General features: G+C 47.1%; 32 non-coding genes across 32 annotated transcripts; all 32 read right to left on the bottom strand.

The window, feature by feature from the left end:
• Positions 1-12,205: 12,205 nt before the first annotated feature.
• On the bottom strand, positions 12,206-12,295 carry Trnay-gua. Its single transcript is given in 2 exon segments — positions 12,206-12,241; positions 12,259-12,295. It is a non-coding gene; the product is annotated as a tRNA-Tyr (tRNA).
• Positions 12,296-35,787: 23,492 nt separating this feature from the next.
• On the bottom strand, positions 35,788-35,878 carry Trnay-gua. The gene is given in 2 exon segments: positions 35,788-35,823; positions 35,842-35,878. It is a non-coding gene; the product is annotated as a tRNA-Tyr (tRNA).
• A 110-nt stretch (positions 35,879-35,988) lies between these two features.
• Positions 35,989-36,079, bottom strand: Trnay-gua. Its single transcript is given in 2 exon segments — positions 35,989-36,024; positions 36,043-36,079. It is a non-coding gene; the product is annotated as a tRNA-Tyr (tRNA).
• Positions 36,080-36,189: 110 nt separating this feature from the next.
• Positions 36,190-36,280, bottom strand: Trnay-gua. Its single transcript is given in 2 exon segments — positions 36,190-36,225; positions 36,244-36,280. It is a non-coding gene; the product is annotated as a tRNA-Tyr (tRNA).
• A 110-nt stretch (positions 36,281-36,390) lies between these two features.
• On the bottom strand, positions 36,391-36,481 carry Trnay-gua. Its single transcript is given in 2 exon segments — positions 36,391-36,426; positions 36,445-36,481. It is a non-coding gene; the product is annotated as a tRNA-Tyr (tRNA).
• A 110-nt stretch (positions 36,482-36,591) lies between these two features.
• Trnay-gua lies at positions 36,592-36,682 on the bottom strand. The gene is given in 2 exon segments: positions 36,592-36,627; positions 36,646-36,682. It is a non-coding gene; the product is annotated as a tRNA-Tyr (tRNA).
• A 110-nt stretch (positions 36,683-36,792) lies between these two features.
• Positions 36,793-36,883, bottom strand: Trnay-gua. The gene is given in 2 exon segments: positions 36,793-36,828; positions 36,847-36,883. It is a non-coding gene; the product is annotated as a tRNA-Tyr (tRNA).
• Positions 36,884-36,993: 110 nt separating this feature from the next.
• On the bottom strand, positions 36,994-37,084 carry Trnay-gua. The gene is given in 2 exon segments: positions 36,994-37,029; positions 37,048-37,084. It is a non-coding gene; the product is annotated as a tRNA-Tyr (tRNA).
• Positions 37,085-37,194: 110 nt separating this feature from the next.
• Positions 37,195-37,285, bottom strand: Trnay-gua. Its single transcript is given in 2 exon segments — positions 37,195-37,230; positions 37,249-37,285. It is a non-coding gene; the product is annotated as a tRNA-Tyr (tRNA).
• A 110-nt stretch (positions 37,286-37,395) lies between these two features.
• On the bottom strand, positions 37,396-37,486 carry Trnay-gua. The gene is given in 2 exon segments: positions 37,396-37,431; positions 37,450-37,486. It is a non-coding gene; the product is annotated as a tRNA-Tyr (tRNA).
• A 110-nt stretch (positions 37,487-37,596) lies between these two features.
• Trnay-gua lies at positions 37,597-37,687 on the bottom strand. The gene is given in 2 exon segments: positions 37,597-37,632; positions 37,651-37,687. It is a non-coding gene; the product is annotated as a tRNA-Tyr (tRNA).
• A 110-nt stretch (positions 37,688-37,797) lies between these two features.
• Positions 37,798-37,888, bottom strand: Trnay-gua. Its single transcript is given in 2 exon segments — positions 37,798-37,833; positions 37,852-37,888. It is a non-coding gene; the product is annotated as a tRNA-Tyr (tRNA).
• Positions 37,889-37,998: 110 nt separating this feature from the next.
• On the bottom strand, positions 37,999-38,089 carry Trnay-gua. Its single transcript is given in 2 exon segments — positions 37,999-38,034; positions 38,053-38,089. It is a non-coding gene; the product is annotated as a tRNA-Tyr (tRNA).
• Positions 38,090-38,199: 110 nt separating this feature from the next.
• Trnay-gua lies at positions 38,200-38,290 on the bottom strand. Its single transcript is given in 2 exon segments — positions 38,200-38,235; positions 38,254-38,290. It is a non-coding gene; the product is annotated as a tRNA-Tyr (tRNA).
• A 110-nt stretch (positions 38,291-38,400) lies between these two features.
• Trnay-gua lies at positions 38,401-38,491 on the bottom strand. Its single transcript is given in 2 exon segments — positions 38,401-38,436; positions 38,455-38,491. It is a non-coding gene; the product is annotated as a tRNA-Tyr (tRNA).
• A 110-nt stretch (positions 38,492-38,601) lies between these two features.
• On the bottom strand, positions 38,602-38,692 carry Trnay-gua. Its single transcript is given in 2 exon segments — positions 38,602-38,637; positions 38,656-38,692. It is a non-coding gene; the product is annotated as a tRNA-Tyr (tRNA).
• Positions 38,693-38,802: 110 nt separating this feature from the next.
• On the bottom strand, positions 38,803-38,893 carry Trnay-gua. Its single transcript is given in 2 exon segments — positions 38,803-38,838; positions 38,857-38,893. It is a non-coding gene; the product is annotated as a tRNA-Tyr (tRNA).
• A 110-nt stretch (positions 38,894-39,003) lies between these two features.
• Trnay-gua lies at positions 39,004-39,094 on the bottom strand. Its single transcript is given in 2 exon segments — positions 39,004-39,039; positions 39,058-39,094. It is a non-coding gene; the product is annotated as a tRNA-Tyr (tRNA).
• A 110-nt stretch (positions 39,095-39,204) lies between these two features.
• On the bottom strand, positions 39,205-39,295 carry Trnay-gua. The gene is given in 2 exon segments: positions 39,205-39,240; positions 39,259-39,295. It is a non-coding gene; the product is annotated as a tRNA-Tyr (tRNA).
• A 110-nt stretch (positions 39,296-39,405) lies between these two features.
• Trnay-gua lies at positions 39,406-39,496 on the bottom strand. The gene is given in 2 exon segments: positions 39,406-39,441; positions 39,460-39,496. It is a non-coding gene; the product is annotated as a tRNA-Tyr (tRNA).
• A 110-nt stretch (positions 39,497-39,606) lies between these two features.
• Trnay-gua lies at positions 39,607-39,697 on the bottom strand. The gene is given in 2 exon segments: positions 39,607-39,642; positions 39,661-39,697. It is a non-coding gene; the product is annotated as a tRNA-Tyr (tRNA).
• Positions 39,698-39,807: 110 nt separating this feature from the next.
• Positions 39,808-39,898, bottom strand: Trnay-gua. The gene is given in 2 exon segments: positions 39,808-39,843; positions 39,862-39,898. It is a non-coding gene; the product is annotated as a tRNA-Tyr (tRNA).
• Positions 39,899-40,008: 110 nt separating this feature from the next.
• Positions 40,009-40,099, bottom strand: Trnay-gua. Its single transcript is given in 2 exon segments — positions 40,009-40,044; positions 40,063-40,099. It is a non-coding gene; the product is annotated as a tRNA-Tyr (tRNA).
• A 110-nt stretch (positions 40,100-40,209) lies between these two features.
• On the bottom strand, positions 40,210-40,300 carry Trnay-gua. The gene is given in 2 exon segments: positions 40,210-40,245; positions 40,264-40,300. It is a non-coding gene; the product is annotated as a tRNA-Tyr (tRNA).
• Positions 40,301-40,410: 110 nt separating this feature from the next.
• Positions 40,411-40,501, bottom strand: Trnay-gua. Its single transcript is given in 2 exon segments — positions 40,411-40,446; positions 40,465-40,501. It is a non-coding gene; the product is annotated as a tRNA-Tyr (tRNA).
• Positions 40,502-40,612: 111 nt separating this feature from the next.
• Positions 40,613-40,703, bottom strand: Trnay-gua. The gene is given in 2 exon segments: positions 40,613-40,648; positions 40,667-40,703. It is a non-coding gene; the product is annotated as a tRNA-Tyr (tRNA).
• A 110-nt stretch (positions 40,704-40,813) lies between these two features.
• On the bottom strand, positions 40,814-40,904 carry Trnay-gua. The gene is given in 2 exon segments: positions 40,814-40,849; positions 40,868-40,904. It is a non-coding gene; the product is annotated as a tRNA-Tyr (tRNA).
• Positions 40,905-41,015: 111 nt separating this feature from the next.
• On the bottom strand, positions 41,016-41,106 carry Trnay-gua. The gene is given in 2 exon segments: positions 41,016-41,051; positions 41,070-41,106. It is a non-coding gene; the product is annotated as a tRNA-Tyr (tRNA).
• Positions 41,107-41,216: 110 nt separating this feature from the next.
• Trnay-gua lies at positions 41,217-41,307 on the bottom strand. Its single transcript is given in 2 exon segments — positions 41,217-41,252; positions 41,271-41,307. It is a non-coding gene; the product is annotated as a tRNA-Tyr (tRNA).
• A 1,379-nt stretch (positions 41,308-42,686) lies between these two features.
• Positions 42,687-42,777, bottom strand: Trnay-gua. The gene is given in 2 exon segments: positions 42,687-42,722; positions 42,741-42,777. It is a non-coding gene; the product is annotated as a tRNA-Tyr (tRNA).
• A 110-nt stretch (positions 42,778-42,887) lies between these two features.
• On the bottom strand, positions 42,888-42,978 carry Trnay-gua. The gene is given in 2 exon segments: positions 42,888-42,923; positions 42,942-42,978. It is a non-coding gene; the product is annotated as a tRNA-Tyr (tRNA).
• Positions 42,979-43,088: 110 nt separating this feature from the next.
• Trnay-gua lies at positions 43,089-43,179 on the bottom strand. Its single transcript is given in 2 exon segments — positions 43,089-43,124; positions 43,143-43,179. It is a non-coding gene; the product is annotated as a tRNA-Tyr (tRNA).
• Between the last annotated feature and the right edge of the window lie 25,364 nt (positions 43,180-68,543).

The raw sequence follows: 68,543 nt of genomic DNA, 5'->3' as shown, positions 1-68,543 counted from the left end.
GTCCGTCGGCGCCCAGAATCTCTACTGTTTTCGTGTGTGCGAATGTGAGGATCAATGCTTTATATATGTTGTGTGTCGCAATGTCGGAAAAGTTATGCCGGACTCTTCGAAGGTTCACAAATTCTCCTTCTCAACCGACGAGCAACTGCGTATTCAATGGATTGAGGCGATACCGGAGAAAGTAGTTCAAGTTACGAGATCTTCGAAGGTATGTATGTTTGGCAGATTTTTGTTTTATTCTCGCACTCTTGTACTTCCGAATTGTCAGTGTACCCAGAAGGACGATAGTATAGTAAACAACTCCGCTATATTTTTTGTATTCTCAAGAAGGCATGATAGTAATTTTTATAACGAGTTACCACTTCCAAAAAGTTCTGAAATATTTTGTTTGTTTTAGCTTCCGAGTCACCTGCGCAGAATATTTTGCTTTGTGCTCTAGTTGTTACATTTTACATCACCGACTATGATTTAGCGACGCTGTCCTCGAAGACAGCTATCCTAGCCTACGTATGCTTCGCCTCTGTGACTGAAAAAGAAACAAAAAAACATTCAAGTGCGAATACTGCAGGGAAAATTTGGGTAGCACGTCGCTCAGTTCTTGCGCTTACGTGATGAACGAAAAGTTGTCAGTGACCTGCCATTACCTATGCTGCCGTCAAAGAGTTCGGCACTTGTGCAAGCGAGTCGACAAACATCCTTCCCAACAATGCCTGCAAATAGAAATAACGATGTCTTAGGCAGGGTGCAAGGTTTGCTCCAGTTCAACAGCAACTGTCTGTTCTCCCTAAAAGATATCGCTGTTTTAAAAAAAAAAAAAAGTAAAGTGTGAGGGAACCTCTGTAGACGGACATACTAAAACACGAAACGGAGGCAAAAAGGAAGTTGTCTCATAAGGCGAACTATACATTTTGTCACGTGTATTTCGTACACGATAATCTTGTGGCACGTAGTCAGTCAGTCACATTTTGTGTAGCATTTTCTCGTTTCACTTTGTTAAAACTACCTTTTCTTTAATAATACGATTCACTCCTTAATAAGCTAGCCGCCACGTATTTTCGTACATTCTAAATACAAGAGTGGCCGTCCAACCTGTGGTGGGAGATCGAAAGCCTGCTGTTACTTTTATTTTATCTTTCAGGAAACTACATGGAAGGCGCTATACGTAAAATACTATTTCACCCATTGCCTTATTGTGTGGTAAGCATGGGCGTCAAAATGTGTTTCAAATTAAAATGTTTGTAATTGCAAAGCAGCGCTTTGGTTGTACAAAAGAGATTAAGTTAAATAATTTTTGAAATGGTATAGCCACCAGTCTTTATCATGAGTGTTTTCAGTCATTGTAAATTAATAGACGAACTGTATGCAAGTTAGAGTTGATATATGATCCTCTAATTTTAAAACACTCTAATTCGAGTAATTATGTTGTCGCCGAGCACGGGTAAGTGGCATTCGTACAATATTTCCAACCAATGCTAATGGCGGGCCAGTCAGCGTGTCGGCACAGTGAAGCCCAGCGCCCAGCCGAAGTGTCACTTTCCCACTCGCTGGCGTACTTACAGGGACGTCACGGAGCGGGCGCATAGGTTCTAGTTTCTAGAAGGTGTTGGCCTCTTCCGTAAACTTCGGAAGCGATGAGCGGCCCGATAGGAAATAATAAAAAAAAAAAAATAGCGTCAGACGTCAAGACGTGAAGGGAGCTCTCGCGGGAGCGTGACATAATGGCGGCGTTTCAACGCAGAAACAATAGCAATGTCTAGACAGGTTTTGAGGAAACTGTCAGACGAGTCAAATTGCAGCTTTGGTTTCTTCCTTCGAGATGGGACAGACACGTATTTATGAAACTTGGCGGATACGCCGCTTTATGTGGAGCTATTTTCAGGCGCTCGTGACTAAATAGAGGGAAGGGCTTTTATTTTTTTTATTCGAGGAAACTTTATAGAGTGAAAATATTGTAAGCATTGAGTATATTTATGTGTGCTTCTAGATAATGCGAGAGAGTCTTCCCTCCGCTGACACTTTCTACAAATTGAGCAAACCTTAATGTGTACTGAGTGGCAGGGAGCGCCGCATCTTTGTTCGGACATTTTTGGTCAGTTATCACGGCTTAATAAATTGTGGTGAACTTTATATGAAAATTGGTTGTATGGGTATATGTGCTTTCGTAGTGACACTTGCGTTCTCAATATATGTTCTGTTTTCTGAAATGAATAAACGATAAATTTAAGAAAGTAAAGCGGTTGCCTTTGCATTTCTGTTAGTCTGTCCGCCATTCTAATCTCCGGTTCAGGGTATGATAAAACTTGCTTTCACCCCCCAAATAGCGTTCACATTAATCACAATCAGACAAAGGATGTATAATTGTGACATCCGGTGCTGAAAGGAACCGACAAGTTAGTAGTCGATACCTCGAGAAGTCATGCTTGAACGTTGAGGATGACGACAATGATTATGCAAAGATATTTAAACATTTGTATTCAAAATAATTATTGTAACGCGCACAACGCAGCATTAGATGACGGGATCTGCACCCGCTAAATCTTTTCAATACTTGCAACTATGAGAAAAGAATAGGAACAATAGCTTGAAAGCGAAATTTCATCGATTACTGATATCGAAGTGGCTGCAACGGCGCGAAAATAGAGAGGTTTAGTGAATTCAATACATAAAAAAAACTAGTTTTCTTTTTTTCCGTCGATGTTTTTGTACAAATATTTCCTAGATGTTTTTATATTAGATAAGATAGCTCGCGCAAATCATTACTAGTCGTTTCGCAAAGTAGAAATGTCCTAAAATAGGTTTTCGAGAGTCATTTAGACTGAAGGTGGGGAGGTGGGGAAACAGCTTGAACACTAAACGATTACACAGAGGCAGAACAAAACACACACATAAATGTGACTACAAACTGTACCTTAGTATTTAATTTTTGTTATCCCTCGGTCTAGTCTTCTTCTTTATATACTCGACCACTAAATGTTTTAAGATTAGATAAATTGGATATATTTTACAGACACGCTAATTACAACAAAAAATGCATCGCAAAAAAAAAAAGCAAGACGTAAAAAATAATAGATAAAATAAAAATGCGACCCAAGAACACAGCACATCACCATTCTATCTCACTACAAGGTACTGGGCCTCAGCCAGCACATCACCATTCACTTCCTCTACGAGTCATTGGTCCTCCGAACATTTTAACTATTTTTATGTGTGTGTGTGTGAAACGTGTTTAGAGGATTGTCGCTTTCAGTCACTGGGTCGCAGCACACCTTAGACATTGTATTTCTATGTGGTGAAGCATGATCGAAGGACTGCAGACACAGTCGTCTGCATTGTCTTCTACTGCTAGTGCCTCAAGCATCTCGCGTGCGTACGAATTTTTTTATTTTTATTTTTGCGAGACTGCTGATGCTGTTAAAGGTTAAATAAACTACACTGACATGTCTTGCAGTGGGCTGACAGGCGTCCTGCTGATGTGCTATTCACCACCGCTGCATGTTCTATAGTTCTATCACTCATACATCGGCCCGTTTGGCCGATGTAACATTTGCCGCTCGATAGAGGAAGGTGGTGAACGCATACCCCGGTTTCGCACGGGGCATATATTGCCCTGTGAACAATGTAGCACGCCTTCTTTTGGTTGGTTGTCTCACTTACTCGGTGGCACAGGGAGTAGGCCAGGCCTTCCTTGGGCAGAGCACACCACCTCCACGTTCTGTCGTCAAGTTATCTTTTTTTAATCTAGGATTGATTCCATGAATGTAATGCATACGGTTATTTTCCTTCGAGTCCTTTTCACATCTGTTTCTTTGCTACTTGCGGGGGTGCGTTTGAATTTCTTGCAAATGTTTTCGCACACGGCTACTAGGAGATTGTTCGGATACCTCGATTATCTTAGTCGATACGTTCGCCTCGCAACACTTGGCTCACTTTGATGCTTACAAGATTTTTTTACAGGACAATTTTTCGCGACACTTTGTTTAATAATCTTCGAGTGCACCGAGTCATATAACAAAAACCGTGTGCTTGAGCGGGGCTCACGCCTCCGGCATACGTGATCTCGTTTGAATTCCAGGGCAAAGTAGAGGGATTTGATGGGAAGTTTACCTCTGGTAGCTCACGTCTAAAAACCAGTTCCTACAAAGCTCGTGAAATCCTTTCATTAGTTTAATTATATCTTTATTCCTGTTGTCTTCAGCCTTCTTGGGAAATATTTCTATTAAATTATCAAAACACCTGAAAACCTCCTTAATATTCATGTTTTTCGGGTTCTCTTCTATGATTCTGCCGAATTCTTCAAAGTATACATCCCAGAGTTGCAGAGCCCCTCTAGGGCCAAAACACACACCACTCTTTTGTACATATTGTCGGCCATCATTGTCTACCACTGTCAACTTTATATACACACTTAGTAGATCTAACAAGGTGTCCGCACTTATCCCTGCTCGGGTACGAAATGTTGTTTAACCTTGTTTTTATGCTCGTTCGCAAAATTGTCATGATGGTGTTGTGCGGAACAGAATAGTACGTATTGTTTGTCTGCGGACAAGCCAGAAGTGTCGCCATCTCTCTTTTAAGTCGTGGATCCTATATGGACCTCTAAATTGTACCTGGGACAATACTTTCGCCAAGGAGGTCGACAGATGGACTTGTCATGCGTCTCAGATACAATGACCCGAAATGGTACATCTTTGAGTTTTTTCTTTTGTTTTTGTTTTGCTGAAAGAACCCCTACATCAGTCATTCCTTCTTTTTTTATATTTTTGCGTAGGCTGTTTAAGTTGTTTTGCTCGAGGAGCCTCATTGCATCCTGTTTCGTGTCTCGGCTTCGTTTTGCTCCTATGCTTGAATAAAGTTTTTGCCATGGCAGCAGAAGCTTTTTTCCCCGTAGTGCCCTGATTCGAAGACAGCAAAGCCACCCTCTTTACCAAAAATCCACAGCTTCAAATCGTTGGTCCGTAGTTCATTTATAGTGGAACTGAACTCATCCTTGGAGATATTTTTCGCGATCGGTTTGAACTTGGGTTGAATCAGTGAGAACACGAGTTCCAGCGAGTTCCAGCGAACACTGACGCAGCACTCGTGTCCTGTCAGTGGTGGCCTCCAGTACGTGACGTCAATAATCAAGCCCCTGAGCCTTCTTGTCTATGAGGTGTTTGGAATCGAACTTAGGAAAGAAGATGAAGAGGGAAGTGAAAGGAAATAGAAGGTGACGGAAACGGGTGAAAAGGACGCAGAGAGGCAAAGTGAAGCAATTGATCCGCGATAAATATGACCTAATGTTCGGTTGCGTGAAAGGAGCAATCGGGCTTTCCGCGTTGCACTCATATTTAGAAACGCCGGGAGGCTCGGTCAGCGTAATAACGTCCGAAAATTGCGTCCGGACAACGTTTCCGTACTCGGTCATGCCCGAAATCCCAAGCAGCTTCCGCGTCTTGCTTCGTAGCCTTTGGACGGACATCGCTGTTACGTCGCTGTTACATCAACAGCACGGGAGGCCGCGATGAGACGAGTCTATCCACAACCAGGAGAGCGGTCGGTCCTTGATGCACTTCAGATAACAAATCTGCTGTAAAGTTTATTAACAAAAATTGAACTTGTTCAAAAAAAAAAAAGGCAGAAAAAAAAAACAGGAAGGGTGTAATGGAGCTTGTTTATAAATTGATCATAATTACGAAGAACCCCGGGGTTCGTGTGGATATACTTTACTACTGTGTCAAGCCCTGCATGAGAACGTGATGGCGTTGCCTTTCATCTCGAGGGTTGGCGGGATTTCAAATCACTAAGATGTTTTCATGTCCTTGTTCGTCCCTTATATTGTTTCGGCAATGATGAAGCGCGATTACTCGGTTCTTCTTAGTATACAGGCGCGTAAAGCTATATGCTGCCTACGGGAAACATGTGGTCAAAGCAGACGACAGGGGCCAAGCGACTTTCTCTCGGATCCCGGCGTTGCCGCTTCCCGGCATAGATTTCAGACATTTTGGAGAAAAACTCACCGGAAATGAGATCACCAAAGCAAAACTAACCCTTTTCCTTTTTTTTTTTTTTTTTGCGGGTCGAGAAGCATTTTATTCATTTTTTAACACGTGGACGAAAGCTCGGCTTGAATTAAGTTTTTTTTTTAAGTGGTCGTTATCAATATAATGTTTCTTTGAAAAAAGTGAACAATTTGTCCCCATTCGTCGGGAGTGAATTCAACATTTTAGAGCCGTAGACCAACGCGGGCGGTACACATTTTAAAACAGGGTGCTGCGCTGCTGTGATCGTTCCGCTTTCAAGTCAACCACTCTAACGCGACTGCTTTTATATTTAATTCTGACGTAGCCTGATGGAAAGAAGTACAAGGAGCGTACCACATTGTTTTACATTTTGTTTCGCTCCAGATACGGGTTTCTTTTTAGGTATGTAGGTATGTCCAGCTTCTGGAGACTGTGTCGAAATGCCCTCGCACCGCCCGTGTGGCAGCCCCTCCATGGGACGCTAGAGCCAGCTTTTGGGAATGGCTCGCTCTCACGCCTGGACAGCTGATCAGTGACCGGGAAATGGCATCCTCGCACGGGTTTTTTCGAGCCACCCAAGATGTAAACATCACCGAGTGCTTGGCAAGGCCACACCTACGCGCGACCAAACACTTGACTGGTCGTACAACGCGTCAGAGACAGCCGAACCCGATCAGGCGCCGGCAAGAAACAGTGTTATTCACGTGAGGCCGGGGTTTGCCGGCGTCTGATCGGTTTCGGCCAGGTTTTCGCACGTCGTGTAACCAATCGGACGTTTTGTTGCGCATGGGTAGGGCCCAGTGGTTGTTGCACCGTTTTCTTTCTTTTTTTTTTTTTTCCTTTTTTTTTTTCTCATTGCACCTCCTGGGTGCAAAGGGAAAACTTTTGCGAGGACGCTATTTCGTAAGCATTAAATGGGCACTCAAGTCGATTCTGAGATCGTCCCTTTGTGGTGACAACTCAGTCTAGACGCTCTAAGCATCCCGACAAACCCGAAATTACAATCGTGCGCGTAGCTTATTTCCTCGTTAAAAGTGTGTTTAAAGATCGCGACACGCCCCTTTTGAGAAGAATTTCCTTCCGAGTGAAGTGGTCGACGAAGGGCGCTTGTCGGCGAGTTGCAAGCGATGGCTTCGCGCGCGGAGTAAGAGAAGAGTCTTATCCGAGTGTCTATGAAACGAGTTATAATAAGATCATTCGGAATCTGCGCGTAGTCTGGGGCTTTCATAGGTCCACACAGTGTAGTCCGCGAGAGAAAAAGAGTCCGCATGTTTTTATATTGCCCCGAAATGAATAGGCGGTTTTGTCATCTAGGACCTGGTATATGTGGGAACTAACACATTTTAAACGATATAAGATCGAAAACGACCTTTTTTAAAAAATGTCTTCAGCGGCCCCTTTTCGAGGGATACTTGAACGAAATCTGAAGTACAGCCTTCATGTTCAGAAATAGGCTGATAATGATCCACAATATCCGTAAATGACAATCGCACGTTTGCATTTTGAGCCTGATGGCTGTATTTTTTGTTATAAACGGCCCACTCCGGGATTGCTCGGAGAGCAGCTAGCGGAGAGCACGTGGCATCTGGCACAGTCGTGACGTAGATTGTCTCGGGACGAGCAAAGCTGCGCCGAGGCTGACATCGACAGGACGTTCTAGCCGTTCCATCCACCGAAACGGCCGAAGCATGCCAGCGATCGGACCACCGCAACTAACCCCAAAGCTGCTGTCGTACGAATTTCGAGTGCGATCTCCTGAAATCTTGTAGATGGGCAACGGCGACGTCTGGGACAGAAAAGAGAGTCCCGGTGAGAGGGGAGTTCCTCCTTTCCGTCTTCTCTCGTGGTGGCCGGAGAGCTGGCGGGATGACGTCACGTCATTTATGTAGAAAAATAAGATACTCGTAGGCGTATTTTAGTTGAGATATATGTTATCTAATGAAGACGTGCACGTTTCAATCGCCAAAGACATCGGTTCTTCCTCCGTAACCAAATATTGTAAGCACACTCCGCGCGGCGTATGAACAATGCGCAAATATTGCCTTTTTTTTTTTCTTGAGGTGAAAACGACTTTATGGTTCCGTGTTTTCGCTAAACGCCAATAAACCCTTAAATTGAACTGCCAAGTCGGTTTCGTTAAAATCGGGAAAAAAACCGAAGCACCGAATAACCCCGAATCCGGAGTGAGCTTGAATAAGAAAGAACCAAGCTTCACGAGAGAACGATCTTTATCTACAGCTTTATTTCGCTTTGATCCAGAATACAGCCTGCAATTACTTCTGTCTGAAACGTTGCTCCTTTCTTCAGAACCACATACCTCGTTTCCATGTGGTATCGGTACAGGGACTTTTTCCAAGCGCTAGCGTCACGGATCTGTTCCCTAGAGGTTTAGGAATGTGCCCTTCCCGCGTCCTATTTTCTTCTATTTGAGCCCCGATAAACCATCCTATCTTCTCGTTTGTTCGTTCAGCACCAAAAAATGATATAGAAAAACGCCGAATCTACAAAAAAAAAACAACGACGAATTTTCGGAAAAATAGACGCCGACAACCCGGATCTCAATTTAAAAGGGAAACTCCTCTTCCCCGACGTTTGCTCGTCCGTGCATCCGCGGACACGCCGTGGCAGGCGACACGTGACACCGCGATATCACGCGACGCCGTAGCTTAGCCCGACGGTTAATCTGTTTTCGAGAAATTGAAGCGTTTAGATGCCGTATTCCAGACATTACGGGACTCGAGAGAAAAAAGTTGCCGCCAATTTGTCTTCGGCGGCGTAAGCTGAAAAACGGCGAAGGATGTATGACCCCGGTGAGTCAATGTACGTACGGAGAGCGAATGAGAGAGGGGGCGAGAGAGCGCGCCGACGTCCAAGCGCCCAGCTCTGGTTGGGTTGATCAAAGACGCTTATCTTGATCTCTCTACTCACGGTTCGAAAGCCTCGGAAGGACGAACAGGGGCATCCGGCGTTCGAACGTGCCTTGTTCACTCCCAAACGGACACGAAGGATGGGGACACCCGCAAGGGCTACGGGATCTCGATCGCTTCGGGACGGCCCAGCGCTTCGAGTCAAGATTCGCGGAAACAGGTATGCTGCAAATTAAACTGCCCAGATTACTAAGAAGATGGCATACCTAGAATAATGAACTGCAAGAAATGACGTTCAAGCTCAAACTAAAACTCGAAGTCTTTACTTTTCTCCAGTTTGAAGAGGGAAGGCAGAAAAAGAAAAGAAAACTAAGCTTAGGTGTTGCTTGACAGTGTTCCGCATCCCAGCAAAGCAGCAGCAGCAAAAAAAAAAAAAAAAAAATGCAACATTTTGCAGCTGAATTAGGATATCAGGATATAAAAATTGTACAATCAATTTAAAACTTAAGTATATAAAAGATCAATAAAAAGATCGCGAACAAAACCGAACGCACATTTTTCGCTCTCACGTACCATTTTTATATTTAGTTCGCTACAATAATTTAAAAGACTGGGAAAGGGTATATTTGATCGATTTATTAGCGTACATGTTCTGGACTGCCGCACTAACCAAGTAAGCATACAGCGAGTGTTCCGAATCATTTCTCTAAACAAAAGGTTGGGAATCGATAGGAGCAGGTTATCATTGTAATTGAGATACTTTTTGTATGTTAGAGCTAACTTACAACTATATTAATTAGGAATTTGTACGATATTAAGTTTGTTAAAGAGTATAGTCTAGTGTGACTATCATAGGCAGGACGATATATATTACGAATGACCCATTTTTCGGCGATATGAATCGGTTGGATATTTGTTGAGGTTGTATTGCCCCACCGCTAAAAAGCAATAATTAAATTGCGCGTAAAAAAGAGAGCTTCAACTGAATTAAAGGACCGAACTGGGTATCTATATATTTGTACATGACAGCGACTGCCCTCGAAAGTTTCTTACACGTATGTTGAACCATTTCCTCCCAAGCCATATGCTGGTTAAATATTACTCCTAGAACATTTACGTTATCGACTCGATTAATATCACACGTATGTACCAAAGCATATTCGTTTAAAACAAGAATGTTTTTTTACTGAGTTTAAAATAAGAAGGCCTTAATTTAACCCACATTTATTCGCAATGAATTTGAAAGTGCCCTTGCATCGAGCGTAGTCAGAAAACTATTCGCGTCGCTCATATTTTTCATTCGTTTCAGCTCCCGAAAAAATAACATACACTTCCATTATCTGCATAAATACGCACTAAGGAGCTATTCAAATATTAAAAAATAATGATTGTTGTATAAAAAAAAAAAAAACAGAGATAGCGCAAGATGGGGGGGGGGGGGGGGGGGGGAGATCAGTAAGCCGTAAGTGTCCCTTCGTTTATTTCTAATATATTTGAAGCGTTTTTATATCTCCTCTGATTTGTGGGGTTCCAATGTCAGTCTGTTTTGTGTGTATAGTTTCTTTGCTGGTGCTAGAAATAAAGTGTATGTTGATATTCTCGATCTTTTCTTGCTAATGCAATTTGTAAGTTTTGTTTGTAACGCTGAAAATTGAGCCGCATGTAGGCTTTCTTACTTTCCTAGTCCTGCACAAATGTCAATGCGGGGACCCGCGGCTTCGCCAAGCTGTCCTTCCGACAGCTTTTTCCACACGCCTCCAGTATCATGTACTCAGTAGCTGCTGAAAATAATTGCCTCAAATCAAATGTCAGCCAGCGAGGACCTAGCAAAAAACATGGCGCCACGGCTCAGCTCTCCAAACTTTGCTGATGCGTTTAGCATGACAGTTTCCCGGGTCCAAAGAGCGCGCTAACCTCTGTACGAAGGCCATTTCGGACACAGAACGTATGCCATTCTGCCTGGCAGGTGGACGCAACAACGTTGCTCACTAAGGAGTTAATTCGAGATGCAGAAAAAACAAACAAACAAAAATGGACGGCGGGACCAGTTGTAGAGGAAACGTAGCTTAACAAGACTAATTGTGGGGCTAGTCCTCCCATGACGATCGGGAAGCTTGTAAGCGCACACAAAAACAGGCACGAAGAAGGCTGTACCGAGAAAGGTGAACAAAAAAGTGTTTACAGAAAGGGTGCACGAACATGCGCTAATCGCCATCATCGGGGACAATAGGCACAATTGTCCGTGTCGCTTTATTTGTGTTCGTCTCTGTTGGCGTCGAGTTATTGGAAAGCTGGGCTCGTAGTTTAGTTGCCAAGCCGAAATAAAGGTTATAACAAGGAAGGCGAGGGGGGGATTGACAGGTTGGCTTCCCGAACTTTCTATGAACGTCTTAGCGTCTTTGCGCGTTGTGTCGATGCAAGTCGGGACTTACCGCGTGCTTATCCGAATAGAGCGGGTTAAACTTTCCCACGACCCTTCCGGCGAACTGGGACTTTGCGCGCAGCCTCATACCTCGCACCTCTACGCGGCGCTGGATTGGGGGCGACGACATAAATCGTGAGTTGCAGCGCGCGCACGCGGGAATTCGTCGTGCTTTCCATTATATATAATTCACACCCGTTTGTGCGCATACTTGGGTGTGTACACACGCTCGAGTGCCTGTTTGTGTCCGGGCCTCCCATTGAGCGTGTACCCACCAGCATCCAGTCAGGCCTAGTTAAAACGGACGGACAAAATTAATACCGTCTTTTCCGGACCATACAGTGCAGTGTATGGAGTGCGGGAGAAAATTTCGGTAGAAAAGAAGGACGTTTTTCCTTGGACGGTCCGCACTAGAGAGCTGTACAGAAGGACCATGTCAAGTGGGAAGCGTCCGCAAATTCCATGGCGGACAAGTGCATGGTCGCCAGGACGCAAGCGCTGCGTTGTCGCGTGGCGAGAAGGAAAGCAGGCGGAAAGACCCTCGCAGACGATCAACGCTGGGCACCTCCTCGCAGTTCGCGTTGCAAACGCGGCCCCACGTGACCTGGACCGAGCAGTTGGCAAAGTCCACACGTAAAAGATTCTCGCACACAGCAGAGCTTGACAAATGCCTGCTTTGTTAAGTCACAAAGATGCTTGTATCCTACATAGATCTCCATTAACGTACTCCATTAATGGCGAAACGTCTATTTACAATTTTAATATTGCCATGTCAAGTCCGTGTAGTTTGTTTTATCATTACGAGTCCCGCCTTTGGGAACACCTATGCGATGATCACTCGCAGAGGCCGCACCTCCCAGGCTCCTTCCAGGTGCTCACGCCACCGCCGCTAAGTTGCACTAAAAAGAAGAACCCCGTCCGTCGAGCCGCATTTGAACCAGCGACCTATGGATGCCAGCAATCGTTTCCTCTACAGTCTACCGCTCTACCAACTGAGCTATCGACGGATTGAATTGTATGCAATTGAAGGCGGTATACATTCCATTTCGTTCTACCTTCGATGACGTTTCGGCGTCTTACGTGAGCTTCCGAGTGTGCGCGCGCCTAAGAGCTCGGCCGGCAACAATCGCATGCTCGAGGTGGGCATTCGAAACCGCAGGGGGCTGCAGTCCGCAGTTCGTTTTTCTTGCGCATGCGCACTTCCATCCGATTAGACGGACTTGCACACCGTACGGTTAGACCTGGGAAAGTTCGTAACGGGTGCGAAGAAAGCAACTTTCAGTTCTATGGCGCGCTGAAGAGGCTTGTTTTACAGAATGCCAATCGGGAGTAAAAGATAGTATAAATTTAAAAAAGAAGCGGTATGCATTGAACATTTTCACGGACGTGTCTTTATATTTTACATCCATCATGCTCAAATTTAATGAGTGTGGGCCTTAGGAAACCAATTTAAACCTCGAACATCTTGTTTTTCTTTTTTTATAGAGAAAGACGTGTGTGGCCCCGAGTGAACACAGACGTTCGTCACTGGGCTCGCACACGCCTGACCTGCCAACGGCCCAAGGTTCATCGGAACATAACGACTCAAATTTCATAATTTATTTGTCCGGAGGCAAGATTGGGACACGTCCAGATCCACGCCGTCGGTCCTCTTCAGCCATCGGAGAGCACCGTTTCACGTTGACCTGCATTGACCGATTCACACGTTGGCCTGAAGTCTGCTCCGTCGTAGACGGGTCTGCGGAGACGGTCGCAAAGTTGTTTTTGTCCACCTGGATAAGTCGCTTCGGTGTACCGGCAAGAATCCGAACGGACAGTGGTCGGCAGTTCAAATGCCGCTTATTCGAAACACTTTCCCAACCGCTCGGTGTTAGGCACATCTCGACAACAGCATACCATTCTGCTTCCAATGGCTTCGTCGCGAGATCATTCCACCGGCAACAAAAAGCGGCGCTGAAACCTTCAAAGAATTACACGTCGTGGACAGAAACCCTTCCTATGATCCTTCTTGGGTTCCTTACCACACTGAAGGAGAGCACCAACTGCAGCGTAGCAGAGGTGGTGTATGGATATTCACTTCGTCTATCAGGTGATTTGTTGTTGCGTCAGCAGACACCGAATTACCTGATCACCTTGACTACGTTGAACGGCTTAACACCGTTATAGAATACCGTGTCCCGCAAGGGTCCATTCTTGGCTCTCTCTTATTTTTTATTTTACATGAATGACATTATAAGAATACCTCGAACACCCTAGCTATGATTTTATATGCTGATGACACAAACGTATTTCTTTCTGGAACAAGCCTAGAAGTACTCGAGCACGAAACCAACGCATGGCTTGAAAATTTATCATCGTAACTTAGATTAAACCAAATTCCATTAAACGCGAAAAAACATAAAACAAAGCATATTATATTTCAACCATGAAATAAATGTATTCAGCCGGAAATTCAAATTCAATTTCAAAGCGAAATCACCGAACGTGTTATATCAGATAGATTCTTAGGTGTTCTGTTTCATGAAACTCTAAATTGGTCTTTTCATGTGCAGAGAGTAGGAACGGAAATCTCACGATCTATATCTATAGACTTAAAAATGTGCTACCTCACTGGGTACGACAACAACTATATTATACCTTAGTTCATTCACGTTTCCACTACTGTCTCCTTTTATGGGGGACCACGATAAAAACAAATATAGAAGCCCTTCACATATTCCAGAAAAAGGCCCCGCGCTTGGTCGAAAATGCCCCGTACCAGAGTCATTCTGCTCCGCTCTTTAGAAAGCACCGAATATTAACTATTCAAAATGTTATAAGTGAGAAGTTATCTTTATTATTCTATTATCACATCAAATTTGAACCAACTGTATTTTTCAGTAGGTATCTTTGGAAAGATCACCCAGACAATTTTCGGCACACGAGCTACAGAAAGCAAAAAATACGCACAAACTATGGCGTACAAAAATTAGATTATACCTGTACTTTTGAATGACCACCCTGATCTCATGACCATTATTCTTGGAGGTATGTCTATACAAGTTTTAAAGAAAAACATAAATGTTTATTTATTGTCCCTTAAAAAATAACGCGTTTTTTCATTATTATTATTATTTTTGTGCGCGTATGTTGTTTTTTGTGCAGCATTTCTCTGCGGGCTTAAAAAAATATCTATTGCTGGCTGGCTGCACTATGTTGTTGTGTGTGGCCCCTTTGTCTGCCGTGTTTGTGCAGGCCTAAAAACTGATGCGCGTCGTTGTTGTTTGTCCAACTTTGGGGACAATCTGGTTTTAGTTCCTTGGTTTTGTCTTTGTATACAGTGTTTTGTACTGCTAATCGAATTTGATATTTGATATTTCATGTTAGAGTAGTTTTCGTCCTCTGAGACTTTCATTTTGTCTGGCCGTGGAGAGAGAGAGAGAGGGGGGGGGGGAGGGGCGGGAGGGGGGGGGGGGGGAGGGCTGTCGCCTTGTCAGGCATGCCGATGCCTTTTGTGGCGGCCCCCCAGGCAACTGTATTCCTCGACGGTTGTCTAAATAAACTTTGATTTGATTTGTTTTTTTGTTTTTTTTCATCTTGGAAAATAGCGGAGTCGCCCCTGTATTTAACGTGTTTGTGAGCGGTGATCCTCGTTTCCGTGGTCTAATCGGTTACGTATCCTGGCAAGGAAGTATTAAAAAAAAAAAGATAATAAAGGACCGTATTTTAACGTACATAAAAAAAACAAAAAAACTGAAATGTCTTGCCGGTATTTCGGCATGCATTCTTTTATCTTTCCTGTTTTTTTCGTGGCCTTCCCCGTGGCCTTGCGGAAAGAGCATCAAGAAAAGGTTGTCTGCGTCGTTCCGCGTGACTTCTCGCCTGACCGTGACAGTGCACTGCGATTACCGGTTCCCTTGCAGTGCACACCGGATTCCAGCTTGACGCTCAGTTTCCTGCGCTTGCTCCGTGAGCGAGTTCCGTGCCGGAAACGCGAGACCCTTATTTACTGTGTGCAAAATGGAGCATCACTGCTGTCCTGAAAACTTTTTATACACACTTTTCGAAGGTGAGTCTATCCTTTCTGCCCAGAACCAAAGTAGACGCTCTAATGGCGGCATTACACTGCTTCTCCAGTCCAGGAAAACCGAATATCTTTGAAAGCATGCAGCCGAAAGCGGGGTATTTACCTTTCAGGAAATATGTGTCACAATGGCGTCAAATGTCCGCTTAACGTACTGTGACGTTGCGATGTACTGCACTTAAGATTATTCAGGAAGCGAAGAAATAGTTGGCGTTCGTTTAACATTTTGTGATTTCAGAACACAGAGAAGGCAGAAGAAAGGCAAAACAAACACGTGAGGACCTCGTTTTGCGTTCGTTTTAGTTCTCGTGCGTTCTGAGCTCCCAATGACAAGAAGGAATAAACCGCGCCGCAGAAATAATATACGAAGCGTCCGTTGTGGCAGGAGCGCCCCGGCCCACAGTTTCCCTGGCCCGTGAGGTCCCCTAGAATTGTCCAGAAAGGTTTATGGTTTCTAATTAGTTGGTCCTTGGGGTATCGGTGACCTAGTGGGGTAGCGCACCAAAGCTCCACGTTCGCCTATGTCCCAGAGATTCTGGGTTCCATCCCCACCGCCGCCCGTTTCTATTTGGTTGAGCATCGTACCGGCGTGGGGTTGTGTTTCATGACTGCGTGATGCACGTGAAAGACCCTAGGCTAGCAGTCGTTCTGCACTATCTAAATTTCTTATCCATAACGATGCAATACTGAGGCCGGAGTTAGGAAGCAGATGAAACGGGGCCACGTTGGCCACACGTGCGCAGTGTGTTTGCTCCTCGTTGCAGGGAAGCCCCTGCAACGAGGAGCTGTATCACGTATTGCAGAGAAGCCCCTCAAATACCTCTGAAGTAGGTACGCCCAATTCGAGCTCTCGATGTAATATTCTCCGTCGGTCCTACCTCGGTTATGCGAGGGCAAATTTGACATAGATGAGGGCAAAGCGAGGACACACGCGCTTGGACTGCCGACGCGGTACGGGCCGTGGGTCCCACTTCGTCCGTGCGTGGACATACCCAACTTGGGCTCCTCGAGTACTGCCCCCTTGGTTCCCACCTTGGATATTCGAGGCAGAGTCGCAGAGGTGGGCTCTATGGGGGAAACGCGTGGGAATGCCCAACTTGGACTGTCCACGCAATATCTCTGCTCTTCAACGTCAGAGTTAGCGAAGATGTGGGCTACGAGGTGACAAAACATGGCCATGTCCAACTTGCGCTGCCTACGCAATAATATCCCCGAGGGTCCCACGTTGGCTTTTCGCGGGAAAGGGTAGCATAGATTTGGGCTCTAAGGGGCAAAAGTATGGGCATGCCCAACTTGGACTGCTCGTGCAATTTCCAAAATGCCACTTTCATCTGATATAAAGTATGTTCAGTGCACACTCAAGGAATTTAACAGAAGAGATAGGTATACTGTGGTACCGATTCACCGAGTATTGCAGACTTAAGGCATGGGAAAGAAATCTTGGGTTTGTAAAACTTTATTACTAACTTACTACGCAGCGTGTAAGCAGAGAAGGCCGTTTTACGAGGGATGGAATTCTTTACTCACGAGTATAAAATTTGGAAGTGAACTCCAAACGGGCTCGTCCCAATGTCGTTATCTGTTCTAATACTCGGTGTCTGTAAGCGGCTCAAGCTGGTTATGTATCGCGATTACCTTTCCAACAGAAATTATATACGAATGTGCACAATTTTCAGTTCCGTTTCGTGCACTTCGAATGTCCAACCTTCGCTAATCTTGCTCAACACAGTTTATTGATCTAACAAGACATGCACATTTATATAAGTATAAGAATAGTGATAATATTTCCAGTGGGCACATGGGGCGAGTAAGGCATGTCCAATTTGGGATGCGCTGCAATACACCACATCGTATGCGATGGATGACACGATGAATAGTTCCATATCGTTTGAGGAATGATAAAATGACCTCGTACGGGATAAGGTTTTCATTGGGACCTGATGTGGACCGCCCACGGAAGCCCACCCTGAGCCCTACGAGAGAAGCCGCTGTGGGCTGCTCAAGTAGACCTGCTGTATCTCCCACGATGGGAGCCCATCTGGGCTGCTCAAAGAGGTCCGTTGTGACTTCTCCAAGGCAGCTCAGGTGAGTTGCCCGAGTGGGGCTTACTTGGGCCGAACTTGCAAAACCGACCTTGTAGTCATTGTCCCCCCCCCCCCTCCCCCCCTTTTCAGGGAAGTCCACATTGTGCTATTTGGAAAAGTGTAGACGACACGATTGAGTTATAGGAGCTCATGTTTCGTGGTGCTTCGTGCTTGAGGGCTCGGTACCTAGGGCGCAGGGCAGTCATTAGGTCGGCTGCTCATCGCATGGCTGGATATAAAACGAAGCTGCAAATATGTGCAGTTTTTTACTATCGAACGACTGGGCACTGGCGCTGTATCACGGACAGGCAGTTTATAGGGGCGCCGAAGTTCGAGATCGGGTGAAGCGAGTACACAGCCAAGGAAACATTTACGTGACAGAACTTTTTCCGACAAGGCCACTTAAGAGCACGTGGTGTAGAGCAAACCGGGAAAGGCAAACCATATTCCGTTTCACTTCGTGTCCCACCGCAGCCGGCGCTACGATTCTACGTAGCCAATCAGGCAGCGTCAAAGAGTTCATCGGTCTGGCGTTCATCACATGCGTGTGTTTCCTACCGCCGACTAAACCAATCACGCGCATTCAAAGCACCGCGATTTTTTTTTTGGTGTGCGTGATTTGGAAACTCACAAAAACAATGAGCGCCGTGACGATGCACCTTTAGCGCCGCCTGATTGGTTGGTTTCATCGCGCCGTGGCCTCACCTGCGGTTGGACCTAAGGTGAAACAGAGTATAGACCAACTCAACTCACTGTCGACACGCCGCTGCTGTCGGTACTCCGCATGCGCAAACGCTTCACTCCGTCCCGGCTTGGCCGCTTCTTCACGCGGCCAAGCCGGAACGGCATAAATCACGTATACTCTTACTACACCCCACCGAACCCTACGCCTTATCGCCATTCAGGGTGGAAATGGGCCCCGCTAATTGCGGCGCGGAACTAGGAAGTCCCTGACCGTTGGAGTACACCCCCGGGCGCAGACGCAGCCCGATTCCGGGCAAGTGGCGGGCAGGCACGCCATCCGCGGCCGAGCCGAGGTTAAATAACTCGTTTCTCGGCAAGACAACCCCCGCTCTTGCGGGGCCTTCACCCGAGCGCGCCGGAGAAACTGGGCCTCGTTTCAATACTCGTTCCGGCTTTTGTTTGCAGATGCGCGTCTCCTACGATTCGCTCGGCCCTTAGCTGACAGTGCTGTGGAAGCTGCGCTCGTTCCGGACCAATCAGTCGACGGCCTTTTATCGCCCGATCCCGCTGTCTGCGGCCTGGGTGCGGGCGGGATGCCGCCGTGGAGGGCCGTCCCTTGAGACTGGTCCAGCGAGGAACCTAGCTTCAACCGTACTATTGCCAGCTCCGGGGTGGACCGGGTATATGGCCCTGCCCCGGCTCACGCGAAGACGACGAGGCGGCGATCGCCCCTTGCATACTAGAACAGCGGGGGCATGACAACACACAACGCCGTATCCAGGGGTCGCCGGAAGGTTGCGTGGACGGGCATCAACGTTGCGACGGAGCTACGCTCGAGGCCGATCACCATCGCGTGTTTGGGATGGCACGTACCGAAGCAACGAAGATAACGACTCGATTGCGTTTCGAATCGCTGCCGGTCTGGAGTATCGGATACACGGCTTGCACCGCCGTCACGTCAGCTGCAACTGGGGAAAAGATCGTAAGGGGGCGGGCGAGCTGGGGAACCACGTAGAATTAACCCGAGACTGGGGTAGGGTGGAAACATCAAAACCTGGAAGGGACAGAAAATAGACAGACGGACGCTTATACCTTCTGAGGCATACAAGGTACCTTTTGAGCGCTTATCGACGCGAGAAATGTCCAGTCACAGGGCTGTGCACCAAATCATGTTTACAAACAAACCGGAGCGCCCCTAGCGGACGCCACCGGCGCCGCGCATGCGCGATGGGGGTGTGGACAAGAAGCTCGCCGTCGCCCATAAACAAACCATTGAAATGCGATGCTTTCGGCGTCGGTGTGAGTCCCCCTGCCCTTTTTCGCGTTCGAATTGTTGATTCTACGTCTTCCTGGCGATGTCTGACTACTTGAGCGGCGTCAGCGAAATTACCGAGGCTCGTTACACCGCGAAACTTCGCGTGAATAACCTGACATGTGGCAATCCATTCCGCGTGGACGCCGCACAATGGACGCTAAAACCTGAATTCGCATGATGAGATTTCGCTCGCAATTTTCAGTCGCGACACTGCTCGGGCTGCAAAAGCGTGAACCGTAGCTGAGATGGTCGACGTCGATTCTGAAAATCGCAAGCAGAATCGGACCAAGCCAATTACGCATAGCAAGTCAGTGATGGTCACTGGTGACAATGATCAACATCTCCTTGTATCTATTGTTTACATCGAGCCTGCTTACCAACCTTCAAACTTTAGTCTTTTGAGGCCTGCACTTACTTCTTATAGCAAGTACCGGGCCAACATTTGGTCTACGGGCCGGCGTCGTCTCGGAGAGCAGACGACAAGCAGAAAAGTTTGAAAGAGCAGACGACAGTTCGGACGATGAGGCGGCCATTTGAACTTGAAGACGCACTGAACGTAATGCGCAGGTGGTCCGCACAACTTAATGGTTTTCTGGCGTTCATTTTGGAACAAAACAAATAAATCTGATGACCACAAGTATCCGTGAATTCAACCCAAAGTGCTTCCCGCCCAAGCAATCGTGGTCCGACGGCGTCTGCTTTTCCCTTTTCGCGGCACATATCCAGATTCTCGGACGAACCGAGCACGTGAAAACTGACCTTCAAACCTTTCTCAACTCTTTTGGCACGGCCCCAGTCCCGGCGTTTTGACGAGAAGGCAGGTTTTTGTCTGGTTCCTTTCAAAACAACGCAGGAATACATGTCTGGCACGGGGACTTCTGCCCACAACCCCAGACCGGATGGATGGATGGATGGATGAATACGGCTGAGCCCTTTGGATCGGGCGGTAGCCCGATCCAAAGGGCTCGGATCGGGCGGTAGCCCGACGCGCCACCACCGCGCCGTGACGTCACAGAGTTGAATTGGTGTATACAGTTCGCAGACGAGAGCTATCTTCGCGTGCTCAGAACGCGTCCCGCAGCCCAGCAGACGAAGTTGGCTGCGCGCAGTAGGTGATTATTGGAATGGTGGCAGTTGGACACTTCAGCCCCGTGTTCCGGGAAAATGAACGGTCGGCCGCCGGACAGCCAAGAACTTGTGTTTTCGCGTAATACTCATCAAAATATTAGGTACTGGAGGAAATCAGCCGTCTGCATTAAATCCTTATTAACGAGAAACCTTCTTTGGCTAGTTATTTCGAATTTCGTAAAGCAGGATTTAGTGGAGCCGGATCAATTTTTCCCGCTAGATTTAATGGGAAAGTTGAGGTCAAGTTATCTGGACACCAATTCAGTTTCCCGCTAGATTTAGAGGGAAAAATGATATCACGACCTACACATAAATTCAGTTTCCCCGTTAGATTTAGCGGGGAAGTTGACGTCACGCGACATATACACCGATTCAGAATCCCCACCAAATTTAGCGGGAAATATACAGTACGTGACACCGATCGCCAATCGGTGCAGGCACGAGGCGCAGCTATCGCTAAGCGCTCGTGATAGTCCGTTGCAACTCAAGAAGGTAGGGCGAGGGAAAGGAAGGCCGGGGAGCAGGAAGCAGACGGAACGCTAAAGAGAGGAGGAGGCTTCCCCCTCTCTTCTCCAGCGTTCCGTCGGCTTCCTCCTCCCCGGCCTTCCTTTCCCTCGCCCTACCTTCTTGAGTTGCAACGGACTATAGAACGTTTCACACATCCAACAGAATTGTCTAGCATTTTGCCATGCATTTTTTTTTTCGAACTCTTAATGCTCCCGTTCCAATAATAATTGGGGTTGTGCGGATATTTAGACAGCGTGTAGTTGGTCAGTCATTTCAAAGTTGCGACGAGTCACTCGCTTAGCGTCGCGTCCGCATCAGCGCGTCCGGCTTTGGCTAGCGTTCTCGAGTTTGGTTCACATTAGCAGGCGATATTCGGAGAAGGGCGTCCGCTTCGCGGAGCGCAAGTTCTTCTGCTTCTTTTGCCGGGGTTGGGGGAAACACCGAGCTCTGATTGGCTCTGATGGAAGGATAGTGGGCAGCCCTCAAAGCAAGCAGCCTCCAAGTCTACCCACTATTTTTCAATCGGAGCCAATCAGAGATCGGCGTTCTGACGTCACCGCAACCCATGCAAAATAAGCGGACAAACTTGCGCTCCGGATTGTTGGCTTCGGCGTCTGCGTTCGCGCCAATTCAGGAGACGCCTCGTTGCCATAGTGATGGCGAGCAGAGAGAAACACAAACAAAGCAGGCGGCTTTGTCCCACATCTGCCCCATACTAAAGCCGCTTGATGTGCTTATGTTTGTCCTATACACGAACTCATCTCTGTTACGTCACGGCGCGGTGGTGGCGCGTCGGTCGCACTTCCGGTCTGGGGCTGTGGGCACAAGTCCCCATGCCAGACATTTATTCCTGCGTTGTTTTGAAAGGAACCAGACAAAACCCTGCCTTCTCGTCAAAACGCCGCGACTGGGGCCGTACCAAAAGTGTCGAGAAAGGTTTGAAGGTCAGTTTTCACGTGCTCGCTTCGTCCGAAAATCTTGATATGTGCCGTGAAAAGGAAAAGCAGACTCCGTCGGACAACGATTGCTTGGGTGGGAAGCACTTTGGGTTGAATTCACGGATACTTGTGGTCAGCAAAAAAGCGCCGAAAAAATACAGGGACACAGACGAAGGGAAACAGGACAAGGCGCACTCTCAACTGATGTTTATTGAAAAATTCACACGTTATATAGCCACACACACACACACACACACACACAAAAAAAAAAAAATCTTTTCTTTTCTATTTACTCAGCCCGCGTTTCAAAAATTCAAACTCATTTGTAGATAAGGATACCGACGTGTCACTTATACAATTCTTGTCTCTGGTCCTAATTGCATACGCCTCGTGTAATTCCCGCGACACTTTATCTTTGTATCTAGCCAAAATCTTGGTGTCATTGAAGGCCGGGGTGCAAGAGCATCTATTGCAATGAATTGCAAGGTGCCCCGAAGGCGTCGTTCTTGTAGAGGCAGCGTGCTCTCGGGTGCGATCATTAACGCACCTGCCCGTCTGGCTCACGTATGTCATCCCACACGTCATGGGGATTTCATAGACGACGCCAGTGGGACATTCAACGTACTTATTTCGATGTTTGGTAGTGCAGGGATCTGAAGATGGCTGTGGTGAATTGATCTGGCGACAAAGTCGCGCCATCTTATTGGGTGCTGAAAAAGCTACCGGTACATTGTAGCGCTGGGCTACCTTTTTCAGATTGTGCGTTACATTGTGCATATATGGAATGACAACAGGCCTCGTGGTCGGTCTATCGCTGTTTGATTTCCGATTACCTTTAATCTTTTTGATTAAGCTTTCTGCCACTTCAACCAAAGCTCTCAACGGAAAACCAGCCCTCTGCAGGCGTTCTATTTGACCCTCGAAGCTGCCTTGCGCAGTGTGCAAACATGACTTTCTGAGAAAAGCCCCCAGGCACGAACTGGCTATGCCCCTTTTCACTACCTTCGAGTGGGCGGAATCAAAAGGAAGGATGCCCTTCCTAGTTCGAGGCGCGTACTTCCAACAAACATGGTTCCCAAAAAACGACAGCTCAAGCTCCAAGAATTGCAGTTGTGTGTGTGTGTGTGTGTGTGTGTGGCTATATAACGTGTGAATTTTTCAATAAACATCAGTTGAGAGTGCGCCTTGTCCTGTTTTCCTTCGTCTGTGTCCCTGTATTTTTTCGGCGCTTTTTCGCTTGCAATGAACCAACTGGCCCAAATCTCCACTTTACTTGTGGTCTGCAGATTTATTTGTTTTCTCCCAACATGAATGCCAGAAAACCGTCAAGTTGTGCGGACCACCTGCGGAAAGCGTTCAGTGCGCCTTCAAGTTCAAATGGCCGCCTGATCGTTCGAACTGTCGTCTGCTCTTTCAAACGTTTCTGCTTGTCGTCTGCTCTCTTAGACGACGCCGGCCCGTAGTGCTTGCTATAAGAAGTAAGTGCAGGCCTCAAAATACTTAAATTTGAAGGTTGGTAAGCAGGCTCGATGTAAACAATAGATACAAAAAGATGTTGATCATAGTTACCAGTGCCCATCACCGACTTGTTATCCCTAATTCACTTGGTCCGATTCTGCTAGCAGTTTTCAGTATCGACGTCGACTATCCCAGCTACGGTTCACGCTTTTGCAGCCCGAACGGCGTCGCGACTGAAAATTGCGAGCGAAATTGCATCATGCGAATCAGGCTTTAGCGTACATACTTCGGCTTCCACGGGGAATGAAGCGCCACGTGTAACATTATTCAAGCGAAGTTTTGCGGTGTAACGAGCCTCGGTAATTTCGTTGACGCCGCTAAACTAGTCAGACATCGCCAGGAAGACGCAGAATCACCAATTCGAACGCGAAAAAGGGCAGGGGGACTCACACCGACGCCGACAACATCGCATTTCAATGGTTTGTTTATGAGCGACGGCGAGCTTTTTGCCCACACCCCCATCGCGCATGCGCGGCGTCGGTGGCGTCCGCTAGGGGCGCTCCGGTTTGTTTGTAAACATGAGTTGGTGTATAGAAGTAGCGCTAAGTGCGCCACTGCAGGAAGCCCGTGTCTCTGCTGCCATTAGAAGCAAATGGCGGCACAACCATCGCTCATGGCACGTGTCTTGCTCGTTCGCACAACAATGATTGCCCGTAATAAGGTTGAGAGCTGGGCTAGTTGGTAGTTGTTAAACATAATGAGATAAAACGGCGCAAAAGGGTACAAAAGAATAGCGCTCTGTTTTGTCCGGTGTGTCGCTTCCTTTTGTACCTTTTTGCGCTCTTTTATCTCATTATGATTGTCGGTACTTAAAACAAGCGCGAAGCGTTAACTTCATCAAGGGTCTGTATCTCATACTAAGGACTGTTGATGAGTTTGGATTGTGTTCCTCTTACAAGTAGTGTAAAATACCCCAAAGCAGGGGGATCGGTGGCTGAACGTGTTAGCGCACCACAGCTTGGAGCACGTAGAGCGAGAGCTCGCGCTGCAGAACCCAGGGATACTCGCCTAAATCCCTGGCCGTTTCGATCTGGATGAGCATCGTACCGGCGTGCAGTCGTGTATCACTACAGCGTGGTGCGCGTTAAAGACCCCAGGCTAGCGATTGTATACTGCACTGGCTAAATTGCTCATTTACAGCATAAACCAGCGTCGGCGCACCTGAAAGGCTGTCCTGCATTACTTAAACACAAACGTCATTTTTTTTTTGTAGGCCGGAAAGCACGAGGTCCGTGCCACGTGCAGCTCCTGGACGCAATTGGCGGCTCGTGGGACGTGTCTTGCGCTTTCGCACAACAATGGTTGTCGGTACCCGTAAGAAACTCGAAGCGTCGACCTTACCAATGGGCTTCATCTCATACTAAGAATCCTTTCTGAGTTTGTGTTCCTGTAAAAATGGCGTCAGATTCCCTGAAGTACGACATCCGTGCATCTTGCCGCTCTTTGAAGCAAATGGCGGCGCAGAACTCACTCGTGGCACGTGTCTCGCGGGTTCGCAAAACATAGGTGATCGGTATTCATATGAAACGCGAAGCATGAACTTTATCGAGCGGCTTGATCCGATGGATGAACGGATACGGCTGAACCTGTTTAGTCGGGCGGCGGCTTCTTCCTCTTAGCCAAAGCTAAAGTCGCTGGCTCCCATATTGGGAGCCAGCGAAGTCTGGTGTCAGATAGCTGTACTACACGCCCTGGTGCCAGATAGCTGTACTACGCACGTTTAATCTTCATCCATTGGTCACGACAACCTACGAGGCCGATTCTTTTTAATGCACGCCGCACTACGTTACAGACATATAGACACACATAAAACAAGAAAAGGAACATAGAAAGGAAAAATGAGCATGCTCATTTTGACGCACGCACGTACTACATCGATAAAACAACAACATAAAGACCGCTTCGTCCATAGTCCGTTCTTTATGCCGCGATCCAGGAAGCGAAGGCAAAGCCTGTCCCGATAAGAGGGGACGTGGTGCAGCCAAAGCGAATGTTCAAATCGTGCGTGACGAAAGATTTATTGATTTCCAAGTGGCCATTGAAGGAGCTCAGAGGCCGTAAGCGGGCCCCGTTGACAGCTTTGCCGGACGTGACCGTGGGGCACAGCCGGTAACAATGTGCGGCCACGTGCTGCGACTGTCTCTATTGTTTTCCACATGGGCCTGGTAAGAACTTCTCGAGTCTCCTGTCTCGCCTGTCCGAATTTGTACACCTTCGCAGTCGCATACGATGAAATGCACTGTCATGCGCAGAACGAGTGTTCTGTTGTAGGAGCTGAGTACTCAGGGGCATGTTTTTTTCTCTAAATCATCTTAAGTTTTATCGGCTTGTTAGATCGTAGAACGCTCTCTAAGTAAACCAAAAATTAAAATTAGTGGGAGCACGAGCTCTTAGTGACGACCTCAGCAAGTTTCGCGGGCTAGTGACGACATTGTTATCCGCGGGTGGTACTGGTTAATAAGCGCGAGTTATTTCTTCCTCGAGAAATTTGTCGTCAAAAAAACAAAAGTAGCAGCACCACTTCGTGATGCTGCTACTTTCGTCTAACCAACTACCATCGCATGTCTAGCCTAACCTCGTCACCGCCCAGACGACGACGATTACCAGCCCAGCCATCCTGTCATCGGTGACGCTCCACTTATACATGATACCGCCCAGATTTGTACGTAACGAGTTACAAGTGATTGCTTGTAATCGATTACATTTTAATATAACTTATAGACGCCTTAATAATTTTTTTTGGGGTAACGTTCGCTGTAATTCAGTTACTAATTCTTTTTTTAACAAGTAATCAATTACATGACTCCGAAAGAGCTAAAATGCCCGAGTTCAGGTCCTTTACGTAAAAAAATCGCTCTGTCTGCCTGTCCGTCACTCTTTTTTGTTGCACCAGCGTTGGAAACCCCTAAACAACTAAACAAAAGATGCCAAGCTTCCATAGGATTAGAATGTCAATGGGCTCGGCCACGTTTTAACTGTGACGAGATGTCGATAGTTTTGATTATAATGTAATTAAATGCAAAGGTGCGAGCGAGCTGGACAAGAAAGACGAAAATAATTCCCGGAGAAGGGGAACAAGAGGGACCGGAAACTAGTGCCTAGTTTCCGGTGCACGGGTTGTTACTATCCTGGTTTGCCGCGTCATAGACGATTTTGTTCTCTACTGTTCTTATCTATGCACGAAGAAGGCCACCCCCCCCCCCTCCCCCTTCAACCCCAGGAAGAGGAGGAGGCTATACCCTCCTCCTCTTCCTCCTCCTCCTGCCGCTGAATTTGTTCATGGTTGACATGACACCAAGTCGTGACGTCATTTTCCCCGCTAAATTTAGCGGAGAAACTGAATTGGTGTTGAGGTCACCTGACGTCGATTCTTCAGACAGGTTCGAAGATGTACAAAGAGAATGTGCTTCAGGGAAGTGTTTGAGCCGTGCAACATGGCAGTTCTAGCGTCATGTGTGCTGCGAACGCCGTGACAGCACGAGCAGTGTGAGACTCCCTTTCAGCACGCAGACTCCTCGAATATACGGAGGCAGACTATACTTAGCCCTTAGGAGACTGTCTACTTGGAAAGCTCGACGAGAGACGCGCCTTGATGCAGCCCAGTCTGGTCATCGGGCGGAGCGAAAGCCCACGCACGCAGAACCCAGGAATCCCGAGTTTCATCCCCCGGCCCGATTCGACCCGAATGAGTGTCGTACACCGGTCGGCCATCGTGCATCACCGCTTCGTGGTGCACCTTTAAAGAATCCGTGCTAGCAGTCGGACTGCACTGCCTAAAATTGCTCGTCTACAGCGGAGACAATGTCGAGACAATATAGAGACTGAAGAACTTTCTGCTGCCTAAACCTACACATGACTTAATTGTGCGTACGTGTTAAGAGCCGACAGCAGTACATCTGATGTGGGCTTGGCGCGCACGCAGTCGCTTTACATCGCGTGACTCTGGTTCTGCGCATAGGTGGAGCCTCTACCTTGTGTGGGCAAACAATCGAGGGCTTGTTTGCAAACAGCTGGTTGGTGTATAACCTATGAGCCGACCCCAAGTTCTTGAGGTCTCTCGTTAATTTCTAGCAACGTAAACGTTCGGTCGATGCCCAGCCCATCAGCAAAGTACTTTTGTCTATATTTATCGGAATAAACTAATGTCCCCTTTCATATACGCGTGTCCAAAAATGAATTTTAAGCGAAAAAAAATTTTAGAGCAATATTGACGGCGAGATTTATCTTAAATTCTGCGCCCAAACTCCATGACGTCAGGGAATGGTCCTTTCCATGTCAATGGGATGGCGAAGCCGATCCAGCTCTCCTCCACGCGCCCGAACTGCCGAGAGAGACAACAAGTGGAAGGGATGGGACCACCGACTAAATCGAGTCCCGCGCCGTTACTTCAAAAAAAAAAAAAAAAAAAAAAAAATGTGCGTTCTTTTTTGCGTATTCTTTTTTTGACACGTGTGTACCAACCAAACTGTTAAAAAACAAGAAAAAACGTCTGTTTTCTTTTCAGTGGCCCTTTAATGGAAAATTAAACCCTCCAGATGGCTACATCCGTCCCTTTTTTGGGGCTTAGGAACACAACAAGTGAAGAACGACATTTCAGAAGCTTTCTACCCTCTGCTGGTAAAGCGTAACGATTATTCTTGTTGTCATTTCTTTCATATTATTTTTTTTTCTCCGAATCTACGTTTAGCCACCGGCATCCAATTGTAGACACTTGTCTCTGGAAATAAATATACATTTAGACTTTTTACTCAAGTCAGGTTTCTTTGACACACTTTGGTTCATTAGACCTGAAAATACCCCCAGGGTATCGCAGCTACATCAGCCTTCATTAAATCGCGACCTTCTTCGGCGAATACGTGACGTGTGACCTTGAGGGCCTGATAAATCGCTAGTCCTTAAAAAAAAGCTCGTGTACCATTGGTATGAAATCCGTTCAATCTTCAAAACTGCCTCACGAGCAGCGATTCAATCGAGGCAAGGCCATTGTACGAGCTCCTAATGATTGACGATCGAGCTGATTCGAAAATATGAACCGAAGCCGCTTCGAGCCAACACCATATCGACGTAGAAAAACCAAATGTCTGCTCGTGCTTAAGAAAACAATAAAATGATAAATTTTATCTCTTCGATAGCTCAAGATCAAAACAACACGTTTCTAAAACATGTAGCTAGACGCAATTTTGTGTAGCCTAAGTTCTTCCTTAGCTCGCAGGCTTTGGAAAATATCCAGCGTCGCGGACAACATGTAACTTCACAGACATTTGCGCCACAGATAAATGTAACCCGTTGGCAACCTGGTGATCCAAAGCGTTGCGTCAGGTTGCCCTTGTTTTAAATCGTCTGTGGTCCTTCCCACCGTGAGGGGGTGAAGTGCAATGGGCCACGCAAGCGGCGCTCCGCTGCTCATAAAAGGCCCGAGCAGCGCATGCACAGGCTCTTTTGGAGTCGCAGCGCGAGGCGATAAGAGATTAAATTACGACGTGTTGTTGAACCAGTGCATCGTGTCATTCTCCGAGGCGGGTAGCTGCAAGGGGAATGCAACACTGGCGTCCAACGTGAGGCTGGAGCGAGTCATCTGCTCCCGTACTAGCAGAACTATTTTAGTTCCGCTAGACAAAATTGCGCGTGACAACGGAAAACCCCCCACAGCGTCAAGGGCCTACGGAGACATATCGGGATGATTGCTTGCTAGAGAGATCTCAATCCGCAAAGCGCCAAGATAACGGAGCCTCTGAACCAACTGCTTCGGAAAAGGGTTAGTTGGAGTTGGGCACAACAGCAACAAGCCGCATTTGCTTCCACCCATCTCCGACCCACTGCCGCGAGGCTTTGGGCGGAGAACGAGGCTGCTTTTAAGGCGCATTAGAACTACATACCGCCTGCACGCCGAACAGAAGAGCAGCGTGGGAAAAGGCTCGCACACCAAAGACATGCTGCTACTGCGAGGACCCCCAACATGCGGTCGATCTAGTTCACCTGTTATGGGGCTGCAAAGGCCTCGAGGCAACAAGGAAGAAGCACCTAGGGGACGGAATGACATCCATGGAGGACTGGGTCTTTCACCAGGCCCTCCAGATAAGCAATTCCAAACTCTACGCACACTTGTGGATTATATCCACGAAGCTGGCATAGAAGTACATATATAATTCCCTTCCCCCATACCGCGAGTCCAGGCCGCGATGCCATTGACTCATTCCCCTCTCCCTTAAAGCGGGTCAAATAAACGTTTTATACTACTACTACTTGACAGTCTGTGACGAAAAACGTGTGTCTAAATCTACCCGACTTGAACCGTCCGTTCACCATGCAGACCGATGCAGGCGATTGTGGACTGGGAGCGGCTCTTTTACAAGAACATGACAGCGTTCTTCGTCCGGTGGCCCTCGCAGCTCACACGCTCACCGGAGCGGAGCGCAGCTATTCACGAAAAAAGAATGTCTGGCGATTATTTTTGGGCATAAAAGGTGCGTATCTTGACGGCGCTTCGTTTTGCATTCGAACTGGCCACGTGACTTTCTCGCGACTCGAAGGGCTTAAAAACCCTGCCGGACGTCTCGCTCGATGGGTCCTCAAATGCAGCGCTACATGTACGCTATGCGGACAGCAAGTCGTCTGCCTCTTGCGCAGGAAATGCGGTGGCCTCAGAACGACGCTGACTTCTGATTGGCTTCGATTGGAAGGATAGTAGGTAGAGCTCAATGCTAGGAGGTCTACCCGCTCTATTTCCCCAACAGCCAATAAGAAGACGGCGTTCTGACACCGTCGAAACCCCTGTGCAAGAAGCAGACGAACTTGCGCTCCGCATTGAGTACAAGCATGGTGTGACGAACCACGTGGCAGATGCCTTGTCCCGTGCCCCACTTCTCTGGCAGAAAACGTAGGTAGATCCCGACTTGGCGGCACTGGCCAATAAGACGCCCATCACACCTAATTCGCGGTGGGGAGCCCAGGTGAGTAGGGAGGAGCTTCGGCCGGGCCAGCAGTCCGATAGACTTTGTTAAGGTGGCATAACGGCTGAGAGAAAAAAAGCATAGCCGACACCGGGGTCCCAGAGACTTGGAATTATAAGTGCTGAACGCCGACGGCATTCTGCTACGGTACGTCCCCATCATTACTGAGGAGAGGGTATGCCCCTCATCCGTACCCTGTCATCCTCCCATGCTCCTCCCCTCATCCTCTGTTCCTTCTCCTCTTCTCTTTCTCCTCCTGCTCCTTTCTTGAGGTATTTCGATCTTGCGATATATCGTGCTAAAGAATCTGAGAAAGATATTATATATATACTGGTATGCTCGCTCACTGGTTGTCCGGAGAAAGGAAATGTAGCTCTCACATCTGGATGCTCCACTCTAAGTTCTGCCGGTGCCAGGAAAAAGAACAGCAGGATCAAGGCGGGAGAACGAGACAGCTTTAAAGGTAACACTTTGACGAAGCACGTGATACTCTCGATTTCATCCTACTTGCTGTCAGCTCTGTCGAAGACTGCTCGACGTTTTTTATTTCCTTACCACTACTCTTAGCGTGCTCCCCTGAGATAGCACAGCAGGACAGCGAGTGCACGTCCCTGGGGACTATTGGTATGTTTTCCTGCATGACTGGTAAGAAGCTCTTTGTCTTGCACGAAATATTCGGCGAGTGCCGTAGGCAAGAGATACAGAGCTACCACGAGCAAGCCGTTCTAGACCTTGCTGGCACACAATTTACCAACTTCGTCTGACGTGCCACAGAGACCGAAGTGTACGGCACAGACCTCTACCCATGTGGATGCCCATTTGGATAACGAGTACACCACGCTTTAATACGTGCCTCTCTGTGATTTATGAATGGGGATATCACTTGCTTGCACAACGGGTAGCTGGCATCTCCTCTCCCCCTCCCCCTGTCCTCCTCCCTACTCTTCCTGTTCTCCTCCCTTCTCTTCCACCCCTTCTCCCCCTCCCTCCTCCCCGCGCGTTGCATCATGGGACGTTTCCCATAATGCAACGCGCGGGGAAAGGGAACGACAACGTCAGAGGCAACACACTCCCAGGGGTACTTGCTTCCGACCGCCTGCATTAAACCTGGTGGTTGGCCACCTCGCGGTTTCGCCTTCTGGCATACCGTACAGCTACGTGCGTACCTCCCTACATCGTAGCTTGTGACGTCACGTGTGACGTCACGAGTCGTGCGCGTTGCATTATGGGACGTTTCCCAGAGTCAGCCGCGCGGTTACGCCGACGTCGACGCCGACGGCGACGCCGCTCAAGCCGGAAACAAGCGCCTAAGAGGTGCGCTCTAGAAAAAAAAATACATAATGCGCTGTGATGCAAGCAGGGTGAAGCGCTACCCTCAGCAACAGAGCGCACACTGTTTATTTGTCACAGGACATTGAGTCCTGCGACTCATCATTCCGGAGGAGTCTAATACCTCGCAAACTGCGTAAGTTCCTCAAAAGATTCATGCCTGATTCTGCCTTAGCGAGCCACAGTATAGTGGGAGCAGAGCTTACGAAAAGTTATCCCAAATTGCTACGTGGCCAAGCATGGGGTACGATGTAGTGAGGTACGCACGTAGCTGTACGTTATGCCAGAAGGCGAAACCGCGAGGTGGCCAACCACCAGGTTTAATGCAGGCGGTCGGAAGCAAGTACCCCGTGTGTTGCCTCTGACGTTGTCGTTCCCTTTCCCCGTTGTCCACTCGGCAATCAACATTTTCTTGTAGTGACCAACCACTTCACGAAGTGGGTCGAAATGTTTCTTTTGCGCATGCTGGATTCTAGGAAAATTTGGGACTCTAATCTTGAAACGTTCGCGCGCCTTGGCTTTGCCGCAAAGCTCATTACGGACAACGCGTCTTATTTCGTTACCATGGTATTCGTGAACTCGTGTAAGGCACAAAAGAAACGGTAGAAACAGACTTCGCCGAACCATTCACGGGGGAATATTACGGAAACAGTCAACGGTGACCTGAAGATGATGGTGGTGGCGCACAACAGAGCGGCACAAAGGCTGGGACGCGGAACTCGCAGAAATGGCGTTCGTTACCCGCACGACAATAAACTGGTCCACGAGTTTTGCAACCACTCAACTTAACTTTGGGAAGGAGCTCGCGTTTCCCCTGGGAAATGGATTTCTTTGCATAGATCCTTCAAGCATGCGGCGCTGAGCGCACCACTACGCAGTTTGCAGATTTCCGGAAGCGCGTCAAAGAAAATTTCAAGAAGCTCTGAATGTTCCCTTTGACGTCTCGAGACTGCGGCAGGCAACCAGTACAACAAGGGGAGGCGAAATTTTCAGTTAAGGTAGGAGATCTGGTGCTGAGGTGAACTCATCCGCTGAGTGATGCTGCTAGCGGTTTCACGGCCGCTCTAGCAAAGCGATGGGAGGGCCCCTACCGCAAGAAGCTCTCCGATTTGTTTCACGAGCTGGTGCGTCGAGAATCTGGTGAAGTGTGCGGGTTCATTCATCTCGTCCACCTAAAAGCTTTCTGTCAACCCGACGAGGTAGATCTGTCGCAGGTTCCAGATGGCGACGATCCGGACCTCCTGTCGAAAGATTCCACACCGTCTTTGCCACGATACATCCTGTGACGGCGGTGAAGACAACGAAAGAGGGAGCATGAGCTCTAAGTGCATTATAGTAATTTCTAATTCGTTTTTTTTTTTTTTTTCATCGTTTTTTTGTGTGTGTGTGTGGGGGGGGGGGGATAGGGGGAGAGAGAAAGAAAGTAACCATGCTCCCGTATTGCAGTTGGGAAGGCGTCCTTCTTGGGCGGGGCCACTTATTTCTGCCGTGCCATGGCATAACTTTGTTTTTAATTTCTACTGCCCCGCGCCAGAGTCGTAGCAGTGGCGACGCAGCCCCCTCCATCTGACCCACTACGGACGCTTCGTTTCCTGTCCGGAGGTGCTGATGCCGGTCCGAAAACCAATTCGGACCAACTTTACCTAGAATAATCAAAGTGTGTGCACTAGAATGTTGACGTCATCACAGTGAGATCGGGCGATGACACAGATTGGGTACGAGTGCTGCGTCAGTGCTCGGCTGGACCTCGTGTCCAATCAACGCGTCGGAGGGCGCTCGGCATCGGGCTGGGGTCCATTTGCAGAGTTGATGCCAACCTAGTGAAAAGTCTTATATGCCTAAGAAATTTCTTTGTGCAATAGACATATATGATCAAATAAGAATATATGAGAAGATACAAGAACCTTATAAGAACATATAAGATTAATATGAGATTATATAAGAAGTTATACAAAACTAATAAAAAGTTTCTTAAAACTTCCTACAGAATCTTATACCGTTCTCGTATGTTCTTCTAAGGTTCTTGTATGCGTTTATATGACCTTATTGGATGATATTCGTTTATCGGATAAATGATTGTATTATACATATGAGCTTCTCTACTAGGGCATCCGACTGTGATTACGTTCCATGGAGGAAGGATGGGGCTTTCGGATACCTTCATCGTTCCAGATGGTGCTGGTCGGACACCAGCTCGCCCACCTGCAAAGATTGGACCCTCTGTGACCCAGAAGGAAGGCCACCACACGACGCCCCGTCCCTCATTCTTTTTCTTTTGAAGGGGAGAAATGTTATTCTTTGGGGGAGGGTAGCAGCGAGGAAATGCGTCACAGGCAGATGGAACGTCACGGACGTACATTCTTTTGCCGGTAGATTTAGTGCGTACGTTTCTAACGTTGGGTTAAATGGTCACGTGACATCACGGCTTCTCGTGATGCCGGAGCAAGTGTGAATCTATTTTCCGTTCACAGAAATTTGGCGGGAGCCTAGATTTTTACTGCGTTTACAAAGACGGTTCTTGTCCTTGTAAACGCGCGGAGGCACGACGACACAAGAGTGCTGTAACGTAATTTCCATATAAATTACATATATGAACTTGCATGCCTCGATCATCGACTTATTCAAAACTGCCACTGCTAATCAATTTGTACAGTCCTTCCTATGTTTTTTATAACCCTTCTCGTGTCCTTATTTTTGTCGTTATCGCTTTGCTTACTCCTCTTTATAATGCTTTGACGTTGAGTGTAAATAAAAAAATAAAATAGAATAAATAACGCAGCTCACAGAGCAATGCGGGCTTGGTGACAACACTCCTAACTCGTAATACACCGTAACAACGCGGAAGCCGGTTCTACAGGGCACCGACGTTTACCAATTTGTTATATTTAACCATGGAGTTCTTCGAGGCTGTTGAATCGCACCGGTCTCTAACGTCGAGTCACAGTCCTCGTAGTGCTTACTTGGGACGCCGCCTAGTCGACGGGTAAGCTGCGGTTTGTTGCCGGCCTCCCGCCACGCCCGTACGCGCGCTCGCCGAACGCACAACGGCGCGTTTGACATGCGAGAGCAGTTGTGAGAGAAGTGTACGCACTTCCTTGCCTGTGCTTCCGCCAGTAACCACCGAAGCCAATACTCATGCACGGGAGAGTGGTAGGGGGATGAATTGAAAAGAAACACAGAGGTTATCATTATCTTCGCATTTCAAGGAGCAGCTTGAAAATGCCTGTTCACTCTGACTGAGGAGGCAAGAGTTTGCACTCGAGTAACGAGACTAGACAAATACCTGCATACCTTTTTCGCTTTGGGGGAGGCATATCGAACTGCCATACGTCCAGATACTGCACGATCCCCGACAACATATACCTGTCATATATATTGTATCATCGTTGATCACATCAAAAGAACGTATTCCTGACTGCGTTATACAAAGTTTCTTTTTTGATGTGCACTGGAGTCCATCTCGTTAACACTGGAACCAAGCAGAAAAAAAAAAGACGTTCAATAGCTTAAACCTGCAAGCAAAACAAGCAGTCAATCGACCACGGCATATCTATTGGGCAGGAGATCGAACTACAGGGGGCGCTTTATAGAGGTTGATGTCCCCACAGCCCGGTGTTTCCTAACACAACGTACCAAAGAAATTAAACCTCGCCTAGCACGGTCTGGCCACGAGCGCTTCGCTCTGACCAGTGCTTTAGTCGCACGAGGAGCCGTCTTAGAATCGTCATCTTCGATTTCCCGGATCAAGACCAAAGAAGAAAATACGGTTTGTTGTCCCCACAGCTGAAGCGAACCGCTAGAGGCGTGACTGTTTGATCTCCTCTAAAGCCCCTTCATGTTTCAAAAGTAGAGCAAGGTACGCCGATGCATGAGGCACGTGCAAACGTGCAGCTGCGGGAACGACAGGTGAGTGGCCTTTCTTTATCTTCTATAAAAATGCATAGACTTTTCCGGGTGAATATCAAACGGTGCAAAAATGACACTCCGTCGAGCCGGATTTGAACCAGCGACCTATGGATATCAACGTTGGAGAACCTCTACAGTCCACCGCTCTACCAACTGAGCTATCGACGGATACGTGGAGATCTCTCTGCGGGAACGGCAGGTGAGTGGCCTTTCTTTATCTTCTATAAAAATGCATAAAGACTTTTCCGGGTGAATATCAAACGGTGCAAAAATGACACTCCGTCGAGCCGGATTTGAACCAGCGACCTATGGATATCAACGTTGGAGAACCTCTACAGTCCACCGCTCTACCAACTGAGCTATCGACGGATACGTGGAGATCTCTCTGCGGGAACGGCAGGTGAGTGGCCTTTCTTTATCTTCTATAAAAAAGCATAAAGACTTTTCCGGGTGAATATCAAACGGTGCAAAAATGACACTCCGTCGAGCCGGATTTGAACCAGCGACCTATGGATATCAACGTTGGAGAACCTCTACAGTCCACCGCTCTACCAACTGAGCTATCGACGGATACGTGGAGATCTCTCTGCGGGAACGGCAGGTGAGTGGCCTTTCTTTATCTTCTATAAAAAAGCATAAAGACTTTTCCGGGTGAATATCAAACGGTGCAAAAATGACACTCCGTCGAGCCGGATTTGAACCAGCGACCTATGGATATCAACGTTGGAGAACCTCTACAGTCCACCGCTCTACCAACTGAGCTATCGACGGATACGTGGAGATCTCTCTGTGGGAACGACAGGTGAGTGGCCTTTCTTTATCTTATATAAAAATGCATAAAGACTTTTCCGGGTGAATATCAAACGGTGCAAAAATGACACTCCGTCGAGCCGGATTTGAACCAGCGACCTATGGATATCAACGTTGGAGAACCTCTACAGTCCACCGCTCTACCAACTGAGCTATCGACGGATACGTGGAGATCTCTCTGCGGGAACGGCAGGTGAGTGGCCTTTCTTTATCTTCTATAAAAAAGCATAAAGACTTTTCCGGGTGAATATCAAACGGTGCAAAAATGACACTCCGTCGAGCCGGATTTGAACCAGCGACCTATGGATATCAACGTTGGAGAACCTCTACAGTCCACCGCTCTACCAACTGAGCTATCGACGGATACGTGGAGATCTCTCTGTGGGAACGACAGGTGAGTGGCCTTTCTTTATCTTATATAAAAATGCATAAAGACTTTTCCGGGTGAATATCAAACGGTGCAAAAATGACACTCCGTCGAGCCGGATTTGAACCAGCGACCTATGGATATCAACGTTGGAGAACCTCTACAGTCCACCGCTCTACCAACTGAGCTATCGACGGATACGTGGAGATCTCTCTGCGGGAACGGCAGGTGAGTGGCCTTTCTTTATCTTCTATAAAAAAGCATAAAGACTTTTCCGGGTGAATATCAAACGGTGCAAAAATGACACTCCGTCGAGCCGGATTTGAACCAGCGACCTATGGATATCAACGTTGGAGAACCTCTACAGTCCACCGCTCTACCAACTGAGCTATCGACGGATACGTGGAGATCTCTCTGTGGGAACGACAGGTGAGTGGCCTTTCTTTATCTTATATAAAAATGCATAAAGACTTTTCCGGGTGAATATCAAACGGTGCAAAAATGACACTCCGTCGAGCCGGATTTGAACCAGCGACCTATGGATATCAACGTTGGAGAACCTCTACAGTCCACCGCTCTACCAACTGAGCTATCGACGGATACGTGGAGATCCCTCTGCGGGAACGACAGGTGAGTGGCCTTTCTTTATCTTATATAAAAATGCATAAAGACATTTCCGGGTGAATATCAAACGGTGCAAAAATGACACTCCGTCGAGCCGGATTTGAACCAGCGACCTATGGATATCAACGTTGGAGAACCTCTACAGTCCACCGCTCTACCAACTGAGCTATCGACGGATACGTGGAGATCCCTCTGCGGGAACGACAGGTGAGTGGCCTTTCTTTATCTTATATAAAAATGCATAAAGACATTTCCGGGTGAATATCAAACGGTGCAAAAATGACACTCCGTCGAGCCGGATTTGAACCAGCGACCTATGGATATCAACGTTGGAGAACCTCTACAGTCCACCGCTCTACCAACTGAGCTATCGACGGATACGTGGAGATCCCTCTGCGGGAACGACAGGTGAGTGGCCTTTCTTTATCTTCTATAAAAATGCATAAAGACTTTTCCGGGTGAATATCAAACGGTGCAAAAATGACACTCCGTCGAGCCGGATTTGAACCAGCGACCTATGGATATCAACGTTGGAGAACCTCTACAGTCCACCGCTCTACCAACTGAGCTATCGACGGATACGTGGAGATCCCTCTGCGGGAACGACAGGTGAGTGGCCTTTCTTTATCTTCTATAAAAATGCATAAAGACTTTTCCGGGTGAATATCAAACGGTGCAAAAATGACACTCCGTCGAGCCGGATTTGAACCAGCGACCTATGGATATCAACGTTGGAGAACCTCTACAGTCCACCGCTCTACCAACTGAGCTATCGACGGATACGTGGAGATCCCTCTGCGGGAACGACAGGTGAGTGGCCTTTCTTTATCTTATATAAAAATGCATAAAGACATTTCCGGGTGAATATCAAACGGTGCAAAAATGACACTCCGTCGAGCCGGATTTGAACCAGCGACCTATGGATATCAACGTTGGAGAACCTCTACAGTCCACCGCTCTACCAACTGAGCTATCGACGGATACGTGGAGATCCCTCTGTGGGAACGACAGGTGAGTGGCCTTTCTTTATCTTCTATAAAAAAGCATAAAGACTTTTCCGGGTGAATATCAAACGGTGCAAAAATGACACTCCGTCGAGCCGGATTTGAACCAGCGACCTATGGATATCAACGTTGGAGAACCTCTACAGTCCACCGCTCTACCAACTGAGCTATCGACGGATACGTGGAGATCTCTCTGTGGGAACGACAGGTGAGTGGCCTTTCTTTATCTTATATAAAAATGCATAAAGACTTTTCCGGGTGAATATCAAACGGTGCAAAAATGACACTCCGTCGAGCCGGATTTGAACCAGCGACCTATGGATATCAACGTTGGAGAACCTCTACAGTCCACCGCTCTACCAACTGAGCTATCGACGGATACGTGGAGATCTCTCTGCGGGAACGGCAGGTGAGTGGCCTTTCTTTATCTTCTATAAAAAAGCATAAAGACTTTTCCGGGTGAATATCAAACGGTGCAAAAATGACACTCCGTCGAGCCGGATTTGAACCAGCGACCTATGGATATCAACGTTGGAGAACCTCTACAGTCCACCGCTCTACCAACTGAGCTATCGACGGATACGTGGAGATCTCTCTGTGGGAACGACAGGTGAGTGGCCTTTCTTTATCTTCTATAAAAATGCATAAAGACTTTTCCGGGTGAATATCAAACGGTGCAAAAATGACACTCCGTCGAGCCGGATTTGAACCAGCGACCTATGGATATCAACGTTGGAGAACCTCTACAGTCCACCGCTCTACCAACTGAGCTATCGACGGATACGTGGAGATCTCTCTGCGGGAACGACAGGTGAGTGGCCTTTCTTTATCTTCTATAAAAATGCATAAAGGCTTTTTCGGGTGAATATCAAACGGTGCAAAAATGACACTCCGTCGAGCCGGATTTGAACCAGCGACCTATGGATATCAACGTTGGAGAACCTCTACAGTCCACCGCTCCACCAACTGAGCGATCGACGGATACGTGGAGATCTCTCTGCGGGAACGACAGGTGAGTGGCCTTTCTTTACCTTCTATAAAAAAGCATAAAGACTTTTCCGGGTGAATATCAAACGGTGCAAAAATGACACTCCGTCGAGCCGGATTTGAACCAGCGACCTATGGATATCAACGTTGGAGAACCTCTACAGTCCACCGCTCTACCAACTGAGCTATCGACGGATACGTGGAGATCTCTCTGCGGGAACGACAGGTGAGTGGCCTTTCTTTACCTTCTATAAAAAAGCATAAAGACTTTTCCGGGTGAATATCAAACGGTGCAAAAATGACACTCCGTCGAGCCGGATTTGAACCAGCGACCTATGGATATCAACGTTGGAGAACCTCTACAGTCCACCGCTCTACCAACTGAGCTATCGACGGATACGTGGAGATCTCTCTGCGGGAACGACAGGTGAGTGGCCTTTCTTTATCTTCTATAAAAATGCATAAAGGCTTTTTCGGGTGAATATCAAACGGTGCAAAAATGACACTCCGTCGAGCCGGATTTGAACCAGCGACCTATGGATATCAACGTTGGAGAACCTCTACAGTCCACCGCTCTACCAACTGAGCTATCGACGGATACGTGGAGATCTCTCTGCGGGAACGACAGGTGAGTGGCCTTTCTTTACCTTCTATAAAAAAGCATAAAGACTTTTCCGGGTGAATATCAAACGGTGCAAAAATGACACTCCGTCGAGCCGGATTTGAACCAGCGACCTATGGATATCAACGTTGGAGAACCTCTACAGTCCACCGCTCTACCAACTGAGCTATCGACGGATACGTGGAGATCCCTCTGTGGGAACGACAGGTGAGTGGCCTTTCTTTATCTTCTATAAAAATGCATAAAGACTTTTCGGGGTGAATATCAAACGGTGCAAAAATGACAATCCGTCGAGCCGGATTTGAACCAGCGACCTATGGATATCAACGTTGGAGAACCTCTACAGTCCACCGCTCTACCAACTGAGCTATCGACGGATACGTGGAGATCTCTCTGCGGGAACGGCAGGTGAGTGGCCTTTCTTTACCTTCTATAAAAAAAGCATGAAGACTTTTCCGGGTGAATTTCAACCGGTGCAAAAATGACACTCCGTCGAGCCGGATTTGAACCAGCGACCTATGGATATCAACGTTGGAGAACCTCTACAGTCCACCGCTCTACCAACTGAGCTATCGACGGATACGTGGAGATCTCTCTGCGGGAACGGCAGGTGAGTGGCCTTTCTTTACCTTCTATAAAAAAGCATAAAGACTTTTCCGGGTGAATTTCAAACGGTGCAAAAATGACACTCCGTCGAGCCGGATTTGAACCAGCGACCTATGGATATCAACGTTGGAGAACCTCTACAGTCCACCGCTCTACCAACTGAGCTATCGACGGATACGTGGAGATCTCTCTGCGGGAACGGCAGGTGAGTGGCCTTTCTTTACCTTCTATAAAAAAAGCATGAAGACTTTTCCGGGTGAATTTCAACCGGTGCAAAAATGACACTCCGTCGAGCCGGATTTGAACCAGCGACCTATGGATATCAACGTTGGAGAACCTCTACAGTCCACCGCTCTACCAACTGAGCTATCGACGGATACGTGGAGATCTCTCTGCGGGAACGGCAGGTGAGTGGCCTTTCTTTACCTTCTATAAAAAAGCATAAAGACTTTTCCGGGTGAATTTCAAACGGTGCAAAAATGACACTCCGTCGAGCCGGATTTGAACCAGCGACCTATGGATATCAACGTTGGAGAACCTCTACAGTCCACCGCTCTACCAACTGAGCTATCGACGGTTTTTTTTTTTATTTTTTTATTGCAGGAGGAATGCAAAAACGGCAATGTCACTTTAAAAAAAAATACTCTGCAAGACTTATTGCAGGGTACATTAAAATCCTCGCATTTCGAGGAGCGGTTTACAAATTTCTAGCCACTCGGGTTTCGTTTTACGGTGTGAAAAAAACACTTTCCACTTGCTTAACAAGGCTGAAAAAATAATGATGCACTTCTTTCACACTGGGGTCGGCATGACGGACCGCCATGCGCGACCTCCAAATACTGCACAAACCCAACGACATAATCATATCAAAAGGTATGCCATCATCGTTACTCACATTCAAGAAACGTATAACTGATGGGCTAATGCACAGTTGTTTCTTCAACGTGCGCTGGAGCACATCCCAAAAAAAACCGCATCCCAGCAAAAAATGAAAATGTGCTCGATGGTCTCAGGTTTCTTACATAAAATACAGTCTACCGACCACGGCACATCAATACCCTTTCCTTCAAGCCACACCTCAACGGGCAGTGTATTGGAATGCAGTTTAAAAAAGAACGTTTTAACGGAAGGGGGAACGCACATATTCTTCACTCGCTTGAGCACATCTTGGCCCCCGCTACAGACTACAGTTCTATACAACGGTTCTGGAAACAAACTTATCAATAAATCGCGTGTAAGCGTTTTCTTGCTAACAGCGGACAAATACTCAAACGAAAAACGGGCAGACAAAAATAACACTGCGTCTACCACCTCCTTTTGATATCCCACTAATCTCTTAAGTTCGCCGCCATGGGACGAAACAAGAAAAGATGGCAAATGAGGAGACAATTTGGTTTGTATAAACGTACGTATGAAAGGATGCTCTTGGTCTCGCAGAAAAAAGAATCGGGACACAATCTGTTTGCAAAACAAATGCGAGAGACCGAGACCACCGTGACGAATCCGATGGAAAAGATTGTCTTTCCTCATCGGCTTCCACTTCGAATTCCAAATAAACGTGGCAAAAACACGGTGAAATTTCTGCACATTCAAGCGAGCACAATGAATGGCCTGCATCACGTACCACAATTTTGCAATGAGAAAAATATTACATACTGTCGCTCTGGCAAATATGGACAGCTCACGCTGCTTCCAACGGGAAGCGCGCCTGTCCAGGTCGGCGGCGACTCCCGACCAATAGGGTTTGCTTTGCCTGTAACATTTTAGTGGCACACCGAGGTAAGTGCACGGCACACGGTCCCAACACACCCCTTCAAACACCGAAGGGGTTCTGAGCTATCGACGGATACGTGGAGATCTCTCTGCGGGAACGGCAGGTGAGTGGCCTTTCTTTACCTTCTATAAAAAAGCATAAAGACTTTTCCGGGTGAATTTCAAACGGTGCAAAAATGACACTCCGTCGAGCCGGATTTGAACCAGCGACCTATGGATATCAACGTTGGAGAACCTCTACAGTCCACCGCTCTACCAACTGAGCTATCGACGGATACGTGGAGATCTCTCTGCGGGAACGGCAAGTGAGTGGCCTTTCTTTACCTTCTATAAAAAAGCATAAAGACTTTTCCGGGTGAATTTCAAACGGTGCAAAAATGACACTCCGTCGAGCCGGATTTGAACCAGCGACCTATGGATATCAACGTTGGAGAACCTCTACAGTCCACCGCTCTACCAACTGAGCTATCGACGGATACGTGGAGATCTCTCTGCGGGAACGGCAGGTGAGTGGCCTTCGTTTACCTTCTATAAAAAAGCATAAAGACTTTTCCGGGTGAATATCAAACGGTGCAAAAATGACACTCCGTCGAGCCGGATTTGAACCAGCGACCTATGGATATCAACGTTGGAGAACCTCTACAGCCCACCGCTCTACCAACTGAGCTATCGATGGATACATGGAGATCTCCACATCCCTGACCTTCGTTGCCACATTGCCGCCAGCGGCGCGCGACACTGACCGGAAAACGGAGAGCATTCCCCCAAAACGTGTCGGCGCGCGGCGCGTATCTCGACACGATCTGGAATGCATGCACCGGGCAGCGGCAGCCTTGGAAACGGGAAGAAACTTGAACCGGTCAGCCATATTTGTTTTGTATTTTTACACGAATGAGTTCACGCGGAAGTCGTTACCGACCTAACTTGTTCGCGCGGTCCGTGTCCGAATTTTGTTTTCTCGGTAGCGTTTCCTTTCGCTCCGTTATTTATTCAGTTCCCACGGCGGTTTCGATAGCAAGTATAACACAGTGGTGTTGCTAAGGTATTGCGTTGCCATTTGTTAATTTCTATGTCTTGTGTTTACCCGTCACTCATGCACAGGCTAGCTGGCACCTATGTTCAACTGGCGCACTATCTAGTAGCTGCTTCGCATTCCGAGTCCTTCCTTGTTTGGGCAGGCGCACTGACCATCCATTGGACACGAGGGCTACGTCAGCGTTCGCCGGGAACTCGGCGGAGCTCTTATTGGACGCGAGCGCTGCGTCAGCCTTCCGCGAGGACTGGGATCTTATCACACGCTACCTGCCCAAGAAATGGCGACACCCAGTGTTGCTTGATGGGGCTTTGATAAAGGGTCTTCTGTATGGGACTCAAGGTTGCCCATACCAAACGGTAAAATTGATTGTAAGTTCCATCGACGGATCTGAGCTGGTCGGGGAATCTGCTCGCGATGTCGACTATGTACGTTGAGCGCTCTGGTTGGCCGATCAGTTAATATTATTTGATGAAATTCTAAATAATGTTTACCATATGTCAGGGGTACGAATTTGGCGTAATTGGATATACTTTAATCGATCGGGTTTTTGTATTATATTGTAGGCTTCTTTCCACTCTGGTTAGTATTATGTTTGCTTTCGTTTGTTCTTTCTTTTCTTCTGACATTTTTTTTATAGTGCGTCCCACTCTGCCGAGGTGACGAGAGTGAGCCTTGCCAAGTCAACGCGTATACGTTGACTTGGCAAGACTCACTCTCGTCTCTTCGGCCCATGCCTCCGTCACCTGCACAAATGTAGAGACAAAAAGATACTCAAGTTAATTGTTTTCGAAAAATAATCACTGCTATTGTTTTTAATGTTTTTTTTTTTTTTTGTATTACAGCTAGTACCGTTAATTGTTTCTAGTATTCTTGTGAAGATCGCTCTCACAAATTCGAGGCGTCGCCTTCTTGAAGCCTTAAATCATTTTCTCAGTCACCGTCACGAATGGTGAAGTTTGTCTATACACCTTCATAACTCGCCCTCTTAAGCTCTCGCTTGCGCGTGCTCGAGTCTTTTTATATTGGTACAAGGCGACAAGACCGACTCGCGAAAACCTCCAGCACACAACATAGGAGGCGGACAAAGTGATCCTAACGTTTCAAAGAATATTCCAATGGATTTCGAGGGCGACTGAAACAAATTTTGCTCAACTTGTTTCAGAACGTGCGCTGACGTATGAATGTACAAATATATATATATATATATATATATATATATATATATATATATGACCAAAAATGTAACTCAAGAAGAACAAACAAAAATAGACTTTCATACGCAGAAATACCCTGTGGTCGAGTTGGATTCGAGCTGCACTAAAAGTACACCAGTGCCTATTCCATCGCGGCACTCTCGTAGGGTCCATCCGTGACCGCGGTGTGAGATAATAATCTGCAGGTGAGAGGACAGCGCACTCCTCGCGACGTGCCGATAAAGTTCGCTTTTCACTCTTTCACTTCACGCCGGCAGATGACTCGTCGACCCGTGGGTCGGCGGGCCTCGTCTCCTGCGCTTTTCAATGGGAAACGTGTTTTTTTAAAAAAAGGTCGTACTGTGCATGCGGCGCGTTCCTTATAACCCGGCACTTGTAGTATGTGTGTTGCTTAGGCGTAGATTCGTCGTTTGTCTTAGTTTTCTTGGCTCAACGGCAGCGAGGGCAGTTTTATGAAGACACTATAGCAGAGGCATTTGGCGCGGTATTCAAACGGGCTAAGCGGGTATGTGTCGGCGCTTCCCTGGAATTTCATCCCTTTCTAGGTCTCAGGCTCGTGAGCATCAGACACTAAACACCTAATGTTGGAATTCATATTTTCTTGGCAGAACGTCGCGGGGACAACATCTCTACAGCAAAGCGAAGTATCGTCCTTTCCCAATCATGTCGTTGGTGAAATGCTCGATGCGAACGAACTCTTTAGGGCCAAGCGGACGGTGCTTTCGAGGAGTTGCTTGAGCCCAAGCTTCCAGACGTGTGGGCTCGGGTGGGACCTTGAACAAACTGACCTTTTCTTTGCAACTAGGGTGACCTGAGTCGCCGTTCTGGGCGAAGCATCTCGGGACCATTGCCACCACTTTGAAGCCGCGTCAAACGCGCGGTCAAACGCCGCACACGGCTTCTTCAATCGTCATTCCATGTAGCGTACGGCGACTGGAGTTCCAAATGTCTCCGTCGCAATTCGAAACGAAGGGGGCAGACGCTGAGCAGGCGAAATTTCGGCACCGGGGTGTCATGGCAACGAGATCATTTGTTTCGCTCTCGCACAGTTTCGCCGTTTGGCCGCCGGCGACACAGTCAGCCGCGGTCACGGTGGCCGCGGAATGATGCAGCCTTTCGGATGCCCGTCGAACGAACGCGATCAGATTCCTCGCGCCGCGCATTCAGCCCCGCCGTGTCCTCACCTAAAGAGTGTATCTTACACCGCGTCCGTGACCGACGGAGTGATATGCGCTGCGGAGAATTGGAAGCGAAGAAACGCAGCCTATACTCGTTCCCACCTAAGCTGAGATTGCGGTGGAAGCTCCGTCCTCGTTAGACCAGTCATATGCCCCTATTTCGCCACGACATCACGCCCCTGGCCATACCCCCGCGTGGAGAGCAGGTGATAATCCCATTGTAGTCTCAGCTTAATAGGGAACGGAGTTAGAAGTGGTCATGTGCAAATGTTAAGTCATTCGAAGGTTCTGCGCATGCGCTATTTTCTTTCTAGTTTTATTTTACTCTTCCACTCGTGTGAACGCATTGTTATCCAGCACCTTCCCTGGTCTGTAAGAAACTACTTTCCAAATTCATAATTTCAGTCACCTTTCCTATAAAAGAAGCTCTTTAACGCCCTTCCCAAAGGCGTCACTTTTGACACCCTACAAAATATTGTCCGATACAGCTTTCTTCGGAACTTGCATCTGAAGCACGTGCACTCTGCCAATATAGGTCCCTCAGGAATGGCGAAGAGCAGAATCGGGGCATCTTTAAACGTGCTTGAGACTGCATAAACCTGACAAGCCGCAGAAATTACACTTTTCCAAAAGTTGTTTTGGCCAAACCAGTGGGCGTGTTACTTACGGGACGAGCATTTATGCGAATTAAATGGTAAAACATTACGTACTGGTTTTCTAAAAGATATCCTGATTTCGATATCGTCGTGGAAAATCCAAGTTTTTTTCAGTGCAATTCAGTCATTCGTTAAATTATTACATATTTGGAAGAAATAACTAGTAAGAAAGGAATCCAACTTTGCAGTGGTCGCCGATAGGAGGCTAAAATAATTCAACAAAAAATGAGCTATTGCTCGGATGACCTACACGATGGTGCGTGACTTACGAACAGTTATTAAGAAGCAAAGGAATCGAGGACGTGCGTTTCTTCAGACGAACGGTGTAATTAGCGGAGGAGTAATCGACAGTCGATTTAGCGCAACGAGGAGGAAGTCAGGAAGTCTTTTACTTGAAGCCGAACGAAGACAGAGGCTAAGGCGTACTAACTCACATTTTAGATGACAGAACGACCAAATCAGACTGAGACCTTTGCAAACGTTGATTCGTTCGGTTGGCTTTAAATACATTCTCTCATTCTTTCGTTACTTTGATTTTATGTTGTGTTCATTTCAGACGTGCCGGACAGTCGGGGGAATTGTTCGTAAGTACCTTAATCGTCAGCAGGCAATCCGACGATTGTGTCGTTGTTACACAGAATGTGTAGCGCGGAAGTGTAATAAAAAACTGTTACAAGCTATATTTATTGGGGTTTAAATACACTACCTATGGCGCAATCTAGCGTTCCTCCCGAGCTGAGAAAAACTAAACATCAGCTCCAACGGAGTTTAAAGCACAATGCGCGTTCGGTTTTTCATGTTTTTATCCGTAGGATTAAGATACATATAAAACGTTTGATAAGTGCTCGGGCTTTTCTCTGAATATGTCGAGTCGTCCAGTATCTTCCGCAGATTGTAGATATGCAGCTTTCTTAGCGTAACTTAACAGGAAGTGGGAGCCATCTCTTTTATAGACCCTAGAAATAGGAAGAGACAAAAACAAGCATGACTGACAGTTGAAGCTAGAACGTGAACACCTTCCAGTAGCTCGACGAGAACGAAACGATGTTCTTCCTGATTGCCGATGTTCCACCATTCATGATGGCGACGAGAAAAGAAGGCCTATGCAAGTTTTGGGGCGCGGGTGACCATGCGAGGAAATATCAGGTGAGCTTGTAATAGCTCGGCTGAAGCAGTGTACGAAGACGACCAGAAGCGCGTACTATATTAACTGGTGCGAGTGAAGCTCCTGCATATCGGAGAATCTCCTCTCCAAACCCAGATTCTTCCTCTCCACAAGGGAAAGACCCTTCTCACTTTTTTCCTCTTCCTGCAGAACGAAGGAGACGATGTGCGCTGAGGACATAATAGGGAGTTTTCGTAGATCGTTTTCGCCGTCCCGCAAGGCCCTCCGCAACCCGCTAGGATAGCGGGAACTCCACAGTCAAGGCTATCAGCGCGCAGGCGCAGTAGCAACTTCTTCATTGCGGAACGCTTAGCGGAGGGGGCAGCGCGGTCTACGAAAACTCCCTAATGACATAATTGCCCGCGGTCACGCCTCGAGCATATTCGAAGCATGTTTGCACATAGGACGCCATAAGCTCATACCATCACCGGCGGTTCACTGAACAGGTTAGCTTTACTGCGTTAAATTTCAAAATGCAACTCGTTTCCTGAAAAAAATGTAAAAAAGGAACTAGATTAAAATATATTTTAAAGTCAAGGCTGGGCGCGTTCGCAGACGACCGAGTTAGCGACGCTATTTACTTGTGGCGCCACCTCCCAATAGGCGCAGGGAGCAGACGACGACGCGCTCCGTTGTCTGCTCCTGCGCCCATCGGGAGATGGCGCCACAAGTAAATAGCGTCGCTAACTCGGTCGTCTGCAAATGCGCCCAACCTTGACTTCGGCGAGTTTTTTGCTCATTTAGTTCTTTTTACAGGAAGAGCACTGCGCCTCGAAATTTCACGGGGTAAAATTGATCCTCTCAGTTTAGACTCGGTAAACGTTTCAGCTTTCTATGTGCAGGAGCCGATTTGTTCGGCTTGTTTTACAGCGGAGGGTCCGATTGGGACGCCCTATACATTCGCATGCTTCCAAGATATCTGCGGGTATTTCTGTTTTAAGACCAATGTGACGGATGCAAGGAAGAAACAGACCTTAAACAGTGTCTGCAAACTGTCTATTGTATAATGTATTAGCAATGTGGGCTTCAGATAACAAGGCCATAGGGCTGAGTGTTCTACCCCGCCTAAAGGTGCAAACGCGAGGCAGTGATTAGACGCGAATGCCGCGCCAACGTACGGCGGATCTTCGCCTCCCATCAGTGAGGACACGAGCCTCAGTCGAATGCGGACGCAGCACGGCGTGGAGCTCCCGGCCCACTTGGCGTGCAGTGACGCTAAACAAAAATGGCGTCTGATGCCGACAATGTCTGAGTATTTATAACGTCGCGTGACCGAGTTCGGTCACGTGGTATGTGCCAACCAACTTTTGAGCGAGGGAAAAGAGAAGCATTCGAGGGTGAGGTTCTGCCCAGGAGGAAAGCTGAGTGCAATGGTTCGCGTTACTTTCGGTATAGAAGGACGCGAACGACCGAGCTCTCACGTCGCGAGGCGCGCAGGCTATAGAGAACCAATTCGGGCGTTGCCGAGGAAAGGCGTCAACCAATTCATCCGTCTATACCAGGGGTGGCCAAGCTGCGGCTCACGAGCCGCATGCGGCTCTTCGCGTGTTGAAGTGCGGCTCCCTTCCCTGCCCCCGCCCCCTTCCAAACACACACACACACACACACAAACACAAACACAGGTACACACGCACACACACACACACAAAAATACAAACACAAGCACGCACACACACACACACACACACACTCACTCACTCACTCCCCCGTTTCCGTCCCGGTCACAGGAACACTTCCCCAAAAAGAGAAATGGAACGAGTTTTAAATCGAAAGACAGGTTGCGGTTTTGTAGTCTTGTGCTGCCATATGTACAGTTGGACCGCTTTTGACTCGGACAGATTTACTGTAGTTCGAGTTTCGTTTATTGCTCTAAACAAAAGTTTGCCCCTTCCCCCACGGCTCTTGGAAGTTTCGTGGTATTGTTTGCGGCTCTTAGGCCGGGGCAGCCTGGCCACCCCTGGTCTATAGTAATGCACATTTCCGGGGCTTATCGTCCCGTCGAAAACTGTCGAGCAACTGGGTTGTAAACGTGTGCGCAACTTTCGCTACCACGCATGTTGCACTGCGCAGCTCCTGCGCATGCTCAGAACGCGTTTCACAGTCCAGTCGAGAAAGGTGGCAGCGCGCAGAAAGCGACTATCGAAGAAGTTTATATGCATCCATTCAATAAGCGCCTTCTTCACGCTGCCATGTTTGTCTACGGGATCTTGAACACGTTGTGAGGATGCGTAGAGCTTTCCCGTGCGCATCATCACACGCCGCGGCATTCATTCACAGTCCTGTAACGCAGTAAGCGCTAGAAACGTGTAAACGGAATAAAACTGACATAAGTTTTCTTCGGTTACCGAAGGAAGGCTAACCGCATCTCTATTTTGTCTCATCGTAAATTGGGGAACGGCGAAGGTTACGGTCCCAAAGAAGCCAACGCGTCGGAGATAGGTACGCCTGATCCTATTCCAGCTCACTAGTTGAGCGCGGGACTGTGGAAGCCTCGGGCCGGAGAAACTAGGAAAGCCGCCTTTGTACGAATTTTGAGTAGAGGCGGGCATTCGGCGGTAGACCATAGAGGTGGCAGCCTTAGAACGCGGGGAGCAAAAAAGCGACGTCTGGGACACACGAGACAAGTTCCTCTTCTTCCTTCTCCAACCCCCCGGGTTAAGCTCTTGGCTTTGTCCCTTCGGCAAGGACGGTCACCGGCTTCGCTTCCGTCGCTCTACTCTTTTCGAGAGGGCCGTACCGCTTGCTCTTTGCCATGTTGCGGGGAAATGACGCACGGAGGGGGACCAAAAACGAAAGGTGTCGTTTGTTGGATCACGTCCCAAGCACCCGATTTTTGAAAGAGCGGACGAAACATCTGGAATCTAACGGTGCCAACTCTATGGTCTGAAATCCCCCCCCCCCCCCTTTTCTTTTTTTTAAGCGAAGCAGCAAAGACCTGGGCACTGCGCACATTTCCCTGCCTCTCTTTGCCGAAGTAAGTAGTGGGAGCCCCGCTCGCCCAACTGCGCGTCGTCGGACAAACCGTTGCCAGGAGAAGCAGCACGCGGCGAGGCAGAGCGTTTCGCCGCCGAGAATTTCAAGGAAACATGTAAACGATTGGCCGGGGTGTCCTTGGCAGCGCAGCCATTGGCCGGGATGCCGGGTTTCGCGCTGTCTCGTCCATCTTCTTTTTATGGATGGTCCGCGGGGCCACGCACGCGAACCTGATCACCTTTTCGTTTTGCCCTGACACGCAGAGGCCGCGCACGGCACGCGGTGCACAAGGGGCTCCTTGTTCCTGTTTTCTGGAATTTCTGGCTTGGGCCGCGGAAGGAATCCTCCGGCCTTCCTCCGACATCACTACTGAGAGAAAACGTTCCACGAGCTTCTTCGTGCTCATAAGGACCGGGAAAGCGGGGAAAATGTTCAACTCAAACTATCACATCGCAGAAATTGACGTCACGTGACTCGAGGTAACGCGACGTGATCACGTGACGACGATTCCCCCACTGCATGTAGCGGGCAAATTGACACGCGACTTTACGCCACGTGACGTGGTCACGTGACGCCAATTTTTCCAATACAATTAGCGGGAAGATTGACTTCTCAGGACGATCCTTTTCCCGCTAACTTTCGCGGTGAAATTCAAGTGGAGGTTCTACGCGAGTTTTCGTGGCGGTTTTCCCGTCGAATTCGGTTGATCAAACACATTTTGCGATAAAAATATTGTTCGTGGTTCCTTTGCTGGTGTAGGTCATTGTGGAATTTAATTATCTCTGTCTAGAGATCAGGGTGTTACCGCTCATTCACACTGGAAGCGGATCCGCGTTTGCAAAGCGGTTGCGAACGGGGTTGTATAAAGATCCAATACAATGGCACGCGCACTTGATGTCATCGAATGCGCGTGCAATTGTAATGGATCTTTATACAACCGCGTTCGCAACCGCTTTGCGAACGCGGGTCCGCTTCCAGTGTGAAGGAGCGGGTTAGCGTGTTTTCGCGTAGGGGAGTTTTAGCCTGGGGAAGTAATGAACGTTGTTGCGAAAATCGGTGGCGATGTTAGCGAACAACGTTCCTACCCCCTATCGCCGCCCAATGGACAGCAGCGGACGCTGTGAGTCATCAGAGCCAATCCAGCGCAACAAAGACGTCAGGTAGCACGCGCCCCTTAGAAGGGCCATGGAGGCTGCATTGGCTTCGACGAAACGTTGCGTCGTCTGCGGCGCATCCTAAGATAGTCGTCTTATGCGCTCATGATAAATCGCTTATTCATTAGTTATATAGATCGCTCGTCACTTACTGCTTCCTTAAAATGTCCGTTCAAGGTACCATATTGGGCAGTCCTCGTGATACTTTATAAAGTAAAAATATTTTAACAAGTTTATATAGATCCGATGTAAACATTTCGGTTGAGCTGTGCCTGTTTATCTAAGCAGTATGAAAGGTAAGCCTATGAAATTCAAAGCAATGCGAAAGAAAAAGAAATTTCGACAGAGAAAGAAGCGAGACGAAAGAGCTCTTATTAGAGCCTTGGCTCATGCAAAGTGCTAATCCCAATCTGAACCGATCCAGCGTAACACTGCCCAGCAGCTATGTAGGACATCGGCTACGATGAGCGACACACAAAAACAGAAGAAAATAACACTGACAGAAAGCAGAAGGTAACAAGGGCTCCCATCCATTCACCCGTGAACAAGGAGTCGAGTCTGCTTCGAAACGTCGGGCACGATAAAGACATTGCTTAGAGTCTATAGAGTACCCCTTTCGTACAGTTCATATAGTGTTTCCTAGAATCGGCGGTGTGGCGTTCCTTTTATCCACACTCTTGTTTGCTCTCTGATTTTAGCCATTATTTACAAAGCGTACGGACCAGATAGAAAATAAATATTTCCTTGCTGTAGGTATTTTTCTTTACCTCGTAGCTAATGGCGAATCGTTAGCATTCTTTTTCTTTTTTTGGCGACAAGTAAGGCGTTTTTTGTTTTCTTTTTCATAAATAGATGCGACCTTGGTATATTTCAGGAAATATCTTGTCCCGGACATACGAAGGTAAGGAGCTTTAAACTAGCATTTATCAATGTGGTGCAAAACCATATCATGGAGAAAAAAAAGTATGTGAACGAATATTAGCAGCTACGCTATGAAATTATCTGAAAACCTTCTTTTGTGGTTTTGGTATTGAATTAAGCGAACCCTTCGTTTCCAAACGCGTTGAGGAAGCTTTGAATCATGAAATACCCGAACACGTCGATACAATTCTATAGCGGAAATCGCCATTTGACACGAGCAAATTTGTAATCCTTGAGTCATAGGTGCGTTTTATATACAGGATGTTTTTAGGCTTTACAAACTGTTTTTTAAGCAGTGAAAACTACATTAGTGCGTTCTGTGCAAGTGAGTTCTACAAACTGGGGGACACACTATAGAAGGCTAATTGTTACGGTAATCGTGTAGTTAACTAATATGTATTTACTAAATTTATAATTTGTGAATATAAACGTATATTGTTAAAAATCCGAAACAAGCTGAGCGTCATCGAAGACCACTAAATAACTCAATTTTGCAAAAACTTGCAGGGCTTTGGAAGCCTGATGGCATGCTAACGTTTCCACCCCTGCAACGGCGCAAGGCTGGCGGTGCGATAACGGACCCAGGCGATTTTTCTTGTTTCTTAACATGCGCGTCTTCGCAGCGCCAGTCTAGTGCTTGTTACGCGCGGTGAACAATATGTAGCCTAAAAGTGTGGAATTGTAAAGATTGGGAAAGGTTTCTTTGTGACGTCGAAGATAAAACGAGTGTAACAGTTTGACTGATATCAGGAAGTATAACACTCGTAACTTGCTGGAAACAAGACCAGATCTTGTAACTACAGGTACAAAAATATCCCGTATGAAGTGCAGAACACACTTGCTCTTGGAAACCGTTCAAGAACGCGGTTTTGTACCACGCACTGAATTATTCATGGAAAGTTTCTAGTTAGTGAGCTACAAGTTACTTTCTTACGCGGGGTTTCAATGCGTCCCTGAATCGGCCTGATCATCGAGGCCATCCGAATGGATTAGCGAATTGGTTATCACGGCTTTGCCATTCCAACCCCCTCAAGCCATACAGTGGAGCGAATCGAAATGAGATGACGCTCAACGCGAGTAGCTGAAATGTCCAGCGTGTCCCCGAAAGGCGCAATTAGTCTTTCTTTTTTTCCCGACAAACTAAACTACGCATCGCCGAACTCTTAAAATCCGTTCAAACGTTAGCTTCAGAGCTAACCCTTATGTTACTCAAAATTGTTCCCAAAATAACTTATAATTTTTCCTTAAGATTATGGGTCGTTCTGAAACTGTAACATCTGGACCAGACTGCGAAAGCTACATTTGAGTCAAGACTGCGCATTGGGCAATACATCGTTCGTTTTTACTATAAAAACACACCTTCTTTTTAGGGTGGGGCACCGTGTGCTACCATAATCTTACATTGCTGCTTCACAACTGGAGTGACCTTTTCAAGTAGCATGTCTGCTCTAAACTGTCGACTCCAAGTGCGTTTGCATTTTGAAACAAGTTGTTGGTTGATAACTTATTAATGCGTTAGCAAAAAGAACGCTCGTGTTGAAGAAAGGCCGCCAGTGTCTTTCGTTTCTGAGTGCCGGGGAGAGGAGGAAAGGGAGAGGGTTACGCGTGCAACGCTCTCATTGATCCGAAGCACTGACGTCAGCATGCGTCAAACTTTCCCTCTCTCCGCCGGGGCTGACAAACTGACAGACACCGCCGGGTTTATGTCGAAAGGAGCCCTTTCGTTTTCGGCAAAGTCACGCGCACAGCTGGCGCGGAGCCAGAGAGAAGATGCCGCACACCAACTCCTCGATAGCAAAGCCGTAGTACTGAATGAGATGGCGTCATCAGAGAAGGCCAACGCTGGACACAGATTGGAAACGAGTGCTGCGTCAGAGCTCGGCTTCGAGTCAAGCTTGAGCCGAACGTTGACGCAATCGTCGTGTCCAATTTGTGCCCAGAGTTGGCCTTCTCTGATGACTCAATCGCATTCAGCACTACGGCTTTGTTATCTGGAAGGTGTTGCGTCGCGGCGGCGGTGGAATGCGGGCGTGCTCTGTTGTCGCTCCGCATTCGCCGGTGGTTCTTCGCTCTGGGTTCTCGTAGTAGCGTAGCGGTTTGCGTTGTGATGTGATGTGTGAGTGTGTGGTCAAACCAAGGATGCGGTTCCCTCCACGAGCGATACGGATGAGTGTATCCAAGGGCGTCGACGTACACTGGCAAGCAGAGTACCGGAAATGGGTGAAACAAATTACAGAAATGTCCATTGGTGTATTCTTGGGGAATGCGCTGTCAAGACCATCGGAAAATACCACATACGCCTTCTTTGGGGAAACGCTAACTCTGACACTGTAACGAGGTTAAAATGAGACAGCAAAAAGTAGAGGAAGCGAAAGAGAGAATAAAAACAGAAAAGTGAAAGGGTCAGCGTTGGCGTTTCCCAAACGGGGACGTGGGGGATGTTTCCAATGGTCATGGTAACGCATTCCCTAAAAATCCACCAATGGATCTTTTTGTAATTTTTTTATTCATGCTGGGGTACCAACGGTTTTTAAGGAAACTGTCCACGGAGAGAGAATTCTTGTGTATTTACAGTCATGAGTAGGTCAAGACCTGATTTGCTACTGCGCAAAGGAGGGGGGGAGGGCGCAACAAAAAAGAAAAAGAAAGAGCTAAACAAATTTTTATAAGATAATACATACTTGCGTTATATACATCAAACTTCCATGCCAGTTTGAATAACCGAGTATGAGGAAGAAAATAAATTAGCGCTTTCGAGGACTGTCGAAGGGAACCCGTTGTAATAAAGGGTTAGTAAGCTATCAAAAGTTAACCCAGCGTTTAACATCAATCAAACAAACAACATTGTAAATAAGAGAGAACAAAATTACACAGAGTAAAGGAGTAATTATGCTACATGCAAGATAAAAACAAAAATATTATAAAACAATTGTAAAAAAAAATTGTACGATTACAGTGCTAAGATAACTTGTACTAAGATATTGAGGTGGGCTAGTCGGATATGCATGATGTAAAAATTAAATAGCGCAAAGGTTACACAAAGGACAAAGGACAGAACATGTAGACAGGACAAGCGCTAACTCACAACTGGCGTTTTAATAGAAAAGAAGAGAAGGCCTTTTTCGGCGTATTTCTATGCTGCTTCCTTCTCTTCTTTTCTAATAAAACGCCAGTTGTGAGTTAGCGCTTGTCCTGTCTACATGTTCTGTCCTTCGTCCTTTGTGTAACCTTTGCGCTATTTAATTTTTACATAAGATAACTTCTTTAATCAAATAACTAGTCAACATGGCTTAGCGCTGCCTTAATGCTGGCAGTGATGCATTTTCCTTAACTAAGAAAGCGATAGCCGAAATTTGCCGAGGCTCTTTGCAAGTGGTGACCGTATCCCTGAAGGTAATTCTAATTTACCCCTGGCCTGCGTTCGAGGGTAATTTAGTACAGGGACCTAAGACTGTTGTCGGTGGATTGTGATGCGCTTTATAAGATTACACATATTAGTGTTTTCAATGCAATTATTTACCAAAAACAAGTTTTTTTTTTGTTTTTTGTTTTTTCATATGAAGGGTATTTCTTTTGAGTGCCTGCGGTTTCGATGAGTACTTGCATATAAAAAAAAAAAGTTTAAGTGTCAACTCTCTAAGACATCTGGAGTGTGTGCTTTTCTGCGGAGCACTTGGATAAGAGGGCTGAAAATATGTTTTGGGCTGACATAACACTCTGGGCTGTGACACTAGGCATGGTAAAACTTGATGCTCAATCTCCTAATGCACACTGTTTGTCAAGATCCGTCAAGCTTCCTACGCAGATTGCAGCGATCGGCTCTCCCTTTTGCTTTGCGGGCAAGTGAACGCTCCATGTGTCTTCTATTGTACTGCCAAACCCAAACTGATCACCACGACAGCAAAAAGACAAATGCAAGTACTGGAAAATTTTAAAATGCCGGCGCCTACCAGGGGGAGAAACAAGGCGGAAAATCTTGACGTTGGAGGTCCTGAGAGAAAGAGCAAGAAAGAAATCGACAGTAGAGCAGAAAAAGAAAGCAGATCAAAGGTTAGGCGTTTTGCCGCGACGAGTTGCGGTTGCTCGAGCTCTTGTCAACTTTATTTATTCCTATTCGATGAGCAATTTCGGTGTTTTCGTGCATGATAAGCTAGAAAATACCTAGGTCCGTACCTCACTGACGATTTATGGTATTTGGGCCCATTGGCGCTACCGACTGGGACCACCGATGTGGTCCCAGTTGTCTGGGCGTGTGTATGACCACTGCTGTGGTCCACGTCTCTACGTGCCCTATTGTTCCCAAGCGGGCCAAACGCATGTGGGACCTTTTCCTCTAAATTATTATATTAACTCTGTAACATTATACCTTTTTTGCCGTAAAAAAAAAAAGTATACTTTTTTTCTTTCGTTCCGTTTAAACACGTGCCAAAAAGCCTCGCGACTGCTCTCAGGTTTCGCTAGTTCTCGTCGGCTTTTTATCACTCGCTGTGAATTTAATATTTTTATTTGATCTTGTCCTATCGATATTCAGTGAAGAAAAAAGTGGTAGCGGGAAGGAAAACATTGACACAACTTAGCATCGACGGTTCTACCACCCCGCTGATAAAAGATGAAAAAAACAAATATTTAGAAAGAGCAATACGCAACTTAATACAAACGAAAAAGCGCACAGCGCCACAAATCTTAATTTTACGATTGTAGCCGGTTCATTCCTATTAAGCGGTGATATCGCAAGGTCCTTGAATTCCAGCTCTATTCTAAGCGCCGCCGCCATTGCTTCATCTGAAATCTATTTTGGCTCGCGTGGCTCTGTCGCATAGCAAATGAGCCAATACACGACCGACACTTCGACCACAAGCGAGGGAGGAAGCGAAATGGAAACAGATATTTTTGCCACGTTCTCAATGTGAGCGACAAGCGTAGAAACATATGCTAAAGTAGGATTGGGGGGATCATTCAGTTGGAAGAACTGCCGATTTGTTTTTAATCGCATTTAAAGACGAAATAATAATGTCCTTAGAGACTGCAGCATTTGAACAGTGTAGATATAAAAGACTGGTGAATGATTTGGTTTGTTGGATGATTATTGTCCTGGGTATATGTCACCAAAGATTTTTTTTTTTTTTTAATTTGTAAGAAAGCTTTGCCTAGCGAGAATTTTTTCATGATATTCGGTTAGTTGAATGAGCCGAACAAGACTCGCCAGTTTCATAAAGATATATTTCACTCGACAACAAGCTCTGTGTCGAACAAAACAGGCTATCCCATTATCCCCGAACGGCTTTGAACGAACAAAGACACTGCCAGTGTGTCTACATGCCAATGATTGGTTCTTAAACCTGCACCACGCGCGCCACTCAGCCTCGACTTAAACCGTTAGCAACTGATTTGCATTTAGACCAGGTCGACGACGTCGGTTTCTTCATCGGACGCGCGTAGGGTGCCAAGAGGTCAGACCGGCAAAAGCACCGCTCAATCTACGTGCTACGACGCTCCTGCCCCCAAGGTATATAGCCCGTTTGAAAACAATGGGCGCCTTAGCCGCACACCGCGATCCCCGGGTCAATAAGACTCGGTCGGCCCGGTGGCGTATCGCCTGTTCTGCGGTCACCCCGCAAGTTGATAGTTGACTAGAGACCGCTTCTGCCTACGATGAAACGCAGTGGACGCTGCGAGCCACGGACCATAGAGGCCAAACTGAACCGGTCAGCAATCCGGCCTTACGACACCTGACGCCGTTTTCCGGGCTGCGTGCAGGCGGAAAGCGGGATCACGTGGCTCATCGTCGGGAGTTGATTGGTTCCGCGGACGCGTATGCGGGGCGCAAGTTTGTCTGCTTCTTTTGCAGGGGTTGTGGTGACGTCAGAACGACACCGTGTTCCCATTGGCTCCGATTGAAGGATAGTGGGTAGACCTCAAAGCAAGTTGCCTTCAGGTCCACTCATCATCCTTCATTCAGAGCCAATCAGAGCCCGGCGTCTTTCTGACGTAACCGCGACCCCTGAAAAAAAAAAAGCAGACGGACTCGCGCTCCGCACTGCTTGCGGCCTATACTGCCAGGTCGATCTCGTAATGGAGAATGGTGCGGACGCCCGGACTCGTGAGCGTCAAGGACCTCAGATCGACGGGGGGATAGCCGGCGGAAAAGAAACCGGCTCGCGTTTCGGCGTGCCTCATTACATGGAAGCCGTCGAGTAGAGTTGCGCCGCTTACGACGACAACGGCAACGCGTTCCTCGTTGATTTCTTTGTTGCGGCTGCGCGCGTTGACCCGTGAAAACCGTGAGGGCGCGGGAAGTGAGCGCGTGCTTGTGTCGCGCGCCTCGATCTCGTTTATGAATGCGGTTGGTTACTCAACACTCGTTAGTGTAAAACCAAACAAAAATCGAAGCTATAGTCGAAGCTCGTACGAAGTCTACCAGATCTGATGTTAATGTCCAGTTTCAGCCAGCTCTAAAGGGCAGCCTGGCAACCTGAATTAACCAGTTTTGTTACAAGACAAACTCGATGCATGGTGTCAGAAGTGACTAGTCCCGCAAAAGAGGGCGGTGAACTAAGAAGAAAGCCGAACCATGGACGTGCTCAAGCCTCCCGAGGGCCTGAACTTGACAGGAAACGTAGCGGAGAACTGGCAACGATTCAAACAACGTGTGGAACTGTACCTACGGGCGACGGAGACCACCAAGCGAACCGACGAACAAAGGGCAGCCATTATGCTTCATGTGGCGGGACCCGATGCCATCGAAGTCTACAACACCTTTACCTTCGCACCTGAAGAAAAATAGGACTACCAGACAGTACTGAAGAAGTTTGAAAAGTACTGCATGCCCCGGAAAAATGAAACCTACAAACGGTACGTGTTTCGCCCACGAAAACAAGAAAGTGGTGGGCCGTTTGAGCAGTTCGTGCGAGAGCTACAACTGAAAGTGAAATCGTGCAACTTCTCGACTTTGTGGGACTCCATGGTACGAGACCAAATCGTATGTGGGGTAACAGATAAAAAAACTGCGAGAGCGTTTGTTGTGCGAAGAAGATCTGGCGTTGGAAAAGGCCATACAGCTCGGAAAGGCCTATGAGGTTCGTTAGGCACAAAATGAAACTCTCGACGGTCCCCGACGTGTTGACACAGTAGACAAAGAGAAGAGAGCGGACATGCATGAGCGGAAAGTCCAACCGACGGGAAAAAATTGTCCAAAGTGCGACCGGAAGCACGACCCACAGAAATGTCCGGCATACAACAAAAAGTGCAACAAGTGTCACAGGATGAACCACTTCGCCTTGTGTTGCAAACGAAGTCTTCGGTAGATGAAGTAAAAAAACAGGATGACAGCGACTTCGCCGTTCTTCGAGTCAGCACATGCAAGGCTAAAAGAGGTGACGAGTGGCTGGTCAAGCCCCTCGTAGCCAACAAGGAAGTGGAACTAAAAGTTGACACAGGGTCCCAGGCAAATCTTTTGCCAAGTTCACTGTTCCGGAAGCTACACAGGACGGCGAGCCTGAAACCAAGCATTTCAGTCCTAAAAAGCTACAACGATGGTGTGATTGCACACTAAGGAAAAGCACTGCTGGAAGTGAAACTCAAAGGAAAGAGCGCAAACATTGAGGTCTTCATCGTAAAAAAGGACGCCAGGCCATAATCGGCTTAGCAGCGAGTGAACTCCTGGGGCTGGTCCAGCGAGTGCACACGGTGAAAGAAACTATAATCCAAGAAGTGGAAAAGAAGTTTCCTAAGCAGTTTAAAGGACTGGGATGTATTGGACGGGAGTATAAGATCGTCCTTCAAGAAGGAGCAGAGCCCGTGGTACAGCCGACGAGAACAGTGCCACAAGCTTTGAAAGAACCACTCAAGAAAGAACTCCAGAGAATGGAAGAGGCTGGAGTCATCACCCGTGTCAGTGAACCTACCGATTGGGTAAGCCCAATTGTGATAGTCAAGAAGAAAGAAGGTGCTCTGAGAATCTGCATGGATCCAAGGCAAGTGAATGAATCCATCAAACGGTAGCACTACCAAATGCCACGCCGCGAAGACATCGAAGATGAACTGGCAAACGCCAAATTCTTTTCAAGGCTGGATGCCAATAGTGGGTATCACCAAATACCACTAGATGAGACGGCCTCTCGAGTGTGCACGTTTGGTACGCCATTTGGACGCTACCGATTTCTGAGACTACCATTTGGCGTCTCATCGTCACTGGAAGTCTTCCAACAGATCATGACTGAAGTTTTTGATGGACTTGAAGGAGTAAGAGTGTACGTTGACGATGTACTCGTATGGGGTCGATCCAAGGAGGAGCACGTTAAGAGGCCATGGGAAGCACTCAAAGCAGCCCAAAGAGCTGGAATGGCCTTCAACAAGGAAAAGTGTAAATTTTTGGTCCAAGAGATGAGCTACCTGGGTGACCGGATCACTAATAATGAAGTGGAGCCTGATCCATCACTAGTTGCATCAGTGCTTCAGATGTCTACTCCTCAAAGCAAAAAGGAAGTACAGCGGATGTTGGGAGTCAACAACTATGTGGGCAAGTATTTGCCACACTTGTTGCAAAGAACAAATCTTCTCAGAAGCCTCATCAAGGATGATGTGATATTTGAGTGGACCGAGGCTCACGAAGAAGGATGGGATAGACTGAAGAGAACACTGACTAGGAAGCCAGTGTTAGCATTTTTTGACCCTGAAAGGAAGACAAAAGTTACAGCTGATGCATCACAGTATAGACTGGGAGCAGCACTCCTACAGCCCAATGATACAGAGTGGCGTCCAGTAGCATATGCGTTACGAGTGATGACCGACTGGGAGGTGCGATATGCACACATTGAAAAAGAGACGCTCGCCATCATGTTTGCCTGTGAGAAGTTCTATGACTTCTTTTATGGTCGCAAGTTCACACTGGAAACCGACCATCGACCATTGATCTCCATAGCAAAGAAAAGCATTGGAGACATGCCACCTCGTCTGCGGCGATTTTTTATTCGTCTGATGAAGTACGAGTTTGACCTGTGCTATCTGCCTGGAAAGAACTTGGTGCTAGCCGACACGTTGTCTCGCGCACCAGTAAAACAGGCCAAAAAGGAAGAGGTAGAACTGGATGATGTTGAAGTACATGCTGTCAGCATAGTGTCCACAACACCGAGTCAAGCGACACTTTAGAACCTGCAAGAGGTCACGGAGAGTGATGACGAACTACAAGGAGTTATCGCACGGATCCACCAGGGTCAAGAACAACAGAGAGACCTCAAGGGATACACATCAGAGTTGACTCTGGTCAACGGTGTCCTGTTAAAGGGTTCAAGAGTAGTAGTTCCGAAAGTTTACCGTGCAGACATACTGGCAAGACTGCATGAAGGACACTTAGGCATGAGCAAATGCAAGGCTCGTGCTAGAGCATTAGTATTCTGGCCAAGTATGAATTCTGACATTGAGTCATACATATCAAAGTGTGCAGCTTGTCGAACATTTGCATACCAGCAACCTGCTGAACCACTCGTCATGAGAGAAGTAGTACCCAGTAAAGCATGGGAGAGAGTTGGAGCTGATCTGAGCCAACATGCAGGATCGTCTTACCTTGTGGTATATGACGCCTACTTTAATTACCCTGAAGTGGTGCAGTTAACAGAGACTAGTGCTGCTGCAGTGATCGACCATATGGCAAGTGTTTTCGCCAGACATGGAATACCCAAAGAAGTCTGCAACGACAATGGTCCACAATTTGCGAGCAGAGAATTTGCAGCATTTGCAAGAAAATATGAGTTCGAACATATCACCTCGAGCCCAAGATTTCCAAGAGCGAATGGACTCGCAGAAAAAGTGGTCCAAGTTGTGAAAAGGATTCTAAAGGAAACTCAGTATGCCAAAGAAGAGTTTTGGCTAGGGTTGCTAAACTACAGGTGCACACCACTCGAGAATGGGCGGTCACCTCGCGAGTAATCCATGGGGCGACGATTGAGGCCTCGACTGCGTGACTTCTCATCAGCACAAGGACAGAGAGTGGAAAAACACAAACAAAATGTCAGTGCTGGCAGGCATTTGGAGCCACTGGGCACTGGACAAACGGTGCGTCTAAGAGATGACGGAAAGTGGAGAGTCAAAGCACAAGTCAAAGAGCGAGTGGCGCCAAGATCCTATGCGGTGCAAGCTGAGGATGGTGCTGTGTACAGACGGAACAGACAGCATTTACTTGTGAGCAAGGAAGCATTTGAACCCATCTCCGACTCTGAGGACATGGACGTTCCACAAGTGCCCAACGAGGACAAGGTGCAGTACCAAAAAACTCGTGACCATGGAAGTGACATGATGGATGGTCCTACAGACTATCCAGCGCCGGTGCCTGTGCAGCCTCCCACTAGAGTGTCATCAAGACTAAGAAAGAAGAAAATGAAGCTTACTTACGATGAGCACTTCAACCAGGCATGTTAGTCAAGTTGTAGTGTTCCAAGTTTGTTCCTTGTTTAGAAAGCGAAGCTTACTTGTGATGAGCACTTCAACCAAGCATGTTAGTCAAGTTGTGGTGTTTCAAGTTTGTCCTTTGTTAGAAAGGATGCTGTATCAGATCTGATGTTAATGTCCAGTTTCAGCCAGCTCTAAAGAGCAGCCTGGCAACCTAATAAACCAGTTTCGTTACAAGACAAACTCGATGCAAGAAGAACGTACAAACGAGCGTCATGGCAGCCTCAGTGCGACAATTGACGTTCCACAATATTTACCCCCCTCTAAGAAATCTGCAGCGACAATTCTTCCGCAGTTCACTTGAGATAGCTAGTTGCTAAAATCTACGGGGAAAACTGGGCGAAAAGCAGGACAGATATGTTAAAGAATAAATGAATCAACGTCTGAGCTGTGACACCGATCCTAGCGCTTCATCCTGTCCATTGCCACCGTGGAGACGTTATTTTTGGGGGCTCTAAGCTATTCGGTAGTTTTAGGGAACCGTTTTTGCACATTTGATATGGTACGATGGGCCCTCCGGTACAAACTGTGAGTCTTCTGTGGCAGCGCATGCGCAGTTCGTACCGGAGGGCCCGTCGTACCGTATCGGATGGGCAAAAACGGTTCCCGAAAACTCTCTATTAGCAGCATCGTCACTTGCCGAACTATTTCCGTAGACTGTATACCGAGTCACGTTCTTTACAAGACAGTATAGTCACTCCAGATTGCTTAGAGCGTTGAAGGAGCGATGTCCCTTAGCAAAGAGGTCGGCTGCCGCTTCGAGACTTCCAGAAGGCACACTATTACGAACAAATATCTAGCAAAACATAGCACAATGTCAATATGCCCCTTCCGAGAAATTTTCTGCCCTTTCTCATATTTTAAAATGCCGCATAAAGGGAAAACTAACCGCTCCGCCGGTATGGGCATCTTGATCATTACGTATGAGCAGCAAAGGTCACATGACCATTGCGGGCTCCTGTCACCGAGACCCTAAGAAACGTGAGGCGTGGCTTAATATGTTAATGCTTCTATCTTCGTGATGAAGTTCTTAGACGTTCTCATCAGTTATTGCCGCAAGTTTATTGGTAGCGGAGCGTTGATAAGATGCTCAATACCCGCCACGCTCCGCGCTTCTAATGCACACTGTTGAACAAGATGCTCGACGAGAGTACTTAAGAAAGTTCCTAAGTACCTGCTTCGTAAATTATTTAGAGTACTGCTCAAGTTACATTCAATGCGGAGTATCTTGAGTAGAGTACGAATACTTAGAAGAACCAATGACGCTGGCATTGGAGGGGGGGGGGGGGTGTTTTTAGACCATATCTTTGGTGTTCTGCCAAGTGTGCCTGCTTTTATATTTTATATATTTTTTTTTAATTCTGTCATCCAAATAAACAATTCAGTTGAAAGTTACGCCGCGTCCTGTCTAGTTCTCTTTTCGTTTTTTTTCCCTGTTGTTTTGGCGTATTACACCAAGAATACTTAGAAGCGTAATTCAATTACTTTCCAAGAAACTTCCGCACTGCGTGATTTGCATCAACTTCAGTGACTCTGAACTGCTTGATTTGCGAGCTACAGAAGCAAACATCAAAATCGCAGTGGCATTCTTTGCAGCCCCTGTACAAGGAGTAGCATTACTGAACCTGATGCATGTTGAGATATGGTACTTTTGAAAGCAAATTAGCGTAAAAGAGTCACCCAACCTATAGTCACATCGCTGAAAATCATATCTGGTGGTTTTCGGTTTATTTTTGTTTTATGAGGCGCACCTTGAACGCGCCGTTTTACTGAGCGCTCTGGTGGCTATATCCGGATCGCACGTTAAACGCATTTGATATACGCGAAAGAATGACGAATAAACGAGGAGGGTAGAGTAGGCGCGGAGCTCGCGGAGCTCGCCGCGCCTGCTTCAAGAAGGGTGCCCTAAATGTCGCATTTGGAGGTGATTAAATTTAAAAAAAAAGAAAGGCACGTTGCGACACGACGAAGCACTGCGATCTTTCTCGTTGTTGTCAATTTATTTATTAATTTCTCTATAATAAGCTAAGAGCCTGTTCACCTTTGAAGGTCTGCGTCTGCACTTTGAGAATTCATTCTGCTCTTCCTCATTGCAGTCTGTCCTCATGGAGAGGTCGGGCTATCACGGCTATTACCTTTGGGGAGTCAAACATAAATATGGAAAACAAAACATCTTTTTCTGGTGTCATCTCCTTAATTCCCTTTATTGTGTGTTTTTTTTTTTCATTTTGAGCCTGTATTTTTGGTTCTGGCTTGTTTCCTGTTCAGTGCCCCCTCGTTTCCGCTTCATGTTTGCAAACGGTTCACCGTTTCTGTAAAATACTCGCGCTACAAATTTTTTTTAAAGGCTCAAAAATGTATTTGAGATAATTAGTCCACGATACTTAGAAATTTATTTAAGATAGAGTACCAAATATTGTAGATCAACTGTATTTGCAAGATACATTATTACTACCGAACGTGATTTAAATACAGTATCTTGAGTAGAGTATTTGAATTAGGGAGAAGTCTGGCTGTCGGTGATTATAATACTTTTGAATACTTTTTTTAACTAGTCTCTTTGTAAGAAGGGCAGTGTCTGTTTTGTTTGCCATTTTACGGAGTAGTACGTTTCCGAGATTATCTGAACATTGTCTCGCTTGTTCTACCAACCGACACAACGCCCATCAACCACGTTTGTACGTAACAGCTTTACGCGGCTTACTTCAGCGGTGCGTGTAGATACAGCTAAAAGACCAGGGCTATTATGGTTCAATGAAAGCGAAGTATTGGAGTAGAGAACGGGGTATAGAAATGACGGTGGGACAATAGGCGAATCATTAAAAAAGCGGCACAAAACTTCCAGAATAAGAAAGGGCTCCGGCGAATGCAAGAAACGCTCCAAACAACACTTCCCAGGAACTATCCCTGTGACCGTACTCAATGGTAGATAAAATCTAGGAATCCGTTGCGCACGAGAAACAAAAACGGAGGCGCAAAAAACACAAAACAGGCTGTAAGTTGCGACCTCAAATTCTCACGTGAAAGGGAGGGGGAACTTTGAACCATCTGATCCGTCTTGACGACCACGTATGATATGGCTGCAACGGTACTGTAAGTGATTAAGCTTTTGCAAAGCGTTCTGAAGGTGAAGGTACTACCGCGCTAAGCTAAAAAAAAATCGCCATTTTTTTAGAGAGCTTTGCATTCCGAACGGCGTTTATTGCAAAACTATCCTAAACCTTTTTACAGTAATTTCATACGTAAACTCTGCGATTTGTGCATTCCCGACTTAAAAAGCGTTTCAGCCGAGGAAATCTCTTCGCAGAATGACCACCTCTAGTGTTGCTCAAACACGTTTCCATCGGGCCTCTCTTAAATTTGACTGCCAAAAAATGTTTGAGTAGCAGGCAATGATAATTCTATTATTTCAGTTTTTCCGTTTCGGTTATCTATTAGCGCTACCTGAAACGCACTTATCGCAATTGTTATTAAGCCAGTCTCAAGTCATAGATATACCAATGTCGACGATGCGTACGATTGTGCTGCCCTACGTATCTAGCCTTCACGCCACACAAACACTGCTTAAAAAACATATACAGCCAAACACTTCATAAGCATGAAACGAAATTTTTTAAGAACTGTGAACACAGCATTTGATTTGCTTCGGTCAGGCATAAATACCATAAAAAGTAATTCGTGCGTTTTATATAACTTCTGTTTCAGGTGGCTCGATACATATACGTAAGTGCGAGCAATTGGATGTAGTAGGGCGAGTATAACTATTTTTACAGTGACTCTTAGCATTACCTGACTTACATTAAATGACTTTACTGATTTATGACTAACAGATTCAATTCATGAATTATAGCAGATTTAGAACAATTTTTTAGAAAAAATGTATACTTAGTACATCTTGTATTGTCATCTAAAATCCCAGAATATTTTAGGCTATGCCAGAAGGTCGAGAAGATCACCTTCAAAATTGATCGCGATAATTTTCCCAGCAGTTTCGTCTGCAACGAATCCGTTGAGAACGTAGTCAACGAATGTAATGAGAAGCTTACGAAGGATTGACGTAGTGAAAGAAATGGCACGGAAAGCCATGGCATTTAAATCCCGTCGTGTTTAAAGCGGGCAGAAACACCTGTCCGCCTGCTGCATGCTGTGACACACCATGGCTGTGGTACAGTCTAAAATATGTCAAATACGTTTCTGTGATCTAGACACTCCGAACACTGCGTATCGTAGTTCAGAAAAAAATGGCACTGTAGGTCGCTAGCATTCGCAGTATTAGAACCACAGGTTCTCGAATGTATACCAGGAGAGGTAATGAGATATGCCATACAAAGAACTTCCGTCTAGCCTGATGAATTGAGCAGTAGTCACGGAAAAATACGCAGGGTGATGCCGGGCCCAAACATCATATTATTAGTCTTAGCCAATAAAATTACAGCATAAGCTGATAAGAAAGCCGAAGAACAAATCACGAATCAAAGGGCGCAAACATAATAGCCCCCCCCCCCCCTTTTCTTAAGCTCTTTGTGACTGTAATGGCAATAACGTTAATTACGTGTAACACATTAGTATCTATCGGCGCTTCTTCTGGACAACATGTAATGTAGCTTTTATCTGGAGCACTTCGACAGAAATTTGACTTTCTCGTGGAATCGTATGAGCTACCAGAAGAAAAGAGCAACTTAGTAAATCCCCGCGTGTCTTAAAATTCCTCGAATACGAACGTCACATTAGGACCGGGCTGATCGCAGTAGTAAGGGCACGGTACTCACGATGCTGATGCATCCGACAACCAGCACGCTGTTCCTGAGGTTCCAGATGGGGTGCGTATCCCTGGTGTCGTACATCACCGACATCTTGCCTCCTTCTGGACGCGCCACGGAACACACCAGACGCGCACAAAGCCGACGCTGTCAACAACTCCGGGTAGGATCCTGCGGAGCTCTCACGAACAACTGACACCTGCCCGAAACCTGAAAGACGGACATGGCGCGCTCAAGTAGTGTCGAAACAGGCGGATGATCCGTCTCGGTGTCCAAGACGCCACGACTGTCGGGCACGACTCCGACGCCGGAAGAGAGTCCCCGTTTCGTTGGGGTCGACCGGCCCAAAAAATTTGCGGACCTTCGCAAAACACACTGTCACGAAAGCTCAAGTGGATCACGAGGCTGAGTTTCCTCTTCCGCTGTGCACTGGTTGTCACTGCGGATTAAGGGCTCTGACAAGGGGAGGTCAGTCTTAGTCGAGTCCCAATCCGGGTCTTCGAAGAGCACGGGATTCTGATGGCTCTTTCAAATATCCTC

Source organism: Ixodes scapularis, unplaced genomic scaffold (genome assembly GCF_016920785.2).
Source record: "Ixodes scapularis isolate PalLabHiFi unplaced genomic scaffold, ASM1692078v2 PGA_scaffold13__105_contigs__length_92229423, whole genome shotgun sequence".
NCBI lineage: Eukaryota > Metazoa > Arthropoda > Arachnida > Ixodida > Ixodidae > Ixodes > Ixodes scapularis.
Note: the sequence above shows the minus strand (reverse complement) of the source record. Positions and strands in the feature narration are given on the sequence as shown.